Here is a 71,139-nt window from a genome sequence, read left to right as displayed (position 1 = left end):
GGGAGCTCAGCTTCCAACCCAGCCATCCTCCTGCTTCTACGAGGAACAGAGGTGGGGGAAGGAGCCCACGAATATCTCTTCAGCACGGTGGGCGGCTGGGGAATCAGGCCCTCTGTGTTCTTGGAGAGCTTGTCAATAAATGCTCTCTATGCAGTGGTCGCTGGAGAATCAGGGCACGGCCGTCGATGGGAGTAGACGCGGATCTCGGGTACTGACGGGTTCGCATCACCCAATGGCCGCGGAACGGCTGCTAGCCTAGCGGGGATGACCGGCGAACTCTGTGCCTCCTCCGTGTTGGAGCCGAGAGCACATGGCTCACGAGGACCATCTGCTAGGCTCGTTGTAGTTTTATTGGATAGGGCCTTCTCTGGTGAGACGCACAAACCAGTTGCTGAATCAAAGAGTTGGGCTTTTGGAAATTTGATAGAATCTAGCAATGGGCTTGCTCTGGCTTCACAAAATTGGGCCTCCGGTTCGTCAAACTTGGGTAGGCTTACTCTAGCGTCACAGATTTGGGCCTCCAGTACATCAGCCCCGGGTCAGACCAACCTGGCCTCCAGGCTTACAACCGCAGCTGTCGTATTGACATCAGGAGGTGAGTCCCGAGATGGATTCTTCGTCAGCCGCTCCTCGGGGCGCATGGAGTCCTCGGGCTGCCCCCGGCCTCGGACTCATGCACGGGCATCTCAGGACCAGCCGCAGCCACCAACACAGGAGTTGAGGAGGCCCATCCGTCATCCTAGCCACCGCAGGGAGATGAGCGATCCTCCTCGAAACCCACCGTGGCCGCCAGTGCAGGAGGCGAGGAGGCCCGTTCGTCATCACAGCCACCGCAGGGAGATGAGCGGTCTTCCTCGGAACCTGGTGTGGCTGCTGGCACAGGAGACAAGCGGGCCAACGTGCCAACAATGTCATCGCCAGAATTCGAGAAGTTCCGCAAGGGAACAATCAGGCCTAGCTTAGCACACACCGGTCCTTGTGCTAGCATGGCGCCCTCCTACGCCGCTGCAACCGGCGAGTTGTGCTGCTGTCTCCGCCGCCTACGACGACGACCACCGTCAGCTAGAGGCGAAGAAGAAGGGTGGTCCACCAGAGACTGCTGCTCTGCCACGACGATCGAAATGTCAATTCGGTAGATGAGAGAGCGCTTCGCCGGGAGCTCATCGCTGGCAACTGGCGGCTCCACGATCTCTAAATCTAACCCAGTAGGGACATGCTCCAACGAAGAACACCAAGTAGCCAGACGGAATACATCCCGCCGATCATGAGTATCCAGATAAAGTCCATTGATCCAACAAAAATCATTGAGGAGCTGCACTGCCGTCTCCAACTCCCAAGCATGGGTCGGGATTCCACGAAGCTCTAGCTCAACAGCGACAGGGAGGGTTGCCGTGCTGGAGTTGAGGAACCTTGACCAACACATGATGTGTAGGCGGTAGGAGGCGGAGATGATTGGCCGCCCTTCACCGTAGACCCTTCTCACCGACTTAGCATCCGGTAGGGTGAGTAGGAAACTTGCTGGGCCAAAACAACGAATGAAAATTTGTGCCTCATCGATCTCAAACTGTTGTGAGACTGTAGTGAGAATGGAGCTCGCTAAGCAATCCATACAGGTGCCAAACACTGAGATGACCAAGGCCCGTCCAAGATTAAATTCCCTCTGCGATATGCTGGCTGAACAATTAATGATTTTCCTAGGCCTCGCCACAGTGGTCCGACAATCATCGTCGCTTGAAGAGAAGGGAATCTCCACTGTGTCCTCACCTCACCTGTCGCTAGTGTCGGCCGGCAGGGCCTGGCCACCACCAGGAGCCCTATGGCGCCCCTAACTCTGGGCACGCCGTCGACGACCAGAAGTTCTAGCCCCTTCTGAAGCTTGGGCATTCACGGTGGCCGGGAGGGGAGTGTAGCAGCTCGAGAAGCTTGCACCAGCCGCCAGACCAAATGCCGGCTAGGAGAAGGCATCCGGATGTGACCTCGAAAGCTGACGCGGACAGCCGTACGAGCAATGCCCGACACTACGACAGGAGAAGCAACGAGGTCCTGAGCAGCAGTTCGCCGTGCGATGGTTAGGGGAGAGATAGTTGAAGCACCTACCCCGGAGGTCGTTGGGGACCAGTCGACGGGGCAGGCGTGCATGGCGAAGATGATTCTTGCGAGAACGACGACCCTCTGCCGTCCACCAGCCGTCGGCGTCAGGGCGCCGCACCGGAGACGGGCAGCCAACAGACTGGAGGACGACTTGAGGAGCACGGGGAACAGCCTGCGAGGTAGTAACCGAGACTCCCTAGGAAACAACGGCACCAGGGATCTGCGAGGTCACTGCCGAGGCTGCTCCTCGAAGAAGAACCTCCTTGAACGAAGGGGAGCCCTCGTCAAAGTCACTCGAGGAAGGTGAAGCATCCAGCCATCGCTAGACCTTGGAGCGACCTGTAGGGGTAGGATTTCCATAGACCAAAGGAGAGGGAGAGGCTGGGCTAGGGATTGCCGTGTCCGTGAGGGTGGCCGCCGTGCTCGGAGTAGGCAGCGGCGGGCGGCTGGTGGTGGGAGGGGAGGCGTCGGGGAGGTGGAGGGGTTGGGGGAGGGGAGCCATCTTCCCAAATTGAGGCAGGAAATGGATTTGTAATGTGTTGTAAACAATACCATCTTCTGCATGTTACTACATACAATTGGCAAGCGTCTTTCAGCAACCATGGGATATGTAACATTGTTGTTTTAACATAGATAACGAAATAGAAAGAGCATACTCTTTACAGATATCATATCTAGCAAGCCTTGAAAAGTTGAGCCCATTGCAATCCGTCATCTTGTTACTTTCTTATAGCTATATTTGGAACGAAATAGAACATCCAAATCACAACCAGGACAAGACATGCATTTAGATGCGTTGTCTAATTGATTTCGAGAAAATTTATAGCTTGATGGCCATTCGGAATGAATGCAGCCAGATCACAACAAGAACACATGGATTTAGGAGCGATGTCTAATTGACCTCTCAGAAAAATATGTTACACGGGATATGCATGTTTAACATTTTACAAATTCGCTAGAAAATCTTTAAGTCCACAACAACGACTGCAATTCTGTAGCCTGGAGAGTTCCTAAAACAATGCTCACGTCACAGTTCTTCCTTTTCCTTGATTCTTCTTAGTTAACATTTTTCATTACCCAGATTTATGCCAACCTTCAATTATCCTAATCAACGGACAATAGCGTCCACGTTAGTCTGAAGTTGCCTGCTGAATGCATTCAGATGTGTTCACTAGTCTCAATCAAGAGAAATTATGTCAAAAGAAAAAGTAATGGGCTTAATATGGGCCAAGCCCGAAAAATTCTAGTCTGAAATGAAAAGTGTTAGCAGGCTTAAAATGGCCCATGTGAAAATTTTGATGTTCAAGGTATGGCCAAAGCCCAAAATGGACTGCTTATTACATGTGCTATGTTGGTCCATTGGATATTTTATGACGTTATTTTGGTTTGATATTGACGAAAAACAAGCGTCATAGATCTATGACGAAATGAGTATTGTCGCAAAATCTATGATGAAAAACAACATATTCATCATAGAACATCATGTATAGGCAACGAATGAATTTTTGTCACGCAAGCGTCACAGATTATGCAATATGACGAAAAAACAAGTTTTTGTGACATAAATGGAATGTCATAGAAGGCCACATGTGTTGCAGTGAGCGTAAGTGCGGATCATGGAACAATGTGCCGTAACAGAGCTAGGTTGATAGAACAACAAATAAGAGATGTGAATGCTTCTTCCATTGTGCTATGTGACGGTGTGAGAGTTCCTTATTATCTGCGAGCAGGGGTGGATCTAGCTGTGGGGTGAGCGGGGCTCACGCCTCTCCATGATTTTTTAGGAAGAATGAAGAAGAAGAGAAAGGAGGGAAGGAGGAGGAAGAGGGAGCCCCTCCTAGGTTTACAGTCCACATCCGCCATTGTCTACGAGCATCGCTTGGTGCTTGGGCCATGTTTAGTTACTCCCAACTCCCAACTTTGACACTATGCAAAAAGAAGATTCCCCATCACATCAAACTTGCGGTACATGCATGGAGTACTAAATGTAGATGAAATTAAAAACTAATTGCACAGTTTTGTTGTACTTTGCGAGACGAATCTTTTGAGCCTAATTAGTCAATATTTGGACAATAATTCACAAATACAAACGAAACGCTACAGTGTGCTACAGTGCTGTAACAGTAATTTGGCACCTCCCAAATTCCCTAACTAAACAAGGCCTTGGTTCAGGTTGTGAATATTGTTAATTGGAGATGGATTATTGGACTGGATTAGATATAATTGGTACTATTTTCCTGTCAGAGTAATTCGTTATTATTTTGTTTCACATTTGAGAGACTTGAAGAGTTCTTTTAGTATTAGTTTCTAATTATGTACACAAAATGTCCTAAACAAAACATTGACAGCCCATGAGATCTTTTTAGTTCTATATATAGTTCTAGATTCAAGTTACACGAGATGCCATAAACAGTAGTGCTGGTACCAACTTCATTTAGAGCATCTTGTTTGGCTTCCAAAATTTGCCAAGCGAAAATCAAAACATGCTTAGGGATTTTGATTATCAGTTTGCTTGGCAAGTTACTAGAAAATTCTTGAAGCTCACAAGGAGAAAAAGTATTGATTGCCATATCTTGGTATTAAATCAAGTGAATACCAAAATTGTGTACTCTAACCTCTAAAGTTGGCAAGCCATGATTTTGGCTTGGCAAAAGTCGGAACAACCAAGCAGGCTCTTAATCCATTGATTGGCAAGCCAAAAAGGAGAGAGCAGTGGCGGATTGGGCCATGGCCCTAGTCTTGGCCCAGTTCGCCTTGGACTCGTTGTTCAGCCCAACCATAGCTGAAAGGAGATCACCCACTGTGCGGCCCTAGTCACTAGACCAGCCCTAGTCTTAGCCCAGTTGCGCTTTAGACTGTCTTGTTCGATGTACAGCCCACTCATAGTTCACTAGACCGGCCCACTTCCTCCCAGGGGACAACCGAGACACCTCAAGCGAAGTTGTTGGTCTTGCAATTTTTTTATTTTTTATTTTAGTATTTTGCAAAAATATATGGTCAAATAAAAAGTTGCAAATCTATACCTCCACTGCTGTTTCAGTGAACGGTAGCTCGTAGCAAGCTACCGCCAGTTGAATAGGTGGTAACTTCCCTCCTTTGGTCAATACACTTTCAAAAAATTATAACTAATTTATATTCAAAAAATCATAACTAATTCATATAAATTTGGATGGAGATAATTTTATATGAAAATTGTAGAACTCGATGAGATCTACAACTTTGTAGTTCAAACTTTTTTCATCTGGTATCATCTTTGTGCTCAAATAATCGACACAAGTTCAAACTTTTTTCTTGTGTCGATTATTTGAGCACAAAGATGATATCAAATGAAAAAAATTTGAACTACAAAGTTGTAAATTATCATCAAGAGCTACAATTTTTATATAAAACTTATTAGTTATGATTTTTTTGAATATATGCTGCCGATCTAAAATTTGAATTTTAGATCTGAAACTTATATCAATTATTTGAAGACCAAGATGACACCAAATGAAAAATGTTTGAACTACAAAGTTGTAGATCTCGTTAAGATCTATAATTTTTATATAAAGTTTATTTCCATCCGAGTTTATATGAATTATTTATATTTTTTGAAAGTGTACTACTCAGAGGAGGAAAGTTACCGCTAGTTCAACTAGCGGGTTTGCTATTTCAAACGGCGGTACATAGGCCATATATTTTTGTAAAATACTAAAATAAAAAATATAAAAATAAAATGGAAAGAGTATAAGCCTTGGAAAGTTGAGCCCATTTCAAGCCGTCGTCTTGTTGCTATTTTCTTTTAGCTATTTGGAACGAAATAGAACATCCAAATCACAGCAAGAATTCAGTTGCGTTGTCTAGTTGATTTCGAGAAAAATTATAGCTTGATAGCCATCCGGAATGAATGCATCCAAATCACAACAAGAACACATGGATTTAGGGTATGTCTAACTGATCTCTCAGAAAATATATAACACGGGGTAGGCATGTTTAACATTTTACAAATTCGCTCGAAACTCTATAAGTCCACTAGTAACTATCTCCGATAATCCTACAAAAATGCTCACGTTACAGTTCTTTCTTAGTTTGATTCTTCTTAATTAACATTTCATTACCCAGATATATGCCAACCATCCATTATCCTAATCAACGTAGTCAATGCAAATTTATCCAATTGAAAAATTCATCGTACTCGTAAAAATTTTCGTTTGTGCACTACAGAATGATTTCAGAGACGGTGCATTGCAACTCAGTCAAATCAGCATAGCGTCCACGTTAGTCTGAAGTCGCCTGCTGAATGCATTCAGATGTGTTCACTAGCCTCAATCAAGAAAAATTAGAGTCCAGACTGCCTGAAAAGTCACGCAGAAACATAAACAAAAACAGCAATTATTCCAGTAACCAGTTTCACACTTCCAATCCATCCAATATATAAGGCAGCCCTTGCAGCCAAATTATCACACAACACACAGCAAACACAACCAACACTGCAAACATAACAATAGCAGCGGGAAGCAACACTGCCTCCACGCATGGCCACCAGATCATCGCTTGCGCAACTGCTGCTCATAGCAGTAGCTGCTGCACAAATTGTTGGGTCACTCGCTGGTGGCATTTCCATATATTGGGGTCAGAATGGTGGCGAGGGCACACTGGCTGACACCTGCGCCACCGGCAACTACAAGTTTGTCAACTTAGCCTTCCTCGCAGCCTTTGGCAATGGCCAGCCCCCGGTGCTCAACCTGGCAGGCCACTGTGACCCGACCAGTGGTGGCTGCACCAGCCTGAGCGCCGACATCAAGTCATGCCAGAGCAATGGTGTCAAGGTTATGCTATCGATTGGTGGTGGTGCAGGCAGCTACTACCTGTCCTCGGCCGATGATGCCAAGAATGTGGCCACATACCTGTGGAACAACTTCTTAGGTGGGCAGTCCTCTTCTCGCCCCCTCGGTGATGCGGTTCTTGATGGCATAGACTTCGACATCGAGGGCGGCACCAACCAGCACTGGGATGATCTTGCAAGGTACTTGAAAGGTTACAGCAACTCTGCCAGGAGGGTGTACCTGACTGCTGCGCCTCAGTGCCCGTTTCCTGATGCCTGGGTCGGTGGAGCTCTCAACACCGGCCTGTTTGACTACGTCTGGGTGCAGTTCTACAACAACCCTCCCTGCCAGTACAGCTCAGGCAGCACCACTGACCTTGCAAGTGCATGGAAGCAGTGGCTGTCAATTCCGGCGAAGCAGATCTTTCTTGGCCTGCCAGCTTCACCTCAGGCAGCAGGAAGCGGGTTTATACCAGCTGATGATCTGAAGTCCCAGGTTCTACCATTGATCAAGAGCTCTGGAAAGTACGGTGGGATCATGCTGTGGTCCAAGTACTATGATGACCAAGATGGCTACAGTTCTTCAGTCAAGAGTGATGTTTAAGTGGGGATGCCTCTGGTGTAACGATTTCCTGTGTGCTTCTTGTGCTGTGTGAGCATTTCACCCTATGCTTTGTGAGTAGCTGTGTGTAATTGCAATAATTATTATTTGTGGATTGGATTGGACCTGCTATATCCATTGTTCTGGCTTCAAGAAATTCAAAACTACAAAACTATCTTGTATTTTATTTATTTCAATTGGAGGCTATTGGCTTTCATAAATGGCATCAAATTCTAATGCAAAAATGGCTGGTCCAAATTCAAATTAAACAAGTGTATTTGAATTTTAAGATCAAGTCACTGCCTAGAGAACTCTTGATTAGCAATAATTATAATATAACTTAAATAACTAGATGCTCAGATTAAGCTAATATGTGAAGACTTCAGGATTTAAGGCATATCAAAATAGCATAGCGAAACTGCATGCTACCTACATTACATTTCAGTTTCCTGCTGGCTAATGCCACACTACATACAGCTAACACAGGAACTAACGATAATGCTAGTTGGAGGGACAAAAGCACATACTTTGTCAAAGATATGTATATATATTCTACTTCTATCAAAGTGTCCAGACTGTCAAATGTAAAGTTTCCTGACTAAGGATAGCACTGCTAACCACCTTCTATAGAATGATCTACTTGTTGAGGTGTGATGGCTTCGAGCCAGTAGCAAGGTCAAATCCAGGAGGAATAAATACAACATCATCCCATTTTGAAGAGGAGTTATCCTGCAATATGCCTTAAATTTTAGAATGATTGCAGGGAAGTAAACAGAATATGACAGCTAAAGAATAACGAAACAATCCGTGAGTCACAAAATGTATGGTACATGCGGGTCACAAAGACATGGAAAGGTGTTCAAGTGTGCAATGTGCCAAGGACAAGCAAATGATACCAACTATTTTATGCAAAACTCAGGAGCAGAATGGGTCCAAATAATGATAAGTTCTGGGGAACTATACTAGTTTCAAGGTCAGTGTAACCAGATTTTGATATTTAAGGAATATGAGAAACTCAAACTTAAATTATGTTTTTGTGAGCTTAAGCATACCTTCATAGATTTGATGATATCTTCCAAAGAAGAAACCTGAAAAGTAGAGTGCGATATGCAATTTCAGTTTTCAGGTCTGCCACATTGAAGAAATAAGGTAACAAATAATGTAATACCTGAGTGTCACCAAGCCTAACAGCAGGATTAGGTTTTTGCTGATCACGAGAGGTCCGGTACAGTGAGTTATCCAAGTCCTCCTAAATATATGTTAGAGAAGAAATTCAAAATCAGAACAGGGTGACAGGTCAACGTTCAAGAGGGTAAAACTGAAAAAGAGATAAAGAAGATCCCCTAACCTTTCTGAAGAAAACTGGACGATATCTCTTGTTATCACTCATCAAGACCAAGCTCCTTGACTAAAAAGTATGTGGGTCACATGTCATGCACAAATATTTGAAGGAACACCAACCATAAAGAAACATGTTAATCGGTATAACTGAGCTTAGGAGCAAGTTGCAAAGGGGTTGATCAAAGCAAGCACCCCTCTTAATTTCAAAAGAGAAAAAATCAAAACAATGAAAGAGACAATATGATCAGAGGGGCTAGCAGGACAGAGATTTGTGATCAAAGTCATCAAGGGATAGAAAATCCGTATATGCACAGAAGAGTTACCTTACATATTGATTTTGTTGATCAAATGCTTCATTGTTATCTTATTTGTTTCTAAAAGAAGTATAATAAGTATACTTGTCTGCCATCACATTTGTCCTATCTTCAACATGAAAGTTATATCTTACTTTGTACACTATATGCTAAACTATTTGGCATAAATACTGCTGATAGAGACAGCAAAAAGTTACTCCAGATCAATACTACATCCATTTCTCTATCTGAATTCTGAAAATTATTGCAAACCAGGTGAAGTTATACTAACCTGAAAAACTGGAACTCCTGGAAATCCCTCTCTGGCATACAGCCCTTCATCTTGCATCAACTGCAAAGGTACAATGCCAACTTTTTATGTAGGTCATTATCATGTTTAAGATTCTTCAGAACAGGAGCTAAAATCATAATCCAGTAAGCAGTAGGCACTAAATTGTATCGCACCTAAGGCTCTACTAGTTTACTAGGCCACCATTGTGGAAATGAAAATTTGTCAAAGGGATTTGTGATATTGTCAGAAAGAGCCACAAGCTACCACAGGGTTTCTCCCAAACTAAGTTTTTTAGTGCTGTTATCACAAAATACCTGTTGCAGCAGTACAAGACAAGAATGACAGGACATGCCAGTCAACTAAACTTTGCTGTTGATAGCTGTTAAATTGTCGGTCACCTAGTTCCATTTCACACTTACTCAGAGGGAACTTTAGTCATTGAAGAAAGCACCAATAAAGATTATCAAATATCATGGATAAGCCTTTGAATAATACTGTATATACTCTATACAGGAATTTGCATGAACAAGCAGTCAAGCACGATTTGTTGTCAAGATAACTCATGTTGTCTATTTTTAAAATTGTGCAGATTATTTTTTTTTGAAAAAAATGCAGGATATACAAGAAAGCAATAGAATTCTACAACGAACAAACGATATCTTTTTCTCAGATAATCATTTATTTGTCACATGTAAAACCATCTATAAGAAAAGATTTTCACCTTAATTGCATTAGCCACCTGAGATGAATCAGGGAGGAATCTAAATGCCACACCATCAGACTTTAGTTGGATGACCTGAAAATAAAAGACATATTAAAATAAAGCAACACACAAATTCAGTTTAGGAGAACTGCAACAAATTTTGAAGTATCAAGACAAATGGCAAAGATGCATCCTCTCAATAAATTTGTAGCAGTAGTAAGGACAACATAGTTTAGCTTCAAAACACTTACTTCCTGAGGAGAAGATGTGAGACACCAGCCAATGATTATGTACAACTACAAACAGGCATATGATACCTCGGTAGAGGACATATTGATGGGTTCTTATACCAGGGGTACCCCCCGGGAAGGGATTTAAGGCAACCACACGTAAAAAAGGCCAAAGGCCCGACAGCAAGAAACACATTGAAGGAGGCCCATGTAACGACACAGCCCACCTCCCGACCTCCCCTGGTCGGGAGATGAAGAGTGCGACCCAGAGCACCAGCTGGCTCGGGGAAGGGGCCCACAAGGGGCCCGCTGTGCCTCGCCTGCCCCCTGACGGAGGGAAACCAGGGCTGTAATGGGAGCATTAAATACGGGTCGTGGCCTCCTTGACCGCACTCACGCAGGAATGTGACCAGGCGAAGGGAGCCGACATTTAGCCAGGGGGTCCAAGGGTGAGGCTACACCCTTCGGACCGCCCAGGACGACCTGCGGGATGAGGCCACGTGGCCCGTACACGCTCATGCGCCCTGACATCATCATCTCCCTCCCCGCCATGATGACCCGTCGCAGTCAAGGCTAGGCCGCCACGCCAGGTCTGGTATGGGCCCACAGACGAGGCGGGACCTAGCGTCAGGCATCGTGGCGTAGATTGGCCGAGAACACATTGGAGAGGTTGGGGAAAGCCGGGGAAAGCGGCACGCCTCGCCCTGGCTGATGGCCTGTGACCTACCTACTTACGCCAGGTACGGACATCAGCCATAGCTTCCGTCCTGTTCACTGCCACGGGGTTGGCAAACGGGATGGGAGCGTGCCGTGGAGCTGGTCAGGCTGTGCGTAAGCGGCCCAAGCTGCACAGGAACCACCGTACAAAGCGTGCAAGGTCCACGATCGACAAGAGAACAGGACAAGGGAGACCCATGACGCAGTATGGAGCTAGGCCTCTCTAACCATAGCACGCCCCCCGACCTTTAGGGTCGGGGAACCCCCTCCTTTCTCCAAACGATGTCTCCCGGTCCCTGGCCTATATAAGGGGAACCGGGCCTTCATTCACGCTCTCTCGCATCCATTCACACACACACACACCCACGCATTGCACGAACGCTTGCTTGCAAGCACCCTATTGTAAGCCCAGTGCACTCGATCCAAGGAACACGACTCTTGCCGAAACTGAATGTAGGGACCTTCCCGAACCAGTATAATTCCTTGCCTCTTGTGTGCTAGCCATTGGAAGTGAGGAGAGCGCAGCGTACGATCACTAGTCGGTGGTACAAAACACCGACACATATGCAGTTCAGTGAATTTACAAACTTTTTTTTACCAATATTGTGGATGTTTGACCTATAAATTACTACAGCTAATTGCAAGATTTCAGCACCACAAGTAGACTGGGCTCAATGGCTCATGGACAGCTAGACATTGACTTTGTGATACTAAAATATTTTTGAAATCGGGTAAAAGAAAGCTTTCATATTATGGGTAACCCGCAACCTCACCTTACAATTAGGTGAGCAACTAAAATGAAGTCCATCTCTGTAAGCATCTCATAGAAGAAATATTCTATGAACCATGAACGTGCAATTTGTTTATGTTTAAGACTTGAGAGTGAACTCCCAAATATATCAGCAAGTGACCTCTAACCACACAACATACCACTATTATCATGAACACATCACCAGCACCACAGCACTGCTGACATGTAGGTGCTTTCAGGAAATAAGAGCCATAACATTTGGAAGCACATTATCAAATGATAGGACATCTCTAAATGCAAGAACAAACGAGGTACATTGGCAGATCAGAACTTAATATGCGCCCGAAGACGCTATTGAGGCAACACGGTTCAGGCATTCCGTCGAACAACTTCAGGGCGCATGGTTATACAACATGATTTGAACATGCATATGACACCAACCCAAAAGAAAAGATGATCACCTAATCTGCAGAGACTAAAAGAACCTGCAGCACATCGTCTCACAGGCATTCCAAAGCGAGTTAAAAGCAGCAATCGGACCTTGTTGAGCGCGACGGGCACGACGCTGGAACCGGCGCGCATGTCGCCCTCCATCTGCTCCAGCAGCGCGTCGGCATCCTCCTTCCGGAAGCATAGCAGGCCGAGCGCTGGAGGCTGCCGCGCGCCATCGCCCCCTTGCCCTCCCTCGCGGGAGGACGACACGAGCACGAACTCCTGGGCGGCGTTGGCGAGCGCGTACACGGGTACCCCGGCGAGCCGCTCCTCGATCTCGGTTACCCGGAGGGCCGTGGAGGCGGAGGCCGTGGCCGAAGCCGAGGAGGGCGAGGGGATGCGTGCCCAGGGCGGCGGCGGCGGGAGGGCCCGGGGGAGGGAGGAGAGGAAGGAGGTGAGGTGGGCTTGGATGGGGACGAAGGGATTGGGGATGCGGGGGCTAGGATTGGGGTTTGGGTCGGAGGTGCCGTCGGCGGCGGTGGGGTTCTTGAACCATGGGAACTGGAATTGGAAAGGCATGGCGACGGCCGACGGCGGTGGGAGACGGCAGGGGTGAGCAAGCGAAGGGGAGCACAGAGCACTGCTGGCCTGCTGCCGGGGAAGAAGACGAGCGCAAGGGTTTTGGGGGCCAGTTGTCCTTGATGGGCTTAATTCGAGGCAATGTGTTGGCCCATTTTATTCCAAAGCAAATACTTTGGGCCTATAGACCCAAGCAAAGTTGAATCTTAATCGAAATTTCGTGATGCAATAGTTTTCTATTTGGATTTTTTTATACCTTGCGAATTAAGTTTCATGTCCTTTGATTTTTGGTAGCCTTTTCTTTTTTAGAAAATATTTTTGGCTAAATTTATTTGTATTAAAGTAAAGTGGGAGTTTATTTTTGGCATTTTTCTAGAGGACAAGTGCCTTTTGAAATATTATTCTGAATATGAATTGGAATGATCAAACTAGAACTTGGAAAATACTCTCAGCTTGAAAACTAGAACTTCAAATTTAATATGTAACTTTTAATTCGAATATTCATATTGGCAAATAAAACTCCTGACTCAAACTTCAAAACTTTTGTGGCAATAAAGATAAATATGCATAAAAATAACTTATGACCACAATCCCTCCTTATCTCTTTTATTAGGACATATTTAGACTTTATTAAATATAAATTGACAAGATTAGGGAAATAATTAAGCAAATTGTTTGCATGTTTATATTAAAAAAATGTTCCAATAAATCCATATGTCACAAGTTTGTGATATCAATTTTGTAGCAATCGATAATATCGTTAGATAAGTCAATTGTGAAGCTATACTTTTCCTATTCAATAGTTATATTAGGATAGCAAGTGAAATGTATAGATACAATCCTTTGGTTGAATAATTTGAAGAATCCAAATCTAAGGGTTTGCTTGGTAGTTTTCCCAAAGATACTCCTGTCTCCTAGAATGATTCTAGTGGGGAGTAGCCCTGCCAAACTGCATTGTCCATGAAGCAATCCTAGAGTGATTCGGTTAAATTGATTCTTTGATAAGATGCTCGAAGCAATAAAGTCCAGCTTCTTGGGATTTACTTGCTCCAGGGAGTTTGTTCAAGAGAATAACTAGCAATAAATAAGAAAAATGATGCAAAGGTATCACTGGTGACACAAAGAGCAAAGGAGGGGCGCGTCGGCCGGTGATGAGAAAAATGAGAGGAGCCCTATGGGGAACAAGAAGGCATAAATGTGTCAAAAATGGAGGGGCTATGGAGCTCGCCTGGTGGTCAATGACAGTCAACAGTTCCATGTGATCGGTGGCCGGGCATGGTGTGTGATGATGGCTAGCGTCGGAGATCTAAGGGTTGAGATCGTCAAGGACATTGGAAGCTACGAGAGAGAAGCATCGGTATATGAAATAGACCAAGTATATAGAAGGTCGAACTTGAAGTTAGCTACCTTCCGATTCATTTCCAGCTCAACTGTGGATGAGCCAAATAGAATGAAATGAATCGAACCCAATTCAATTCCCCAAATTTTGGGTCAAATTATGTTATCAAATGTTACATGTACAAGTGTGTTTTCCGAATATATAATATGAGGCCAACCTTCAAGAGTTTTCTTCAGTACAAGATGACAACCAAACATCCGAAATGGATTTAGTCCATTACATTTCCGTAAAGCCTGTCCTTTTATCAGATTTAAATCTTTTATCAGACCAAATGGGACCTTAGAGCAACTTAAGAATCTTGTAAGCAAATTAATTAAGTAGTAGTTGTATTGGGTGGGGGGCAATATACAGCAGCCTGTCCTTTTATCAGATTTAAATATTTTATTATGATGTAGTGCGGCCCGAGCAGATCAAATCTTTCTGACATATATACATTGTGCAATACAAAGTTTCACGCAGTTTTTGGACATTTGCGAGTATCAAATCTGGATTGAAGTAAAATAGGATATCTTGTCCATCATGAGTAGCACATCCTGGACCTGACAGGCATTTTGCTGCTTAGTACTAATAGTATCTTACATGATCTCCATCCAATTCACACTAGCTATCTGGAAAGCTGGAGTAAAACAAGATTGTAATTAAAGTGAACTTTTGCTTTCTCTCTCTCTCTTAGTGATGCTCGTAACTCGTAAGAAGCAAATAATCCTCTGCCGACCTAATTCCTCCATAGACATCCCTGCACTAAAGGCTGGGCAGCTTTCCTTGACGAATTCATCTGGAGATTAAAGCATACTATCCTGGTAAACACTCCATTTCGAGCTCGATATCTCCAAGCAAACGGCAGATCGTGCTGGGACGATCAATCGGTTGTGCTGAACGATAGGGACAGCCATATGTAGCAGAAATATCTTATGAACAAAAAGCAAGCAAAAAGTCACACAAAACAATCTGCCGACCTCTTCGTATAGTAGTGCCTGCCACAGCTGCTATATATGTGCTTGCGCACTAGCTTATATGGCATGCCACGCCGCAAAGTGCAGTTCTTGGTCACCAAAGAAAATTGTTCTTTTTTGACAATAGCATGCGATAGATTTGCTTTTATGTATTTTCTTCCCTCTACTTTTGTATTGAAAAAGAACGATTCATGGTTGCACTTTCAGAGCGAGTGATTGCATGAACTGAGAAATGGGAACATGCAAGTGACTCAGTTTGCAGAGGTTCTAGCAAGCCTGGTTGAATTACCCACCTGCATCTTTAGCAATACCAAATTAAATGCCTTGGCTAATTTGTTTCTAGAATATAATCTGGTATAAACTGTCATGTAAACATAACATAAACAGTTATTGGCAGGTAAATATGTCCATTGGGACGGAAATGGTCCCTCAAATTATTTTTAAATAAATTCTAGGTTAAGAAATAACAAATACAGCCTAAATAATTTGACGTAGAATTTAGCATGGAAAAATTGTGTACAGGAGAGTCCACAACAACTTCTTATTAAAGCAACACTGAGAAGTGTGGGAAATCCCAATGGTTCCTGTACAAACTATTGTTTATTTAGATAACGAAATAATACACAAAAAGTTTACTATGATGAATGCACGGATAACTTCAATTGTTTTCTTCTGACTAAGACCAGAATGACTTTTGTACATGGCGTACTGATGGCTTGTACAATCTAGCGCTTCTTGATTAATTTCTTCTTAGGATACAGCTTTGGTTGGTATACTAAGATACATTAAAAACAACGATCCCTTGGTTACATATTTGCCTCATAAAACGAAAAGAATCACAGTTCTGTAATTGGTCATTGGACCAGAATATAGCTGAGATACCTTTTTGTTGATGGTCCTCTTAATTTACTTACATTTTTACAACTTTTTCCAGTACTCGTGGAACACCAGCGATCGAAACTGGTGAGCTCTACTATTGCAATATGAACTCTTATCCTATATCAATTGTGATGTTCCGATTTGCTGTATGTATTTTTATTTTGTGCAGTTGTTGAAATATTGCCTCGCATGAATTCGAAACGGAAGAAAGTATTTTGCAATGTCTATGTAAAATGCTATAAGCACGCGAATGCTAATCCTACGATGATGTAATTTGAATAACATATTGTAGAAGCGCACATGCTTAATAAGCTACACAGTTAATAACACAGCTTTGCCAGGAACAAGATCATATATATCCATTTTGTGCACTGACACTATAAGGTCGTACAAAGTTACCGACACTCACTAACAATAATACTGATCATGACAACAGACGTGTAGACACACACTTGCATGGATCAAGCTGATGAGCTGAAACGAGCACACACTGAGCATATAACTCACACGCACACCACACGCTCTCACACAGAAAATAGAACAAGCCATCAAGGAGAGCACACAGGGCCTTTCATGCGCTCCACTTATTTAGTTAGCCATATGGAATAACAACTCCTGGCTGCTTCCATGTACGTGTGATTATTCATGCAGCTCATCGATCACGAGCAGTTGCCGGGCATGGTGAGGCCGCACTTGCCCGGCAGCGCCATGGCACGGCTTGGGTCGATGTGGTAGATCCTCATCCATATGCCGGCGACGCCCCGGTAGCGGCAGATGCATCCCAGGTCGGCCTTACCAAGGGCGGCGCAGCACTCCGCCGACGGGCTGTCAGTCGGGTCATTCACGGCCGCCGCCGGCTGGCACAGCTTGAAGTCCTCGTTCGCCATGCCGCAGATGGCGTGGGCGCCCTCCATTGTGGCGAGGGCCACCAAGGCAATGAGCAGTCCGGCTAATGCCTGTTCCTTCACCATTGGATCTAATGTTTTCTTTTTGCTAGAGTTGGTGACTCGACTGTTTTGAGTTTTTGGCTGCTCTATGTTTTGCTTGAGCTGGTGTGGGGAGAGAGTTTGGTGTGAGGTCCTATTTATAGGAGCACAGTGTGGGACATGGTGCACTCATGCACTTGTATATATTGCTAAAATTGTCACAAGATATATTTCTTTGATCTATGTGTGATTCCCAGCTGTACACAAGTAACAAGTTCTGTGTCAGCATAAAGAAGAAGTGGTAGATAATGTGGTCCTTGGTTTTTTCATCACCAGCATAATTTCAGCATGCCTTCTTAATTTGCATTGGGTAAACCGGAACCCTATATGCTACTAACCAGTAACCACACAACTGGATTTGCCATTTGATAAAATTCGAAGACAATAAATCATCACCCACACACAAATAACAAACCATCATGAGAAGTCAGAAGTCAGTGTGTATCCATATTGGTATTTATGACTGATATTTGGAAGGCTAAGGAGCGAGGGAACAGGCTTGATCAAGGTGATTTTTTGTCAAAAAGAAAATTTAAATAAAATAGCCAGTCCAATGACTGATGAAGAGTATTACCAGCTTAATTGGAAAACGAGTAAACGACCAGGAAATGTTGGCTTGCAACTGGATAAGGGCTGCTGAAAATAAGCTTTTGCCTAGACAGAGTATACCATCGGTAAGGTGTCTAAGCATTTTATCCTATCAAAAGCCAGTGTGAAATTACTATATGGTGCTATAGTTTTTGTCATATAATATAAGATGTACCAATGAAAATTAGCAATCACATTCATTCCCTGGTTGTTTTTGTCGATACACCACTGCTCCATACAAATTTTAGTATGAAATGAGTATATTCTATCATTCCTTCCAGTTCCATGCGTCATATAATTTAATGAGCGCTAAATGAAATGCTTTCAAAATACAATAGCATTGATTTGCAGGAATTTAGGAGAGCTCTCTGTGAACTGGAAAAGAAGTTAAATTACAGTGTTGATATCTGTCCATCTTAAATGTACCCCATCGAATTCAGTAGTGCCGTTGGGTTGGGTAGGCGGCCATGATCTAGTATTGACATGGATATAGTTCAGATTTCACTGGTCATGCGTGATAGCATTTGAGGATCAGGACATGAAAAGCTGGATGCAGATATAGACAGGCACTACTTTATTTTTTTTGTCTATACAAAGAGTCTATGTCTATAGTAATTTTCTTCCGAGTGCAGGCTACCTTAATTTTGATGTTAATTACTGAACCCGGATGATTTTGTTAATTCACTGTTAATGGCTAAATTATCACAATAATTACTGTAAGAAAATGGTCATGAGGATGTCGGATGATGATATTCTTCCCTTTCCCCATTGTTAAAACTAAAAGTAATACTCTAGATTCACTAGTAGAGAATTGGTTTTCGATCCGACCCCTTTTGTCCCGGTTTAAAGTTGGCCCGGGACAAAAGGGGGTGCGCCGGGGTGGGGAAAATTGGAGGGGAGCATTACTCCCGGTTGGTAATTGCAACCGGGACTAAAGGCCCCCCTTTAGTCCCGGTTGCAACAGCTAGCTGGGGGGCGTCGGTGGCAGGACCCTTTTATCCCGGTTGGAGGATCCAACCGGGACTAAACTTCCAACCGGGACAAAAGGTGTTTCCTTTTGTCTCGGTTGGAGTTTTTAACCGGGATAAAAACTCATCCCCCACTATATCCCGAGACAGAGACTTTCTTCTTCCTCCAGTCCGAGCCAGTCCAGCACATTGATAGAGAGCTGAGCTTCACCTACTCTCCGGTGGTGCCAAAGCAAGGGAGGTGCTGCCCGAAGTTTTTTCCCTCATTTTCGTGGGAATTTGACTCAGCCAACACAAGTGTTGCGAAGGTTTGCTACTTCATCCTCGTGTTATGCTTTGATTTATGCTTTGGAGATGGAAAGATTATTTGCTACAATGTGATGATGAAGTAGAAAAATGGAGAGGTATTTTGAGCTAGAATGTGAGGGAGATTGATGTGACATATATAGTATGCATTATTTCAGTGGTTTAAAAATGATGCTACCTTGTCTAGACGGTTTATCTTATCAAATTCAATATGGTTTTTTAAATCCATATACTTGTTGAACTTGCATACCGTGTTCATTTCGGCGAGAATGTTCTCCGTCGAGCAGCAACGTATGTCAAGAAGGAGGTTCGATTCTACGAGAAAGAGTGGATACGGACATCGTGACCGTGTCCCCTTTTCCGTAGCATCTAACCTCTTTCATGACGAAGTGCGGTGCCGCCCAGCTGAGGACATCCTCGCGAAATGAACACGGTCTTCAAGTTCAACAACTTCTGTAGTGGTAATGAAAGAATTTTTGTACATAGATGACTTCTGCTACTTGTTGAACTTGCATACCGTGTTCATTTCTGCTAAGATGTTCTCCGCCGAGTAGCAACGTATGTCAAGAAGGAGGTTCGATTCTACGAGAAAGAGTGGATACGGACATCGTGACCGTGTCCCCTTTTCCGTAGCATCTAACCTCTTTCATGACAAAGTGCGGTTCCGCCCAGCTGAGGACATCCTCGCGAAATGAACACGGTCTTCAAGTTCAACAACTTCTGTAGTGGTAAGGAAAGAATTTTTGTACATAGATGACTTCTGCTACTTGTTGAACTTGCATACCGTGTTCATCTCTCCGAGGATGTTTTCCGCCGAGCAGCAACGTATGTCAAGAAGGAGGTTCGATTCTACGAGAAAGAGTGGATACGGACATCGTGACCGTGTCCCCTTTTCCGTAGCATCTAACCTCTTTCATGACGAATACCGGTGCCGCCCAGTTGAGGACATCCTCGCGAGATGATCACGGTCTTCAAGTTGAACAACTTATGTAGTGTTAAGCTAATATTTTTTGTACATAGATGGCTTCTGCTACTGGAGGAAGTGGCGATGGTGGGGGCGATCGTGGTTCCTATTATGGCAAGGTTCCAATCATAGTTGGCCCTCAGCATAAGCCGAAGAAAAAGAGCGCGCTGGAAAAGGTAATGCTTCGTTATTTCCAAGGATGTTTAAAGTCCTCCTTGATAATAACCAGTGGATGGCTTGTTGTATTGTATCATGTTGTTTGGGACTTTAATTTAAATATGTGTATTTGGATCTTCATGTTGTTGTATTGTTCCGTGTTGTTTGGATCTTTAATCGATTTTCACGCGTAATCCATTGTCAAGTGTAATCCATTTTCATGCGTAATACGATGCAGATGGACCGGCAATGGATGTATAATGCAGACAGGCGGAGCAAGGCGTTTATTGATGGCTTGCATTATTTTCTCGAAGTGGCAAAAGCGAACAAGCCAGAGAATGGGTTCGTATGTTGTCCATGCTTCCAATGCAATAACAGGAAGAAATATTCAAAGGATTCCTGGGGGACTATTCATAGCCACTTGTTTAAATACGGTTTCATGCCTAACTATTTGGTTTGGACCAAGCACGGTGAACTAGGGGTTGTAATGGAAGATGGCGAGGAGGAGGAGGAAGATGACACCATTCCGGACTGGGTTGCAGGCCAAGCTTTTGCAGGTACTACAATGGGCGAGGCTGATGAAGATGAGTTTGCAGAAAATGACCCTACTGATGACCTTGGTCAGGTGATACGAGATGCATACAGAGATTGCGAAACTGAGAAGGAAGCAGCAAAGTTGCAGCGCATGATAGATGATCACCAAAAATTGTTGTACCCAGGTTGCCAGCAGGGCCATAAAAAACTAGGTACGACACTAGAATTTGTGCAATGGAAGGCAAAAAATGGTGTGTCCGATAAGGCATTTCAGGGGATGTTGAACATTGTCAAGAAGATTCTCCCCGAGAATAATGAATTACCGTCCACAACATATGAAGCTAAACAGATTATTTGCCCTCTCGGATTGGATGTTCAGAAGATACACGCATGCCCTAATGACTGTATCCTCTATCGTGGTGATGAATACGAGAAATTGGATGCTTGTCCCGTCTGTGAAGCCCTGCGGTATAAGATCAGGCGAGATGATCCTGGTGATGTCGAGGGGCAGTCTCCCAAGACTTTGAAAGTGAAGCAAGGAACATAAGGTTTGGTTTAAGCACTGATGGATTCAATCCATTCGGTGAGTTGAGTAGTGGTCATAGTACTTGGCCTGTGACCCTTTGTATGTTCAACCTTCCTCCTTGGCTGTGCCTGAAGCGGAAGTTCATTATGATGCCGGCGCTTATCCAAGGCCCAAAACAACCCGGCAACGACATTGACGTGTACCTAAGGCCGTTGGTTGATGACCTTTTACAGCTCTGGAAGGAAGAAGGTGTACATGTGTGGGATGAGGATAGGCAAGAGATCTTTAATCTACGAGCACTGTTGTTCATAACCATCAACGATTGGCCTGCATTGAGTAACCTTTCAGGACAGACAAATAAGGGATATCGGGCATGCACCCACTGTTTAGACGACACAGACAGCATGTACTTGAAGCACTGTAAGAAGGTCGTCTATATGGGTCATCGTTGATTTCTCCCTGCTCACCACCAGCTGAGAAAGAGCGGGATGCATTTCAAAGGGGCGCCAGACCATCGTAAAAAACCTGCACACCGTAATGGAAAGCGTGTGTTCGAGATGATGAAGGATGTATATGTAGTCTTCGGAAAGGGACTTGGTAGCCAACCTGTTCCGAACGACGATAACGGACATGCACCCATGTGGAAGAAAAAGTCAATATTTTGGGAGCTACCTTATTGGGAAATCCTAGAGGTTCGCAACGCAATAGACGTTATGCACCTGACGAAGAATCTTTGCGTGAACGTGCTAGGCTTCATGGGTGTTTATGGAACCTCAAAAGATACATTGGAAGCACGACAGGACCTGAAAGCCATGGGGCAACGAGATGACCTACATCCGGAAAAGAGAGATAATGGACAACACTACTTACGTTCTGCCAGTTACACTCTCAGCAAGGAAGAGAAGGATAGCATGTTTGAATACTTGAATAGTATGAAGGTCCCGTCTGGGTACTCCTCGAATATAAAGGGAATAATAAATATGAAACAAAAGAAGTTTACAAATCTCAAGGCTCATGACTGCCACATGTTGATGACCCAGTTGCTTCCGGTTGCACTGAGGGGTGTTCTACCAGAAAATGTCCGGTTGCCGCTCGTAAAGCTATGCGCGTTTCTCAATGCGATTTCGCAGAAGGCAATCGATCCATCCAAGCTATCAAAGCTACAGAACGATGTGGTGCAATGTCTTGTCAGTTTTGAGTTGTTATTTCCACCATCCTTCTTCAATATTATGACGCACTTACTGGTTCACCTAGTAAAAGAGATTGGTATTCTCGGACCTGTATAGCTGCACAATATGTGGCCTTTCGAGAGGTTCATGGCAGTCCTCAAAAACTATGTTCTTAATCGTGCCCGTCCAGAAGGAAGCATCGCCAAGGGATATGGAACAGAGGAGGTGATCGAGTTTTGTGTTGATTTTATTGATTCAATTGACTCGATTGGGGTTCCAACTTCACACCACGAGGGGAGGCTCCGAGGAATGGGCACCCTTGGAAGGAAATCAAGTTTGAGCAATGATACTGATTTGTTCGACAAGGCACACTACACTGTTCTACAACAGTCATCCTTTGTGTCTCCGTATATCGAGCAGCACAGGCAGATGGTAGCTTCCAAAAACCCGACCAAATCCGATGCTTGGCTTACCCGTCATCACATGGAAACTTTTCCCTCCTGGTTGCGCCAACAACTTATGGGTAACTCTGAGATTCACCCACAGCTTGCCTGGTTAGCCAGGGGACCTGCTACCACAATCGTCAAATTTCAAGACTATGAGATAAATGGTTACACATTTTACACGAGAGCCCAGGACCAGAAAAGCACGAACCAGAATAGTGGTGTCCGCATAGATGCCATGGACAGAAATAATAGCAAGGAGTCGTATTATGGTTTCATACAGGAGATATGGGAACTCGAATACGGACCGCTGTACATCCCTCTATTTCTTTGCAATTGGGTGAAGCTAACTGCCGTCACCAAAGATCAGTACGGAATGACAATAGTAGATCTCAACAAGACTGGATACAGTGATGACCCATTCGTACTTGCCAATGATGTGCATCAGGTGTTCTATGTGAAGGACATGTGCAGCAAACCCAAGAGGAATCCAGAAGAGACATGGGAGCCAAAGTGCCACATAATTCTTCCAGGTAAAAGAAAAATCGTGGGAGTCGAGGATAAAACAGACCAATCAGATGATTATGATCAGTTTGATGGCATGCCTCCATTCGCCGTTGAAGTTGATCCAAGCATCCTGCTATCCAAAGAAGAGGCTCCGTACTTACGCCGCGATCATGATCAAGGAACTTTCGTGAAGAAGAAATTTTACAACGTTGTATTGTAATGCGTTAAATGTACATGACCTTTGTGTATTAATTGATACAATTTGTAATTTACCCTATGTATGATTTCATGTGTTATTAAATTTGTTAGGTGAAGATTTTTTAGATAAACATGCACATTGTTAACCACATAGTAACATGGATTTTTCTGCGCATTGAAATAATTTAATTGAATAATTTCTTGATCACAGCAATGCAGTAAAATAAATATTTTACGGGCTAAATGAGTTGGTATAGAATTAATGATTAATTCATACTTATTGTCAATTTACTCGTTAATTAAATATATTTTTGCATGTACAAAATCTGTGAAGGTGTTGTTTTTCATCCTGAAATGCAGTGAAAAGGTAAATAAAATCTATTCCAAAAAACAGCGGGAGAGAAAATAGGAAAAAAGACCTTTTGTCTCGGGTGCTAACAGCAACTGGGACAAAAGGCCCCCCTTTTATCCCGATTGCAAACGGCAACCGGGATAAAAGGGTACGTTTCGTCTGCCGCCCAGACGTACCCTTTTATCCCGGTTGCCAACTGCAACCGGGATAAAAGGGGGGGCCTTTTATCCCGGTTGGTGACGGGACCCGGGACAAAAGGCTCTTTTGTCCCGGGTCCCATTACGAACCGGGATAAAGGGGGGGGTTAAAAAGAACTGTACTCCCTTCTACCCCCCGCCAGTTACACACTTAGCCAAAATTTCGCCAAGTCCCGCGCGTTCTCCGCCGTCGCCGCCCGTCCGCCTCCCTCGCCGGCCGCCGCCGTCGTCGTCCCCCATTGCGCCGTCGACGTCCCCCATTGCGCCGTCGTCGTCCCCCGGCCGGCCCGCCTCGATCCCCTCCTCGTCCGTCGACGTGCCCGGCCCCCGGCCACCTCGTCGCCTCCGGCCACCGGCTCCACATCGTCGTCGCCGGCTCCATCCTCGTCGCCCCTCGTCGCCGTCTCGTCGCCGTCCCGCCTACGCCGCCGTCGTCGTCGTCGCCTCGGCCGCCGTCGTCCTCGTCGCCTCGGCAGTGCCGTCCTCGCCGCCCCGTCCGCCACCGTCCCGCCGTCCCACCGCCCCGGCCGCCGCCGTCCCACCGACCCGGCCGCCGCCGTCCCGCCGCCCCGCGCGCGAGAGGTCCGCTGCCGCGCCGGCCGGCAGCGCCGGGAGGGTTTTCTTTTTAAGTTAGAAAATTAAGTTTTATTTTTAGATAGATTTCTAATTTTGTTAAGTTAGATTTTTAGATTTCTAATTTTGTTAAGTTAGATTTTTAGATTTCTAGTTAGTTTGTTAAGTTAGATTTCTAGTTAGTTTGTTAAGTTAGACTTGATACAGAGAAAATGAAGTTAGAATAATTCGTAGGATGCACCGCGGTCCCTTCCGCCGAGTAGCCGCCGTGATCGCCGCCGTCCCGCCGCCCATCACAACCTAGTAGGCACCGCCCGTGGTTCCGGTGAACCGTCCCCGCCTCCGCCGTACCGCCGCCCTGACCGCCGCCGTCCCGCCTCCGCCGTCCTGATCGCCGCCGTCACAACCTAGGCACCGCACGTGGATATTGTTACAAATTCGTAAAAATTCATCAAAATTCGTAGAAATTCGTAGAAATTCATAGAAATTTGTAGAAATTCGTAGAAATTCATAGAAATTCGTAGAAATTCATAGAAATTCGTAGAAATTCGTAGAATTTTGTAGAAATTCGTCAAAATTCATAGAAATTTGTATAAATATTCCGGACTTTGTACGATTCATGTTATTTTATGATTTCATTATATACATGTATGATTCCGGACTTTGTAGGACTTTGTACAAATTTGTAGTAAGACGATTTCTATGACTGTCATGTATGATTCCATGTATGTTTCCATCAATAGTTGAAATGGCAGACGATGAGACCGCAAGGTATATCATGGAGCAGATAATCGATGGTGATGGTAGTGGCGACAACGTTCCACTATCATACACGGATGAAGAGGGCACCCAGGCGGACATGTTCCTCAACATGTCCGCCGATGGGAATGAAGAGCAACAGCCGCAGCAACAACTTGCCGTGGCGGAAGGTTCCGGCGAGGTATATACAACCATTCTTGTATTGTTTCACGCCACCGCTACTACTACGTACTAATTAACGAATCTTGAACTGTTAGCCCTCCGGATCGACACAAGGGCAGAAGACCCGAGGTCGTACAAAGGTGATGGAAGGGAGGCTTGTCATCACCGAAGTTACACAAGAGGGCAGGCCGGTTGCTCCCGAGAAAGTAGCAAAGAAGTACGTGAGTCAAATCGGGGCAATCGTCCGGGACAACGTGCCTATCAGCATCAGAGAATGGAAGGGCAGAAGCGATAATCCGTACGCCCTTCCAGAGACAGAAAAGAATATGTTGTGGGAAGACGTGAAGAGACATTTCACATTCCCCGAAGGATATAGTGAGAAGGATGTCAAAGCGTGGACGCTTAAGAAGATGGCTACTCAATTCCAGACATTTAAGAAGATGCTGGATACCCACTACATCAAGAAGGGCAAAACTCCAGACTTCAACGCGTGGCCAAAGTTGAGGGACCACTGGGATGCATTTGTTGAATACAAGAGGAGTGAAGAAGGTGTGAAAAAGATCACGACCAACACAGCAAATGCTAGTCAGAAGGGCTACCACCATCATTTGGGGCGAGGTGGGTATGGCTCAGCAATTCCCAAGTGGAGGAAGATGGAACAAGATCTGATCGAACGGGGAATCGTACCCGCAACTATTGAATGGCCCGAACGATCAAAGAACTGGTACTACGCTCATGGAGGCTCCCTAAGCCAAGAGGATGGGACGTTGATTTTCAATGACACAATACGTGAGAAGGCCGAACATCTCATGAAGAACATTGAAGATTCCAAGGCTGGGAGGTTGAGGGTGGACCGAGAAAATGATGAGCTCACATTGGCCCTCGGTAATCCAGAGCACCCAGGACGTTGCCGGGGGTTCGGGGTGGTTCCGTGGAAGTTCGCTTTCCGAGGCGACAGCGCCTCTTACAGAAGCCAGAAGCGAAGAAAGGAACAGATCGAGGAGAGCTGGCGGCAGATGCAAGAACAAAGAATGATGGATGAAATCAATCGGCGGGTGGCCGACGCAGTTGCGGAGTTGGCCCAATCTGGAGCAATGCCGAATCCTAACACCGCCAGCCCTTCTCAACGCCTCGGGAGCAGTTGTGCTTCTACAGGGGTCCCTGATGCGCAGACGCCCAGGTTACCCGTGGAGGAGCAACGGTTCCCCATGGATGCCATCACGCAACGGACCTCATGTGAGCTGCATGCACCGATCCGCAACCTCACTATTAAGGTATACTTATACATAATATTTATGCAATCTTGTCAATTGATCCAGGCCTCGAGATCGGAGTTCAACTTGTTTACTTCTGCTATATGTACAGGTAGCGTACGGGAGTGCGTTAGCAACCCTGGCAGGGCAGAGCAGTCATGGCATGGACATTCCAACAGGCTACGCCAGCGTCTGCGTCGAGCAAATAGTTGATCCCCAGTATGAAGGTCTAGAGCTCGACTTCCCGGGAGGCGACGGGGAAAACACATTGGCAGATGCGCTTCATGGGATCATTCTATGGAAGAAACGCTACATCATTATTCCCGGCACGGAGCCATCTCCTCAGACCTCAAGACCGCTCCCCGTAGATCCCCAGCAGCGACCTTCTCCTCATATACCTCGAGACCGGCATCTCCTGCTCCAGGACCGTCCCTTCCATCTATATCAAGGTCTCCATCTCCACCACATCCTGGTGCTGGGAGCGACGACGACAATAACAACACCCCTCCCCGATCACCATCGCCGGCACCAAGAGCGGCCCCCTTGAAGGAACCTGCAGCACCACTAAAGAAGTCACGAGCACCGCCTCCCAAGCAAAGACAGAGAAAGAAGAAAACAAAGGAGCCTGAAGTGACTCGTAAGGAACGCTTTGAGGCAATGTCTCATGAAGAACAGTGGGCAGAAATCCAACGAGAGGCCAGTGAGTGGTTCAAGAAGCAAGCCGAATTAAAAAAGGCAAGGGAGATGGAGCCACCGCCAGTAAGTCGGCGAGATTTAAACTTTTTTATCAGGATGGAAGGAGCCAAGAAAAGGATACCACTCTTGTCAAACTATGAACGGGCTCTAGTAAAGGCTGATGAAAAGGATAAAAAGAAAGGAAAGTCATCCTCCAGCGGTCCAGTCCCCGACGTCAGCCATTTATCAAAAAAAGATGCTCAACGGGTAAAAGCAATGCCCTTGGATCAACAAGCAAATGTATTGAAGTTCATGGAAGAAACAGGTCTGGGACTTGATGAATGCATAGGGCAAGTTGAGACGCCAACTGCACCGCCCCCTGAGCTGAAGTGGCCTTATGAGCTAGGCAAACCTCTAGTAAAGCCTTCATTGGTACGGAAGCTATCAACAAAGATGTACGAATTCCATCAATGGTACATGATGGCATCCGCCAACTCGAGGGAGATGATCGGCATGAAGGTAAAACCGATAGATTTTCACGGTGAAGGGGAGAAAGTGCTGTGGCTAGACTTCAAGGATATATACGAAGTGTACCATCATGATGCCCTGGACGTCTCTCTGATCAGCGCTTGGATTCTGTAAGTGTTCGTTTATCTCTACATGTAAATTTTGGCGTGCGTCACCGTACTAACTTCATCTTCCATTTCATGTAGGATGCTAATTCAGACATGCCGCCGAGAGGCGTACCTACATATAGGCTTCATGGATCCATCTGTAGTTAACCAACAACAGATACAATTAGCGCCGGAAAAAACCTTTGCGGAAATATACAATTTCCTACACAAACAAATATTCAAGGATTTCATACTACTTCCATACAACTTCAAGTAAGTGTGTGTATACCGTCTACTTTCGATGTCTTTTTCCTTATCTCTACATGTTAGTTAGCTCTAATATGCATGAACATTTTACGCACGCAGCTTCCACTGGATCCTTATTATAATTGAGCCTGAAAGAAGCCACGTCACTGTCTTTGATTCGTTAAGGAAAGATCCGGTGGACTACCAAGAATTGCAAGACATGCTAGGCTTGTAATAATTCTGGACCTTTATCTCTATGCAAAAATTTATTTCCTAAATTTTATCCCTGTTACACTATGTCATTCATTATTCTAATCCGCAGCGCATGGAAACAATTCATAAGGACACACAAAGGTCCATTCAAAGAAAATCTTACATGGAACACAGACTTCCCGGTACGTATGCAGTCTGCACATTTATTACATTGTATAACACGAATATTTCATAACTTATTTTTCCGCACTGAAGTGCTTAAGACAGGAACCCGGGAATAATCTATGTGGCTACTACATCTGTGAGCACATGCACAGTTTTTTGGGACCCAAGGGACCGAAGATGACGCCGCACAACTTTAAAGTACGTAAAATAAATATATTACTAGTTAATTATTTTCTAGCTCCTTATATGTATTTGTTCATGTAACATTCACAAATTTCCAAATTATAGATGTTAAATATTCAACAAGGACTCTTGAAGGAAGAAAGAGTAGCGGCAATATGTGAAGGTCTCATTGGATTCATAATGGACGAGGTGGTAAATCCAAGAGGAGAATTTTATTACGATGGACGACAATTAGACACTCCGATCAGCAACACCACGACGGGAAGATTGTAGGAAGATACTTTGATTTATTTGTATATATAATACGCACTAATTATGATCGATTTGTACTAAGCTAGTTGAATTGTGTATAAGGATTGTGTATATATATAGTAATTGTATAATTACAAATCCCATTCGTTTAAATACTAGTTGATTTCGTTCTAAAAAAATCTCAACTACAAGGTTAACAAATTAAAAGGGCCGCGGTACTACGTATACGTGATGCATGCATGAAAAATTCAGGCGTCACGGCAGTGCCATGCAAGCGCCATTTAGTCCCGGTTGGAATCGAGCCGGGACTAAAGGGGGTCCTTTACTCCCGGTTAAAAGACCCGGGACTAAAGACCCCCCCTTTTGTCCCGGTTGGTTTATCCCGGATGGATATCCGAGAGATATGCACCCTACCAACCGGGACTAAAGGCCAATTCTCTACCAGTGATTACAGTATTTTGTAGCAAGGTACAAATTTTGTACATTAGAAACATATAAAGTACTTCATGCAAAAGAATATATTTCTTCACTCAAACATCATCTGTGACTCAGAGTGAATTATATATTGCCTTACAATAAAGTACAATGATATATTGGGAGAAAGTTTAACATTTCCAGGGCATTACACCTCTATGAAAAACAAGGCTTTACCAGACGTTAATATTTTAGATCTAATGAAATAGTTGTGTGATTTGTCTCATCAATTCAAATTGTACTAATAATTGTCAGGCTGAATAATGATTAAGCTATACATGTGAGTTGCTTGTTTTATTGTGGCTTATTATTTTTAGTGATCACATACAAAAGAAAGCGAGAACAATCACAATATTGGTAGCAGGTGTGGACCATGCATCGCAGGGCGGACCGAAGGCCCGGCGAGCCTGGGCGGATTAAAATCAGTCGCCTATAGTTGTAGCTTGTTCTACCGAAGATGGAAGAGAGAGCTGCCATGGTCTTTGCCCGGGCTCTATTCACTGGCAAGGTCCGCCACTGATGCATCGCAACCATCTGAAGAGTTTTACCTTTGAAGATGGACCATGCACGGCAACCATCTTGATGGTACAGTAATTCATGAATGAGAACACAAATTATATATACATAAATTAACCATTAACTGCAACTAATGCCTTCGAAACAATTCCAGCAATACAGATTCCTAGTTTAAGCATCTGAGCATCCAATTTCTCTATCTCTCCGTTGTCCACAATTGAGCTGCTGTAATGCAATTTTGCTAGGTTAATGACAATTTCACTCATGTGATTGCATCATAATAGAGACATCTATAGCAACCATTATTTCTTCTTCATTTCCACATCAAATTTCTTCTTAGCTACGTCCTCCTCGCTAGTATGTATAGTATAATATTCTAGCAGGATCTGAAAACTGTTCATACGTCATTAATTCCAACATATACCCGGATAAACTACTTTCACAAAGATTTGCTTTGACATATAAATCTCTGTCAGATTCACGCCAAATTCATACATTCATATTAATATGCCCAACTTTGCTGTGGATAAAAGACATATATTACATAAGACAGTCGTTCTGACATCACTTCTGCACTGATTGATAAGAGCTCACTCGCGCACAGCTCAAATACTGCAGTGCAGCGCCAGGAGAAGCACAGACATATCAGTCTTTTACGTGCTCCATTTATTCAATCTCGTAGCTATATAATACTACATTACTACCAGCGATTTGCATGCCTCCGATGGGCTGATGACCCCCGGCGATCATCAGCAGTTGGCCGGCATCGCGAGGCCGCACTTGCCCGGCAGCCCCATGGCGCGGTTGATGTCGATCCTGTAGAACCTCACCCACACGCCGGCGGCGTTCTTGTACCGGCACAGGCACGGCAGGTCTGCCCCCGCCAGGGCGGCGCAGCACTCCGCCGAGGGCTGGTCGGTGGGGTGGCGGATGGCCGCCGCCGGCTGGCACGCCCGGATGCCGGTGCTCGACAGGTTGCAGATGCCGTGCGCCATCTCGGCCGACGTGGCGAGGATCACCAGGACGGTCAGGAGCGCGCCCATTGCCTGTGCCTTCGCCATGGTTATGTGCTGATCAAGTTGTAAATTTGGGTGGTTTGTTAGGTCTAGGTTGTAGATTTGGTTGGTTTGAAGTTGTGAGGAGAGTGTTTGGTTTGGGGGTCTTATTTATAGGGTGAAGTTTTGATGGCTTTTAAGTAATATACACGCTGCCTGTTTCAGATATTACAAAGTGATCCTTACTCCTCGTTTTCGAGTACATTGCGACGGCCCTGCAGGAAAAAAAAGCTTCTTTTCCAGCAGTAAAATACACATTTGAAAAAAGGTAAAAAGTAAAGCTTGATCGTTCATCGTGATTTCAGCACTAAGGAGCTCAACATTATTTATTTTTAAAAACCTGACGTGGTTAACTCACTAGCTACAATCCAACAATCCTTGAGGGGAAACTGATCGACTACCTCATGAATAGATGCAACATAATAGTCAAGTACATTTATCAAAATCCATTCAAGTAAGGTGCGTAGGAGTGGAATTGCATCCTATCGTAATAAATCCAAGTCTGTCGTCTTGGCCCCTTCATGATCAGTAATAGATTCACAATGAAATGTTGATGTATAGTGGCCATTTCTAATAAACAGTAGTTTGCACACATATAGCACTTTTGTATTTTGGGAGAATTCTATAGTTTATAAAGGTATCATATAAACAATTCCAATATGTTTTTTAATACAAAGCCTGATCAGAGTTGACATTTTCTATTGAACATGCAGGAGAACCGCATGGCATTATATGGAGAGACATAATGGAACTGTGTAACTACAACACGCCAGTCTCATTAGAATTTGGATCATGCTCAACATCGGTGTGTTCATCTAAAAACGTTGGATGCAATAGAAATAATTGATTATTTGATAAATTAGAGGTCAATGCTTAATCTTGGAGACCTCAACTCAAACAGCACCTTATATTTTAGAACAGAAGGAATATTGAAAAGCATTCAAAACTTTCAAGGCTTTGTGCATGCAAATGGATTAGTGTAAGTTTTCTACAGTTCTTTACTTACTGCGGCCCGTAGCGGAGCAATTAGGGATTCAAGTTTTGTTTTTCCCCCCTATATCTTGGTCGATCCAGAATTCACTCATATGAACTTACTCCATTGCTTTTTCTGTATGGATATGATTCCGCCTAAGACATTCATGCATGCAGCAAAGGCTGGGCAGCTTTCCTTGACGAATTCGTCCGGATATCGAAGCACTACTGTCATGGCAAACACTCCATTCTGAGATTGATATGATGTCTACGAGCAGCGAGCTGCTGCTGATAGATCGTGCTCTGCTGACATCAGTCAGTTGTGCCAAATGATGGGGACGGCCACATATAGCAAAAATATCCTGATCAACAAAAGTGAACAAAAGTATAGTAGCAGAGATAATATATGCCGACCTCTCTTCATAATGTCTGCACAGCTCGTGATATGCGCGTGAGATGGCATGCCAGGCCGTAAAGCGCAGTTTGGTGCATGAATTTCTTTGTTTAGTTTCCTGTCCTTTTACTACGGCATTCAAAAGAATGACAGCAATCGTTACTGCACTTTCGAAGATCGGATGAAAGTAAACAATGGGAAAGATCGGATGAAAGTAAACAATGGGAACAAGCAAGAGGCTCAGTTTACAGGGTTCTAGCTAACCTGGTTTAGTAGTTGCCCATTTTAGTAAATAACAAAGCCACGATGCAATTAACCAGAAAGAAAGACTAAACCCCGGAGAGAGATTAAAAGGAAACATAGAGACGCCTAGTATTTCTTTAGTGTGGATGATGTAATTAAAGTAAACTTTCATTCAATTATTTCATGATTCGGTTCTTACGAATGCCAAACATGTGCTAAAAATTACGGAAAAATCATAATAACACCATACTAATGGAATATCAGCGCATGTATGGGAATTCCAATAATGGTTGCAGTCGCAAACTGTTGTTTCTTTCAGATGATGGAATATGATACACAAAGTACACCTTAACATTAAAAAGCATTGATCTCCTTTTTATAGTTTATTAAGGAAAATATAATGGTTGAAGTCAGCAAACGACTCCCATCATTGTTAATTTCTAATGTGCGGTTAAAATATGCCGAACATTTTAGTCATTAATTCCTGCATAAAATACTATTTACTATGTATGCATGCCCTCGTCCCAGGACGCAATTCGACTTAATAACATGCTAGAATCTGATTTAGTTTGTAGAACATGCTTCTGGATCCATATGCTTCTAAACCATAACAGATAGTATTCTGCAGAACTTAGGACTCGTTTGGTAGGGCTGTAGTTGTGGATGAAACAGCTCCGGCTGTAACTCCTCTGGAGCTGAAACCGTTCTAAAAAGTATTTGGTAGAACAGCTTCTCGTGCCCCATAAGTGAATGAAAGTGGCCAAATGTCCAATTTACCTTACCAAATTGATTTAGTTGTTCATATAAATCAAAAAGGTTAATGAGTATAATTACATATTGATCATTTTTTCTTTTTCTTCTTTCTCCCGTTCCTTTTCTCCCCTCCTTTTTTTTCTCTTCCATTTTCCCCTTTCTATTTTATTTCCTTCCCTCCTACCTTTTCTTCCTTATCCGAACACCCTCATCCTCTCCACGAGTCACTCCCGTTCCTCCCCACCACCCTTCTCCTACCAGGAGCGTACTCCGACGCCGGATGGCCTGAGCGCTCCACTCCAGCCTCGCCGTCCCGATTTGTCGTCGCACGAGTATCTCCACCACCACGGCTTCCCATCCCAGCCAGCATGCTGCATCGCCGTTGCCTTCGGTCCTGGCCACGCGAATGCTGCCGCCGCTGCCCATCTCAGGCATGCAAGCGCCGCTGTAGCTTCCCGTCCCAACCCCGCAAGTGCTGCCGCCCACCGCCTACTCCTCCTCCCCTGCCTCATGCTCCCGGCCATTTCTACCAGCCCGCCGGGCGCCTACGCCCGCGCTACCATCTTCCTCCACCTTGCCTCCACACGCAGCTGCCTTCCTCCACCCCTGCCTTGCCCGCGCTCGTCGTCCTCTGCTGCTACCTCACCTGGTCGCTCAGGGGCAAACTCGAGGCTTCGGTCCCACAGACGGGGAGGAGCTGCGGGGAGCCGGGTTTTTTTTTCAAGGGCTTCTCAAATGAAGCCATTTGCCCTCCTACCAACTCCTACCATTTGACAGGGCTTCGGATGGAGCCGGTGGAGAAGCACCTTCTGAAGCCTACCAAAGGGAGCCTTAGAGTACTTAATATTATGAACTGATAGACAACAAACGTCGTGCACTTCTGCACACATTTTCATATGAAAGAAATTTTAATAATTTCAGCATAAGTCTTACACTTAACATTATGAACTGATAGACAACAAACGTCGTGCACTTCTGCACACACTTTCATATCAAAACAACTTTAAATATTTCAGCACAGGCACTATAACACTAGCACACAAGGCCTTTCACGCACTTCCGCTTATTAAGCTAGTCATATGGATGCACGATGTACGATCATAGACTTTTTTTTGCGGGAATGCGATCATAGACTCGAGCATGGCATCACGAGCAGTTGTTTGGCATGGTGAGGCCGCACTTGCCCGGCAACGCCATGGCGCGGCTGGGGTCGATGTGGTAGATCCTCATCCATATGCCGGCGACGCCCCGGTAGCGGCAGATGCATCCCAGGTCGGCCTTACCAAGGGCGGCGCAGCACTCCGCCGACGGGTTGTCGGTCGGGTCATTCACGGCCGCCGCCGGCTGGCACAGCTTGAAGTCCTCGTTCGCCATCCCGCAGATGGCATGGGCGCCTTCCATTGTAGCGAGGGCAACTACAATGGCAAGCAGCAGTGCAGCTAATTTTTGTGTTTTTGCCATTGTGTCTAATGTTAATTTTCTTGCAAGAGCTACTGACTTGGTTGTTTTGGGTTTTCGGCTCTATGTTTTGCGTGAGCTGGTGTGAAGAGAGAGCTTGGTGCGAGTTCCTATTTATAGGACCATAGTGTGGAACATGTCACGCTCTTACTGATAAGTATTGCTACTACATACCTAATATTCCTGTGATAGTTCTTTCGATCGACGTGATTTCCAGCTGGACACAAGTTCTATATTGCTAATAAAAACAAAAGTGGGAGATCATATGTGTGGTCCTTGCAAAGAGAAAAATGTTAAGGAATTCATAACTGGTAAAGAATTTCGTCCTCGTTGGACGCCTCCAGGTCTCTGAGAATTGATGGGCCACAAACTTCCATTGTACAATATATTTAAAATTGAACAAATCTTTTTAAGAGTGTGAAATTCCGTTTGAGATAAAATTTAAGTTTTCAAATATATATATAGCCAAGGTTTTGAAAGTTTGGATACTATATTCACTAGATGATCTCATTATTTTTCAAGAGTTACATTATTAAGTTGTTGATAGTGTCGTCAATTTTTTATAATTTTTCTATTGTGAATTTTTTGACAGTAATTCTTAGTCAATAATGTTTTGCTGGAATTTTTTGCACCATTAGTAGGAAAAAATGCAAAAAAAAATTACAATGCAAACACCATTGGCCATTTGAGAAGCTTCTAAATGAAAATGAGATTAACTAACAGAGCCACGCACAAATAACCATCAACATCGTGAAATGTTGGAACTTGTGCGTGCGTGCGTGTGTTTCGAAGATGATAAAGTATGCTTGAACGACTTCGAAAGCAAAGCGTTGAAGAAATCTAAATAAAACGACGACAAAACAATCAACTTGTCAAGAGTGCTATCTAGCTTAATTGGCAAACTAGCCAGGACTGGCTTGAGAGAGGACAAGTGCTTCTAAAAAGGTTTTGCCAAGAGACGATTTAGTGTCAGTGTTTGGTTATTCTCTCTTATGTAGGAGTATTTTTAAGGGTACCGTATGGTACTATAGTTTTTGTGTTATATATAGAATCTAGTTATCTATAAGATAGAAGCTCCAATAGACTACAAGAATTAATCAGATATTCAAATTTATAACTAGATAATTGTTAACTGAGAATACAAGCTAAATGTTTTGACCAAATCTTCTATTCAGCCCATGGTAGTTTTCATCCATACACCACTGCTCCATAAAAAATCCATTAAAAACATATATATAGACCAATTGCATCTTTTCTTTCAGTCGTGTACTTTAGTTAATTATTCTAAGTAGGTCAAATGAATTAATTGTTTTAAAAGTACAGTGGCGTTGATACATGTTTAAGTTCTCGTGGTGTTCTGCAAAAACTTAACAGGCCTTGATGAGAATTGCATAAGAAAATTATACTGCCTAAATATGTTCTAGTGTCAATGTCTGGCTATCTTAATGTAATTCTGTGCCGACTTCCGTAGTGCTATTGCCTATTGGGTTGGGCAAGCACCCATGATCGAGTGTCCATGCATGATCGATAGCTCAGGTCTTACTGGTCATCCATGATAGCATTTGAGGACCAGGGCTCCAAAAGTTTGATGCAGATGTCGACAGGCACTAAATTTTTTTGTTAAAACACATATATCGTCTTTGTATTGACCATTTTTTCAGCCAATTGCCAGCCAACACTAGCTGGATGCGCTGATATAAATCGAAGGAATTCACGATACAATTCTATATACACAGTTCATTGTTCTATTCGGCTTGTTATTTCTGGACTCTAGCTATCGCAGACAAAAGAAAAGCTACCAAGCACAATAATATTTAATGAGTTGCTTTATGGCGCTGTAATCCAAGAGCGAGTGTTTGCCTCCGTACAAAGACTGTGCCAACGGTCTCCACTAGCTTCATTGAGTTATATGCACCAACCAATCCATCCTAAAAGTTTAAACTGATAGGAAAATGTGAGCAATTCACTTGTACTTCAAAAACTTGCCCCAAAATCATGTCTCCAAAGCAATTTCAGGAATACAGATTATTCCTAGTTAATTAAGCATCCAATTTCTTACTCTCATGTGAAGATAGAAGCTTTAATTTTCCTAGTAGGATGATAGCCATGATCAAGGGCTTGTCAGTGACATTTTCATAAACTTTTCACTCATGTGATTTTTTCTGAATATACTACTATGAACCATGTCTGGAAAAAGTACATGCTGCAAAGATTTTTCTTCTCTTCCACAATGCAGTTTTCTCTCTCCTTTCTCCCATCGCTAAAATATCTAAAAATAGTGCATCTGGTATTTATCCAGTATACATTTGAAGACTCTACTCCCACGACTTGAAAACAAATGATTTTCATTAAGGATTGCTCGACAAACACAAATAAAGCTCTGTGAGAGTCATGAAAGATCCTCCATTCATACTCATGCGTCCAACTTTGCAGTGGACGGGACATACAATACATAATACAGTTCTGACACACAGGTCTTTTACGGGCATCATTTATTCGATCACGTAGCTACATAGTAGTAGCTGTATACGCAGCAAGGCACCGGTGATCATCAGCAGTTGGCTGGCATCGCAAGACCACACTTGCCCGGCAACGCCATGGCGCGGTTGATGTCGATCCTGTAGAACCTCACCCACACGCCGGCGGCGTTCTTGTACCGGCACAGGCACGGCAGGTCGGCCCCCGCCAGGGCGGCGCAGCACTCCGACGACGGCTGGTCGGTCGGGTTGCGGATGGCCGCCGCCGGCTGGCATGCCCGGATGCCGGTGCTCGACAGGTTGCAGATGCCGTGCGCCATCTCGGCCGACGTGGCGAGGACCACCAGGACGGTCAGGAGAGCGCCCATTGCCTGGGCCTTTGCCATGGTTGATTGGTTACTAACTTACTATATGTGTTCAAGGTGTAGCTTTGGGAAATAAGATAGGGGCCTCGATTTATTGGTTTGGCTGTTTTAGAGTTGTGAGGAGAGTGTTTGGTTCGGGGCTCTTATTTATAGGGAAAAACTTTGTAGTTTTGCTGACTAGTAGCTGCTTGTTTCAGATATTTTGATGTGGTCCTTGTTGCTCCAAATCGCCTCTCAAGGAAGAAGCTTTGTTTCCCAGTAGGAAAATTCGCACGTGAAAGGTTGAAAAGTAGTGCTTGATTCATAGCAATTGAATTTCAGCACTAAGGAGCTCGTTGACTACTTTTTCCTAGAAGAGAAAACGGGTTGTGGTGATGGTTCAGTCTCCACTTCCCTCCATCTTCCCTCCATCTTCCCTAGAAGGAATTTTTACAATCATTGGAAGATAATTGAACACCTCAAATTAAGGATGTAATAGTAAGGTACATTCATAGATTTAAGTATATATGGTTACGCCTGCAAGGGCATCAGTTGCATCTACTCCCTCCATTTGAAATTATAAGACTTCTTTTACCAGCATAATTCATAATTATTGCAAAACAAAGTTGATATCATTACATTCGTATTCAAAAATATTTTTATATTCCTATTTAACAGTTACTGTAAATGTTAGCAATTGGTTCAAATGGAATATACTTCGATTCACTGATGAAGATGTCTCAATGGCATAGATTCTATTTTCACTAGTCCTAAATAGATTGCACATATTTATAAATTTAACTAGAAATGGGGATGTGTATGATACATCCCTCCACGAATTTCAGTGCCAGACTCAATATTTTCCTTTGTAACTGGGGATCTCGAGAATATATATCTACAACTTTCATCATGTAAATATTTTGCATTTGACACCATATTTGTGGTGTGCCAATTGAGCTAGCTATATGGTCCTAGCCGCGCCTGATGGGGCTATTTTGGATTTTGCTGATCACCTTCCTTCCTATTTGGATCCTTTCTATGGGTTTTTGAAGGAACACCTGAATGCTTGTTTTATGCTTTTAGAAGGCCTATTTTATTCGGGGCTAGACCGATCAGTTTGAGGCTGAAGTAAGTTATTTTGCAAGATTCCTCTATATTGGGCCTACCGAGGCCCATTGCCCATACATGATGATCCTTGATCTTCTAGAAGCCCATCACTGAAAGACCCCTGTTTATTTGCTATTTTTTTGTCTAGTACAGCTTTTTCCAAAAGTATATCTAGTTTATATCGATCCCATATGGAGAAGCACGAGACTTATACCTACAAATGAATTCCTAAATGATTGCACGATATCTTTAGATAGGAAGTATTGCGGGATTTATGGCTATATTGAAAATACTCAAAACAAAATAAATTGAAAAGAATATAATAGATGAAGCCAATCAAGAAAAGATAGGATGGATACACGAGAACCATGTAGCTAATTAATGTTTCGCATAGTCAGGAACTTATAACCATGATATGGAAAGAAAGAACATCAGCAGTAGTCAAACATAGATGATACTTGGAAGAACAACCCTGCATTTAGGGTTGCAAATTGTCTTGGTGAGACTAAGTGTATCTAGCACCTCTCTTTTTTAACAAATTAAACTAATTTTCCAAATGGGACCTCATTTTTATAACAAGTACCCCTCCGTCCAAAATTATTATTCATTTTGGCTTTTCTACGTACATAATTTTTACTATGTATTTAGATATAGTATATATCTATATGAAAATCAAAAGTTCTGTATCTAGAAAAAGTCAAACCAAATAAAAAGTCAAACCAAATAGTAATTTGGGACGGAGGGAGTATCATTTAGTAGACTAAATAGGTGATGTATTGGCTGTGTTGATGTTGGCTTCTCTATATGGGATCAATATTAATTAAATATACTTTGAACACCAATACAACCAACATCAATAGGTTCCATTAGATTTAATATTACAATCTATACAATACAACCAACCGTTGATAGCATGACTTGGGGGGAAAAGAAAAGGTATTCATTACACTTTAAGTGATATACATTTAATCATGGGTCTCACTGCCTCACCTACCTTTATAATAACTAAAAAAAGCACCCTATAGATCAAGACCATGGCAAACAATATGGCAAGATCCACCCACTTCGAGTAACCCATCTCCACTTGTAAGTAGGTCTTAAGGATGTACTCACCACTAATAGTGAGCCCCTCTCCTCCTAAATTCTCAAATGCTAAACCCAGAAACTCGTTCTTGTAAAGTCCTTGAGTGGCATATTTGTGGTAGGAGATATAGTATGTCGGATACTTCCATATGGGTTTTGGAAGGTCACTTGGAAGCCTGAAGAAACCAGCATTTAGCATTAGTAGTCCTTGGATTCCTGATCCAGTGATTATGCCAAGAAGAAAATCAGGCACAATGGCTGCAACAATCATCATCAATCCCTCAACCAGCATTGTGCATGCCCATAGCACTGCCGCGAAGTAGACAAAGTGATCAAAGCTTCTTTGAAGCCCAGTCAGGTAATAAGCTATTGCACCTGGTATTATAGAGATGATCCCTAAGTATGGTGTTGATGAAAGTGTGTTAGAGATGACGAATGCAGTAGCATCATAATGACCACTCAGCTGCTCTTTTCTGAATATCTGCATTTGCCAAAAAAACAGAGAGCAATGAAATACAGGTCTGCAACACTACCTCACGAAAACTAAGACATATCTCCATTGGTATTGACATCTGCACCTTCAAGTCCTCGACAAATGATGGGAATCCTCCAATTGACATCATTGTCAATAGAGTTGATGTAAACATTATCATAGAGGCTCTTGCCTGAAATGCTCAAGGAGTGCCATGGCATTAAATACACAAGCTTTCCAATGCTTTAGTATGCATATAATGATTTAATCTTCTTACCTGGATTGATGCAAAACTGTAGCCAACATTGCAGAAAATTGTTCCAATGCTCACACAAATGCCTATATAGATACCAAATCGCAACCAATAGTAGCCCAGATCTCGATGCATGTTAGTACATGACCTTTTGGTTAACACTGCACATTTGGTAAAGAAAGTAGCTTGCCTTTTCTTAGTTAAAGGTGCACCCTGTTGAATTATTTCAAAGGTGATGTAAGAATATCAGTCATACATATGTATCCATGATATAGCTTGTTCGACTAAACATAGAGACTTATATACCTCCATTGTAAATGCTTCATTTTTCATTCCTAAACTCCCCCGAGATATTAAGGAATCTACTAAAGTTTGTATGACTTCATCCGCGCATGGTAACATAAGTGTGGACCCTTCATCAAATTCCTACTCAAATGATTTTTCTTGTAAGCATAAGATAACATATGCACATACTAAGCATATACCAAGAATGCACAAAGAATATAACTATAATACCAGATATAGATACCTCAAAATCTTTATTTATCATCGTTAAGAAGTGATCTGAAGGGTTCCTTCTCAAGGGACATGGGTAGCCATTAGCATCAAAGAACTGCACAAACCAAACAAGTCATATGTAAAATAACGTATTTGAATGGACAACTTCATGTGCTTATGCAGTAAACATAGCATGGATATGCACACAACACAATGTGTAAAGAAGGTAAGATAGGGAAAGATGTGTGGTTCATGTTCATGATTTTACATGTATCTACAGTTGGGAATGCATATTCTACAAGTTGCACTTAGAAGCAGTACTTATGAAATACTCTTTTGACATTATCTAATTAATAAGACTAAGGAATATATTTAGAACATTATATTCGAGGCCATGGCTAAGCCTTCCTAATTAAAAATAGTTTACCAATAAAAATAGTCTTGTCAAGGAAGAATGGACAAAAATAATAATTGCACAAGCATGAACCTTCTGTTGATAACATTCAAATAAAATGCATTATATTTATATTTTACTGGAGCTGCTTGTGTGGATGGGTTTAGAACGAGTGAACCATATTGGCAATTGGTTCAAGGGAAAGCAATGTGTTTTAGCTAGCTACTAGTTGTTTGAACTTTCTACTAAAAGTTATAAAGAGTAGTTAGTGTTGAAAGCCATCTTATTGGCATTATGATGAATGGTACATGGTGGTCCATCTGTCCTTTTTTTTTATCATATTAATAACATCTGCACAGCCACTTGAACCCATTCAAATACAAATAACCATCACATGATGTACAGTTATTGTTGAAAGCCATATCTGATGCAACCAAGTAACCAACAACTAATTAACAACTGAAAATGCGCCATGCATGGTAGCAGCTAGAGGTATCACTAACCTCGATGGCCTCCGCTGCTGGGCCGAAGTAGACCATCCTCCCATACGCCAGCAGGCAGAGGCCATGGAAGAGCTGGAACACCTCGCTGCTGGGCTGGTGCACGGCGGCCACGACCGTCATCCCCTCCGCCCGGGCCAGCCCCGCGATGCGGCTCATGACGTGGAGCGACGCGGTGCTGTCGAGCCCGCTGGTGGGCTCGTCGAGGAACACCAGCGCCGGCGACGCCAGCAGCTCGACGCAGATGCTGACCCGCCGCCGCTGCCCGCCGCTGATCCCCTTGCACACGCGGCCGCCGATCCGGCTCCCGGCCACCGCGGCCAGCCCCATCTGCCGGATCGCGCGGTCGGCGCGCGCACGCCTCTCGGCCGCCGGCACCGAGCCCGGCAGCTGGAGCTCCGCCGACCAGTGGACGGCCTCCGCCACCGTCAGCGTCGCCATCAGCAGGGTTTCTTGGGTCACGTAGGCCTTCAGTATGGTCATCAGTTAATGCAAGGGTAGTATTGGTTGAGTGGAAACGTCGAAACTTTATTGCTTCCGAGATCTGGACAACTAATAACTTACGGATGTTCCGAAAGCAAGCTTCTCTCGTCGGCCATTGATCAAGATGCTACCCGTCTTTTTCTTATCGTTCCCAAGTCGTCCTGCATTAAAAACACACATGGATACTCGCTCTTTGTCTGTGAAGAAACTATTCCTGTAATCCTGTTCTAGAAGACATCCATGTACTACCAACTCAAGTCATCGAACAAAGGCGCCGGTGACGTGTGAGCTTGAAGGCCAGGTGCTAAAGCTAACTAAAACCTGGTCACTATCCTATCCATGCATGCTTAGTCCTTACTCCCTCCCTCGGTCCCAAAAAATGAATCATTCTAGATTTGCTGCTCTAAGTCACTACAAAATGTACCGTTTCTTTTAAATATTAATATAATCAGTAGGGGGCAATCCCTCCTGTTTCCAAAAAAAAAGTACAAATAGTACGAAATAAGGGCCATTAAATTCATCATGACATATATTTTCATAATACACCGATTTGATGTCATAAGCACGGTTACTTTTCTCTATAAATTTGATTAAAATTAAGAATGTTTGACTTAAGATAAAGCTAGAATGTCTCTTTTTTTGGGACGGAAGGAGGGATGTTCATATGTGCTTACTCTAATTAAACACAAAATGCTTTTTCTAAATATGCATTTTAATCAATTTTTTTTTGATACAAGTTAAAAAGTAAAATCAAAATAAAGGTGGATTTTATTTGCACATGTTCAATAAATACATGCAAATTGAGTACATTTCACCTCTTATTTTCTCCATTTTTAACTCCGATAGAATAAACCCTGCGGTTATACTTAAATGCCGTTTTTTATGGCAAAAGGTAGAGGTGGGACTCTGGTCGTGCTGTGCCGACCCAGCCGCTTCGGTCCTAGACTTCTAAACACATTAGGCATGGTGGACTGTGTCGGCACGGCACGACAACTCTTTGCCTAGGCAGAAGAATGGTCCATAGCACGGTGGCGGTGTCTCATACACTGCAAACAAACAACCTACCTTTGGATGAATTCAGCATACTTTGAGCATGTGCCTATCGGTTTCTTTGTGACTTTATCTTTGTTGCATTGGGTGGCATACTGGCATGCCTAATGTGGTGCAAATTATGGAACGGTGGCAGTTGGCCAATACTGGGAGACATGGCAGATCTGACTATCGAAATAAGAGGGTGGTAAGCTACCCTACTGCATGGTTTGGGATTGCCCAAAATTTCATCTAATATAGACATTACCCGTTTTCAAGTTATTACCAAATTCTTAAGACATTGATTATCACGCGAGGCAAATGATTATGGAGCTCACCAGCCAGGGCGTCAAGTAGGGTGGTCTTGCCACAACCCGAAGGCCCCATAAGAGCCAGAACTTCGCCAGGGCGTGCACACCCGCTGAGCCTGTCGAGAATCACTGCACGGCTCCCCTTCCCACTGGAGGCTGTCACCGTGAGGTCCTCCCATGTCAGGAAAACCCTAGGCCTGGCATCCTCTGGGCGAAGATCACGGTCTCTTGCTCCAACACAGTCCAGTGGATGACAGCCGACTCGGCCGCCGCCGTCATCCGCCGCATTGGCCGGAGCATCCGCTGGCGACGGCGGCGCGGCAGAACACCGGAAGGGCACAAAGATGGAGCTGAACGAGCTGCACACCGCCCAGCTGCTACATGATGACATCACTGTTTGCCCGGTGCTCGACACCCTGAGCGGTCTGGTCGGGCTCGGTGTCGGTGCCCATCTTGGTAGCGGTGAGGCTGCCATGGATCGACGATCAGTCGATCACTAGAGCTATGAGCCTCGCTATGACTGTAGATGTCTGTGTGTGCACGTTGTTTCAGTAATATTGTTTCTTACTAGACTTTTGTGATGCTTTGTTGGTTGTGGCATATGATGAGGCTCTTAAATACTTGCCAAAGAGGGTATGTTGTGGTGATTTTTGTAGCACCGTGTTTTGCTACTTCGATCTACTACCTGTCCAATTTATAGAGAGCAGTAGAAGGGGATGGTTAAGGCGGGAAGGACTAATTCATTTTCCCTTTCTTGTGCTCTTTGTAGACTCCTTTCAATAGGGGTCCCATCGCTCCTTTTTTCCACAGGAAAAAGGTTGAGAATATTCACAATGCAGGTTTTTGAAGTCGACGTTAAGCAACATACAAGTTATTTGGCTTTACTGAAAAAGAGAAAAACACTAGTAGAGAACTGACTTTCGATACACCTCCTTTTGTCCCGGTTTAAAGTAGGCCTAGGAGAAAAGGGGTGCACCACGGTAGGCAAAAATGGAGGGGAGATTTACTCCCGGTTGGTATTTGCAACCGGGACTAAAGGGGGTCCCGGTTGTAACGGCTAGTTCCGGGGCGTCAGTGGGGTTACCCTTTTGTCCCGGTTGGTGTTACCAACCGGGACAAATAGTTTACTCCCGGTTGGATCCTCCAACCGGACAAAAGGGTTACCGTTTTGTCCCGGTTGGAGCCTCCAACCGGGAGTAAACTTTCAACCGGGATAAAAGGTGTTCCTTTTTGTCTCGGTTGGAGGTTTTAACCGGGATAAAAACTCATCCCCATTATATACCAAGACAGAGGCCTTTCTTCCTCCTCCAGCCCGAGTCAGTCCACCACAAAGATAGAGAGTTGAGCTTCACCTACTCTCTGGTGGTGCCGAAGCAAGGGAGGTGCTGCCCGAATTTTTTTCCCTCATTTTCGTGGAAATTTCACTCATCCAACAAAAGTATTGTGAAGGTTTGCTACTTCATCCTCGTGTTACGCTTTGATTTATGCTTTGGAGATGGATAGTTTATTTGCTAGAATGTGATGAAGTAGAAAATGGAGAGGTACTTTGAGCTAGAATGTGAGGGAGATTGATGTGTCATATATAGTATGTATTCTTACAGTGGTTTAAGAATGATGCTACCTTGTCTAGACGGTTTTCTTGTCAAATTCAATATTTTTTTTCAAATCCATACTTGTTGAACTTGCATACCGTGTTCATCTCGGCGAGAATGTTCTCCGCCGAGCAGCAACGTATGTCAAGGAGGAGGTCCGATTCTACGAGAAAGAATGGATACGGATATCGTGACCGTGTCCCCTTTTTCGTAGAATTGAACCTCTTCCATGACGAAGTGCGGTGCCGCCCAGTTGAGAACATGCTCGCCAGATGATCACGGTCTTGAAGTTCAACAAGTTCTACAGGCATATTTTCATGTTCATCTTGGTAAGCATGTTCTCCGTGGAGCAGCAACGGACGTCAAGGAGGAGGTTCGATTTTACGAAAGAGCGGCAACAGACATTGTGGAAGACTGTGTCCCCTTTCTTGTAAAATTAAACCTTTTCCATGACGAAGTACGGTGTCGCCCAGTTGAGAACATGCTCACCGAGATGATCACGGTCTTCAAGTTCAACAAGTTCTGCAGTGCTAAGGTAAGAATTTTTGTACATAGATAGCTTCTGCTACTGGAGGAAGTGGCGATGGTGGGGGCGATCGTCGTTCCTCTTTCGGCAAGGGGAAAATCATAGTTGGCTCTCAGGATAAGCCGAAGAAAATGAGCGCGTTGGAGAAAGCAATGCTTCGTTTTTTGCAGAAACGTTATGAAGAAGCTGTTGCCGCAGGTCAGGAACCTCCTTTTGGTGGTCGTTATGCTCCACCTTCAGTCCCGGGTGTTTCACGCCACTTAGTACTACCATTTCAGGCGGCACAAATAAATCACAGGATGAGGCTGGGTCAGCGGAACCTTCGACTTCATCGCCCAAGGATGCTTAAAGTCCTCCAAGATAATAACCAGTGGATGGCTTGTCGTATTGTATCATATTGTTTGGATCTTTAATTTAAATATGTGTATTTGTATCTATATCTAAACGTTCAGCATTATTTGCACTACAACGTTTGACATGTTTTCAATCGTGAATCCATTTTCAAGTGTAATCCATTTTCACGCGTAATCTATTTTCAAGTGTAATCCTCGTTCATGCATAATCAATTTTCACGCGTAATCCATTTTCAAGTGTAATCCATTTTCATGCGTAATACGATGCAGATGGACCGGCAATGGATGTATAATGCAGACAGACGGAGCAAGATGTTTATTGATGGCTTGCATTATTTTCTCGAAGTGGCCAAAGCAAACAAGCCAGAGAATGGGTTCGTATGTTGTCCATGCTTCCAATGCAATAACAAGGAGGACTATTCAAAGGATTGCTGGGGGACTATTCACAGCCACTTGTTTAAATACGGTTTCATGCCTAACTATTTGGTTTGGACCAAGCACGGTGAAAGAGGGGTTGTAATGGAAGACGACGAAGAGGAGGAGGATGATGATAACATTCCGGACTGGGTTGCAGGCCAAACTTTTGCAGATAATACAATGGGCGAGGCTGATGAAGATGAGTTTGCAAAAAATGGCTCTGCTGATGACCTTGGTCAGGTTCTATCAGATGCACACAGAGATTGCGAAACTGAGAAGGAAGCAACAAAGTTGCAGTGCATGATAGATGATCACCAAAAATTGTTATACCCAGATTGCCAGCAGGGCCATAAAAAACTAGGTACGACACTAGAATTTGTGCAATGGAAGGCAAAAAATGGTGTGTCCGATAAGGCATTTCAGGGGATATTGAACATTGTCAAGAAGATTTTTTTCGAGAATAATGAATTACCGTCCACAACATATAAAGCTAAACAGATTATTTGCCCTCTCGGATTGGATGTTTAGAAGATACACGCATGCCCTAATGACTGTATCCTCTATCGTGGTGATGAATACGAGAAAATGGATGTTTGTCCCGTCTGCGAAGCGCTGCAGTATAAGATCAGGCGAGATGATCCTGGTGATGTCGAGGGGCAGTCTCCCAAGAAGAGAGTTCCCGCGAAGGTGATGTGGTATTTTCCTATAATACCACGCTTGAAGCGCTTGTTCAGGAACAAGGTGAATGCTAAATTGATGCGATGGCACAAAGAAGAACGTATGGAAGATGAGATGCTGAGACACCCCGCATATGGGGCTCAGTGGAGATCAATTGATAGAGCATTCTCAGACTTTGAAAGTAAAGCAACGAACATAAGATTTGATTTAAGTACTGATGGATTCAATTCATTCGGTGAGTTGAGTAGTGGTCATAGTACTTGGCCTATGACCCTATGTATGTTCAACCTTCCTTCTTGGCTGTGCATGAAGCAGAAGTTCATTATGATGCCGATGCTTATCCAAGACCCAAAACAACCCGGCAACGACATTGACGTGCACCTAAGACCGTTGGTTGATAACCTTTTACAGCTCTGGAAGGAAGAAGGTGTACGTGTGTAGGATGAGGATAGACAAGAGATCTTTAATCTACGAGCATTGTTGTTTGTAACCATCAATGATTGGCCTGCACTGAGTAACCTTTCGGGACAGAAAAATAAGAGATATCGGGCCTACACCCACTGTTTAGATGACACAGACAACATGTATTTCAAGCACTGTAAGAAGGTCGTCTATATGGGTCATCATCGATTTCTTCCTGCTCACTACCAGCTGAAAAAGAGCGGGATGCATTTCAAAGGGATGCCAAACCATCGTAAAAAAACCTGCACACCGTAATGGAAAGCGTGTCTTCGAGATGATAAAGGATGTAAATGTAGTCTTTTGAAAGGGTCATGGTAGCCAACCTGTTCCGAACGATGATAACGGACGTGCACCCATGTGGAAGAAAAGGTCAATATTTTGGGAGCTACCTTATTGGGAAATCCTAGAGGTTCGCAACGCAATAGACGTGATGCACCTGACGAAGAATCTTTGCGTGAACGTGCTAGGCTTCATGGGTGTTTATGGGACCTCAAAAGATACATTGGAAGCACGACAGGACCTGAAAGCCATGGGGCAACGAGATGACCTACATCCGAAAAAGAGAGATAATGGACAGCACTAGTTACGTCCTGCCACTTACACTCTCAGCAAGAAAGAGAAGGATACCATGTTTGAATGCTTGAATAGTATGAAGGTCCCGTCTGGGTACTCCTCGAATATAAAGGGAATAGTAAATATGAAACAAAAGAAGTTTACAAATCTCAAGGCTCATGACTGTCACATGTTGATGACCTAGTTGCTTCCGGTTGCACTAAGGGGTGTTCTACCAGAAAATGTCCGGTTGCCGCTCATAAAGCTATGCGCGTTTCTCAGTGCGATTTCGCAGAAGGTAATCGATCCATCCAAGGTATCAAGGGATATGGAACAGAGGAGGTGATCGAGTTTTGTGTTGATTTTATTGACTCAATTGACTCGATTGGGGTTCCAACTTCACGCCACGAGGAGAGGCTCCGGGGAATGGGCACCCTTTGAAGGAAATCAAGTTTGAGCAATGATACTGATTTGTTCGACAAGGCACACTACATTATTCTGCAACAGTCATCCTTTGTGTCTCCGTATATCGAGCAGCACAGGCAGATGGTAGTTTCCAAAACCTGACGAAATCCGATGCTTGGCTTACACGTCATCACATGGAAACTTTTCCCTCCTGGTTGCGCCAACAACTTATGGGTAACTCTGAGATTCACCCACAGCTCGCTTGGTTAGCCAGGGGACCTGCTAGCACAATCGTGAAATTCCAAGGCTATGAGATAAATGGTTATACAATTTACACGAGAGCCCAGGACCAGAAAAGCACGAACCAGAATAGTGGTGTCCGCATAGATGCCATGGACAGAAATAATAGCAAGCAGTCGTATTATGGTTTCATACAGGAGATATGGGAACTCGAATAAGGACCGCTATACATCCCTCTATTTCTTTGCAATTGGGTGAAGCTAACTGCTGTAACCAAAGATCAGTACGGAATGACAATAGTAGATCTGAGCAAGACTGGATATAGTGATGACCCATTGATACTTGCCAATGATGTGCATCAGATTTTCTATGTGAAGGACCTGTCTAGCAAACCCAAGAGAAATCCAGAAGAGACATGGGAGCCAAAGTGCCACATAGTTCTTCCAGGTAAAAGAAACATTGTGGGAGTCGAGGATAAAACAGACCAATCAGATGATTATGATCAGTTTGATAGCATGCCTCCATTCGCTGTTGAAGTTGATCCAAGCATCCTGCTATCCAAAGAAGAGGCTCCGTACTTATGCCGAGATCATGATCAAAGAACTTTCGTGAAGAAGAAATTTTATAACGTTGTATTGTAATGCGCTAAATTTACTTGACCTTTGTGTAGTACTCGATATAATTTTTAATTTAACCTATGTATGATTTCATGTGTTCTTAAATTTGTTGAGGTGAAGATTTATTAGATAATCATGAACAATGTTAACCACATACATACATGGATTTTTTTTTCACATTGAAATTATTTAATTGAATAATTTCTTGATCATAGCGATGCAGTAAAATAATTATTTGAGGCTAAACGAACTGGTATAGAATTAATGACTAATTCATACTTATTGTCAATATACTTTCTAATTAAATATATTTTTGCATGTTCAAAATATGTCAAGTTTTTTATTTTTGCATCTTGAAATGCAGTGAAAACATAAATGAAATCCTTTTTCCAAAAAACAAGCGGGAGATGAAAGTGTGGGAAAAGGCCCTTTTGTCCCGGGTGCCAATAGAAACCGGGACAAAAGGACCTTTTATCCATGTTGCCAAAAGCAACCGGGATCAAAGGTCGTCCCTTTTATCTCGGCTTCCAACACCAACCGGGACAAAAGGCCCCCCTTTTATCCCGGTTGACAACTGCAACCGGGATAAAACGGTAGTTTTCGTTTCCCGCCGGGGACGTACCCTTTTATCCCGATTCCAGTTAGCAACTGGGATAAAAGGGGGGGCCCTTTTGTCCCGGTTGGTGTTGGCACCCGGGACAAAAGGGCCTTTAGTCCCGGGTTCAATTACGAACCAGGATAAAAATGAAGGGGGATAAAACCCATTGTAGCCTCTTCTACCCCCACCCCACGCCAGTTACGACACTTAGCCAAATTTTCACCGCCGCCAAGATCCCGCGCCGTCCCGCCTGCTCCGTCGACGCCCATCCGCCTCCCTCGCCGTTCGCCGTCATCCTCGTCGCCCATCGCCCCGGCCATCGTCATCCCACATCCCGACCGCCTCGCCCGCACCCGGACCGCCTCCTTCTCCATCGCCCCGGCCCGCCCACGATCCTCCTCCGTCGTGCCCCTTCGACCTCGTCGATGCCGGCCGCCTCCATCGCGGGGCCTCGTCGCCGCCTCCGTCAACACCACATCCTTAGTCGCCGCTACACCCTCATCCGTCACGGCGCCTCGTTGCCGCCTCTGTCGCGCGCGCCGCCTCCGTCCCTTGTTGCTGGCCGCCTCCGTCTCTCATCGCCGGCCGCCTCCGCCCGTTGTTGCTGCGGCCACCTCGCTCCGTCCCCACCTCCGCTGTCCCACCACCCTGACCGCCGCCGTCCTGCCACCCCGGCCACCTCATCGCCCAGCTAGGCACCGCGCGAGGTCCGCCGGCACTAGCGCCGAGAACGAACGGCTCTTGCTGATGCAAGCCCACCGGCTTGCGTCAGCAAGGGCCTTTTTTATTTTTTAGTTAGAAAATGAATAGATATTAGTAGATTAGTTAGAAAATCAATAGATATTTGTAGATCAGTTAGAAAATCAGTAGAAAATCAGTTGATAAATTTTGTAGAAATTCATTCAAATTAGTAGGAATTAGTAGTAATTTGCTAGAAATTCCAATAAATATGTAGAAATTAGTAGAAATTTGGTAGAAATTCTTACAGCGTACTACTAATTTGTTGAAATTTGTATAAACATTCCGGACGTTGTGGGATTCATGTTATTGTAAAATTATTAGGCATTAGTAGAAATTTTTTAGAAATTCCAATAAATATGTAGAAATTAGTAGAAATTTGGTAGAAATTCTTACAAAAGTACTACTAATTTTTTGAAATTTGTATAAACATTCCGGACTTTGTGGGATTCATGTTATTGTAAAATTATTAGGCATTAGTAGAAATTTTGTAGAAATTCCAATAAATATGTAGAAATTAGTAGAAATTTGGTAGAAATTCTTACAAAGTACTATTAATTTGTTGAAATTTGTATAAACATTCCGGACTTTGTGGGATTCATGTTATTGTATGATTTCATGTATATACCCTCACGTACATGTAACTAAGGCGATTTCATGTACATTTCATTTTGTGTGAGGTTCCTATTTCATGATCGAGTTCTATGATTCATGACCGTCATGTATGATTCCATGTATGTTTCAATCAGTAGTTGAAATGGCAGACGACGATACCGCAAGATCTCATGGATCAGATTATTGCTAGTGATGGTAGTGGCGACAACCTTCCAATATCGTACACGATGAAGAAGGCACCCAGGCAGACATGTTTCTCAACATGTCCGGCGATGGGAATGAAGAGCCTGATCCTGGCAACACCTTGCCGTGGTGGAAGGTTCTGGTGAGGTATATATAATTTCTATTGTTTGACGCCACCGTTAGTACTACGTACTAATTAACGAATCTTGAACTATTAGGCCTCTGGATCGACAAAAGGGCAGAAGACCCAAGGTCGTACAAAGGTGATGGAACGGAGGCTTGTCATCACAGAAGTGACAGAAGAGGGCAGGCTGGTTGCTCCCAAAAAAGTAGCAAAGAAGTACATGAGTCAGATCGGGGCAATCATAAGGGACAACGTGCCTATCAGCATCAGAGAATGGAAGGGCAAAAGCACTAATCCGTACGTGCTCCCAGAGACACAAAAGAATATGCTGTGGGAAGATGTCATGAGACATTTCACATTTCCCGAAGGATATATTGCAAAGGATGTGAAAGCGTGGATGCTGAAGAAGATGGCTACACAATTCTGCCAACTACATTAAGAAGGGCCGAACTCCAGATTTCAATGTGTGGCCAAAGTTGAGGGACCACTAGGAGGCATTTGTTGAATATAAGAGGAGTGGAAATGGTGTGAAAAAGATCCAGACCAACACTACAAATTCTGGTCAGAAGGGGTACCATCATTATCTAGGGCGAGGTGGTTATGGCACAGCAATTCCCAAATGGAAGAAGATGGAACAAGATCTGATCGAACGGGGTATCGTACCTGCAACTATTGACTGGCCCGAACGATAAAAAATTGGTATTACGCTCATGGAGGCTCCCTGAGCCAAGAGGATGGGACGTTAATATTCAATGAGACAATACGTCACAAGGCCGAAAGTCTTATGAAGAACATTGAAGATTCTAAGGCTGGGAGATAGAAGGTGGACCGAGAGAATGATGAGCTCACATTGGCCCTCGGTAATCCCGAGCACCCAGGACGTTGCCGAGGGTTCGGGGTCATTCCGTGGAAGTTTGCTTTCCGAAGCGACAGCGCATCGTACAGAAGTCGCAAGCGAAGAAAGGAACAGATCGAGGAGAGCTGGCGGCAGATGCTAGAATCCAAAGTGCAGTCACAAGAAGAAAGAATGTTGGAGGAAATCAATCGTCGAGTGGCCCACGCAGTTGCGGAGTTGGCCCAATCTGGAGCATTGCAGAATCCAAACTATGCCAGCCCTTCTCAACGCCTCTTGAGAAGTTGTGCTTCTACAGGGCTCCCCAATGCGCAGACACCCAGGTTACCCGTAGAGGAGCAACAGTTCGCTGTGGATGCCATCACGCAACGCACCACATGTGAGTTGCATGCACCGGTCGGCAACCTCAGTATTAAGGTATACTTATACATAATATTTATGCAATCTTGTCAATTGATCCATGCGTCGGGATCGGAGTTTAATAACTTGATTACTTCTGCTATATGTACAGGTGGCGTACGGGAGTGCGTTACCAATCCTAGCAGGGAAGAGCAGCCATGGCATGGAGATTCCACCTGGCTATGCATGCGTCCGCGTAGAGCAGCTTGTTGGTAGCCAATATGAAGGCCTAGAGCTCGACCTCCTGGGAGGCAATGGGGAAAGGACACTGACAGATGCGCTTCATGGGATCATTCTATGGCGCAAATGCTACATCATCATTCCCGGCATGGAGCCATCTCCTCAGAGCTCAAGACCGCTCCCCATAGATCCCCAGCATCGACCTTCTCCTCACAGCTCGAGACCGTCATCTCCCGCACAATCTGCTCCAGGGCCGTCGCTTCCTGCTCTATCAAGGTCTCCATCTCCACCATATCTTGGTGGTGAGAGCGACGACGATAATAACAACACCCCTCCCCGATCACCGTCGCCGAGACTAAGAGCAGCCCCGATGAAGGAACCTGCAACACCACTAAAGAAGTCACGAGTACCGCCTCCCAAGCAAAGATAGAGAAAGAAGAAAACAAAGGAGCCTGAAGTGACTCGTAAGGAACACTGGGAGGTACTAAGTCATGCAGAACAGTGGGCAGAAATCCAAGCAGAGGCCAGTGCATGGTTCAAGAAACAAGCTGAAGAAAAAAAAGCAAGGGAGATGGAGCAACCGCCAGTAAATCAAAAAGATTTAAACTTTTTTATCAGGATGGAAGAAGGAGCCAAGAAAAGGATACCACTACTATCAAACTACAAACGGGCTTTAGTAAAGGCTGATTTGAGGGACAAAAGGAAAGGAAAGTCATCTTCCAGTGGTGCTGTCCCCAACCTCGGACATTTATCAAAAAAAGACGCTCAAAGGGTAGCAGCAATGCCCTTGGATCAACAAGCACAAGTATTGAAATTCATGGAAGAAACCGGTATGGGACTTGATGAATGTTTAGGGCAAGTTGAGCCGCCAGCTGCACCGCCAGTTCAACCGAGATGGACTTTTGAGCTAGGCAAATCTCTAGTAAGGCCTAAGTTGGTACGGAAGCTGTCAACAAAGATGTACGAATTCCATCAATGGTACATGAAGGTGTCCGCCGACTCGAGGGAGATGTTGGGCCTTAAGGTAAAACCGATAGATTTTTACGGCGAAGGTGAGAAAGTTCTATGGGTAGACTTCCAGGATATATACGAAGTGTACCATCATGATGCCCTGGACGTCTCTCTGATCAGCGCTTGGGTTCTTTAAGTGTCCGTTTATCTACATGTAAATTTTGGCTCATATCATTATTTTTTTTGCGTGCGTCACCGTACTAACTTCATCTTCCATTTTATGTAGCATCCTAATTCAGACGTGCCGACAAGAGGCGTACCTACATATTGGCTTCATGGATCCATTCGTAGTTAACCAAAAATAAATACAATTATCGCCGGAAAAAATCTTGGTGGAAGTATACAATTTCCTAGACAAACAAAAATTCAAGCATTTCATACTACTTCCATACAACTTCAAGTAAGTGTGTGTATACCGTCTACTTTTGTTGTCTTTTTCCTTACTTGATTAATGTTAGTTAGCTCTAATATGCATGAACATTTTACGTATGCAGCTTCCACTGGATCTTCATTATAATTGAGCCTGAAAGAAGCCACGTCACTGTCTTCGATTCATTGAGGAAAGATCCGGTGGAGTACCAAGACATGCAAGACATGCTAGGCTTGTAATAATTCTGAACCTTTATCTCTGTGCAAAAGTTTGTTTCCTAAATTTTATCCCTATTACACTATATCATTTATTATTCTAATCCGCAGCGCATGGAAACAATTTATAAGGACACACAAAGGTCCATTCAAAGAAAACTTACATGGAACACAGACTTCCCGGTACGTATGAAGTCTGCACATTTAGTACATTGTATAACACGAATATTTCATAACTTATTTTTTTCCGCACTGAAGTGCTTCAGATAGGAACCCGGGAATAATCTATGTGGCTACTACATCTGTGAGCACATGCACAATTTTATGGGACCCAAGGGACTAAAGATGACACCGCATAACTTTAAAGTACGTATTACTAGTTAATTATTTTCTAGCTCCTTATATTTAATTGTTCGTGTAACATTCACAAATTTCCAAATTATAGATGTTAAATATTTAACAAGGACTCTTGAAGAAAGAAAGAGTAGCGGCAATATGTGAAGGTCTTATTGGATTCCTAATGGACGAGATGGTAAATCCACAAGGAGAATTTTATTACGATGGATGGCAATTAGATGCTCCGAGCAACACCTCGACGGGAAGATTGTAGATATATAGTTTGATTTGTATATATAATACGCGCGAAGATCTATTTGTATATATAGTTGATTTTATTATACTAGTTGAATTGTGAATATGAACTGCATATATATATAGTAATTGTATAATTACAAATTTCGTTCGTTTAAATACTAGTTGATTTCATTATAAAAAAAGTCTCAACTACTAAAGGTTAACAAAAGGGCCGTGGTACTACGTACGTGATGCATGAAAATTTCAGGCGCCATGCAGGGTGCCATGCATGAAAATTTAAGTAGGACTTTAGTCTCGGTTGGGAAACCCAACCGGGACTAAAGGGGAACCCTTTACTCCCGGTTGCTTTTACCAATCGGGAGTAAAGGGCCTGTCCCGCGCCCGGCGTGGCAGGCCCTTTACTCCCGGTTGAAGGACCCGGGACTAAGGCCCTCTTTGGCACGGCTCATCCCAAAACGGCTTCACCGGTGAAGCCAAAGCCGGTGAAGCCAAAAAAAACTGGCTTCACCCGGCTTCTAGTTCATTTTAGTCTTGGCTTACAAAATGGCTTCACGCTACAGTGTCTCGATTTGCGTGAAATAGATGAAGCCAAAGCTGAAATAAGCCGTGCCAAACAAGGCCTAAAGATCCCTTTTGTCCCGATTGGTTTATCCCGGATGGATTTTCGGGAGATATGCATCCTACCAATCGGGATTAAAGGCGAGTTCTCTACTAGTGAAAGATCGATGTTGACTCGATAACAACGAAATTAAATGGCAAATTAGTGCAGCCACCAACGAACTTGTTGTCGACCTCCGTGCGTGAATACTGATGTGGAAATTGTTCGGATTTGATGGGGCTTGTTAGTGTGGATATAACAACGAAATTAAATGGCAAATTAGTGCAGCCACCAACGAACTTGTTGTCGACCTCCGTGCGTGAATACTGATGTGGAAATTGTACGGATTTGATGGGGCTTGTTAGTGTGGATACAAAAATTGAAAAGAAGGGTGAAGGTGTCGTCGAAATTATTACATGAAGGGACAATAGCTTTTTGACCATATTTAATTGTTTGCAATAAATTTTAGTTTTTGACCATATTTAATTGTTTGCAGTAAATTTGGCATGTGGCTGGCTTGTATGTATAAGAACATTGACGAATGTGATGAAAGTTTCTTATTATTTCTATACCACGATCCTTGCATATCAAGTTGAGGAAAACAGTCTCAACATTCCAGGACAACTGCATATAGTAGTGGAGGGGCACAGTCATTAGAAGCCATTGGTTCAATAGTTGTCTTGTAATTAGAGGTATCCCAGGCATGGGCAAAACTCACAAACAAAAGAATTAGGGAAGACGTTGAAACTATCTATGAAAATATCCATGTTTGAATTGGTGTGTGCTCAACTGTTGTCTCGAAAACAATTCAAAGCACATGCTGCTAGTCAATTTGGTTTGTGTTGTTGCTTCTATACATTTTCACGTAGTAGATTTTAACAAATAAGGGTGTCTACTTTTCAGGACACTTATCTTGGAGAAACAATTTATTGGAGTGCCCGGTATGTTTTTGGAAGTTTTTTGTTCATCCGGCTTAAAAGAAAAAACTAACATTGAACGTTGGAGATATACTAACAACAATACTAGGAAAATAGTTCATGTGCAACACACATTATGGGATCTGGAATCAATGCTGCACACGGTGGCACCTTAGGCAGGTCCATCGTTATGGATATGCTAAATCGAAAAATGCACCTGTTTCGTTAAAGGAACATGTAGCCAATGATTAGTGTTCAGAGCCACGCGCAACAGAGACATGTAATAACTGCATACGGGTTGGAAATAATGGTCCGCTCATAATGGTGCTGAGCTGGAATTGTTGTGACCTAGCACAAAATAGTGAAATAATTGACAAAAACATCTTCTGAACCGTCTTGTATGACTACATTTATTATTGAAGAAATAGGCTTCTTTTGTGACTATATAAAATATAGGACTAGAACTACTAATGTCCTGCGCTTATAAAGTGTCCCCATAAGTTTGAGAATATAAGCTCTCCAATTACAAAGAGATGATGGTTTAGAAAGCAGGCATCCAAAACAAGTTTGAGAGTATTTGATTTCAATAAAAAAGTGTAGAAGTGAAAGCCATTCCAAATTTGACAAAACGTTGAGGGGTACAATTTGGTAACCTACGTTTTGGTGGGCTAACAAATAAACTTGCTGATCAAATAAGAGGATATGTTTCTACTAAAATTGTATTACAGTAAAATCTTAGAGTTTTTATTTCGTTACGTTTTCTTTCGTAATGAAATGTGGTTTTTTTTTCAGTAGCATCCTGCTACGATTCGATTCTCTTAGTCATTTTATTGCAGTATGGATTTATCATATTAGAAGTAATTTAATCCTACGAAGACTACTCTTCTGCATCAACTTTCAATTGTACATGACGTGAAATGTTTTCTTTCGATTTAGACAAAAAAAATTAATACAGTAAAATCAAAGTATTTACTCAAGTAGGTGAATAATTATATTCATGTTTGCAAATGCAATTCTACAATTCCTGTTCTGTAAGTTTACCAATAAAGATGATCATTAGAATTAAATCCTCATTCACAGGCCTAACACTGGATGCATAGTTCACGGTATCCATTACAACATATCGATCTGTGGCAAATTGGGGTACTTAGGTAATGATGGGCAGCCACAAGATGTACATGACTATAACTAAGGGGGCGTTTGGTTCCCTTTAATTTGCTTATTTTTAGTACGTGTCACATCGAATGTTTAGATACTAATTAGGAGTATTAAACATAGACTATTTACAAAACTCATTACATAAGTGGAAGCTAAACAGCGAGATGAATCTATTAAGCCTAATTAATCCATCATTAGCAAATGTTTACTGTAGTAACACATTGTCAAATCATGGACTAATTAGGTTTAATAGATTCGTCTCGCCGTTTAGCCTCCACTTATGTAATGGGTTTTGTAACTAGTCTACGTTTAATACTCCTAATTAGTATCTAAACATTCGATGTGACGGGTGCTAAAAATAAGCAGAACCAAACCAAGCCTAATTACTCTATTCACCAGCTCGCAGTGATAGGCAGTCACCATTCTGTCAACAACTTGTGAGAAATTCAAGTGTCAGGGCAATGAGTATGTGCAATCTTCATCGGAGCACGCGCGCACATATCCCTTCTACCCTTCTACTGCAATCCAAATTTCTTCTAATATGATCTATGTCTTTGCATTCTCATGTCCACATAATTGTTTTGTTTGATACATAAAGCTTTTATAGATGTTGTTGTGCAGTCTACATCAGTTATAACTCAGTGCGTGCGACTTTCGTGCACTACACTGCATATTAAATAAGCTCAATATCAATCAACCTTAAGTCCTCAACTCAAATGGGAATTGAAGGATCGTAACGGGCGACCAGAGGGGGGGGTGAATGGTCGCAGAAGCCAAAACTTTCTAACAAATATTTCTAACCCTTCCCCTAAACACAAAACCTGAATAAATCACGTTTTTCAAATCTGGACAGAACTCTATGTACCTAGTAAACCTGATGTGGACGAAAATCCGTAACTCCGATCGACCTAAAAGATTAAATCGAGTAATTGAACTTACAAAAGTGCATCTAGCCTCCGCCCGAACATCCTCCCTCTCTTAATCGGAGAGATCAACAAAAACCTCTCACTAGAATTCAAACCCTAGGCTAGACCGGAGAGAGGAAAATTGAACCGTGGAACCCCAGGGCACGAGTACTGTTCACGGGTACTGTTCACGCGTGAATAGTAACTCGCCGGGAGTCCAAAACGTCCACTTTTCCCTCAACCCTAGGTGCCACATATTTATATCTCCAAAGGGTGGCACGACCTATTTTCACATAACCCCCTACGCTAAATAAATCCAACGTAGGGGCGTAAATTCCAATTACGTCCTCCATGGCAAATTCCGCGATGTCCGCGATCCCTCCATCTCCGCGATGTGATCCTCGCGATGTCGCCGCACAACCATCCGAAATCGTATCGCGATCGCCAGAATTTCCATCTTCGCACGCCGCACGAGCGTCCCGGTACGATGCATGGCTTTGTGGCTCAACCAGCGAACCCCGGATTTTGTGGCATAATCCGGAAACCTCCATCGACGTCCTCCCGCCGTGTAGCCAGGTACAGTAGACGTACACCGCACGATCGCCTGTCCCTCGAACGCAAGCCTCGATCCGCCCTTCTCCGCCCCCGCGGTTTTTCGACGCGGCATCCTATCTTCGTTCTTCACTCGTCGCCGCATGTACCTTGTCTCCACCTGTCACCTGCAACCACAACCTGCCAAGAGACACGTCACACGCACACCGTGTTGTCAATCGCTCATCACCAAGGTGCTAGCCCACCGGCATCTCAATCTCCCCCTTGATGAGTGCATTGACAACACCACACCGCACAAATTTATTCGTACTGAAAAAGAAAAATAAAAAGAAAGAAAAAGAAACGATCTTAATCCCCAAAGACATGGGCTAGCGAAAAAGCTAGGCTCGACACAATCAAGACAGAAATTCACTCAATCAAAAGCCATATCAATCTCCCAAAAGCAATCTCAGCAGCAAAACTCACAAATTTCAGCAAAACTCCCCCTGAATGAACGAACTCCCCCTGCAAGAATGAATTTGTGCGCTACTCACTCTCCCCCTTGTTGACAAAGCACTCCATCAAGATAAAATGCAAGGAACCAATTTAGAGAAAAGCATGTGAGAAAGCACAAGTTGAAGCTTCTGAGACATATGCCAAATACTTATAAAAGCTAACCAACAACACTAGCTATCCAGAGAAGGAACAATACAATGCCATGACCAATAAAAATTTTAGAACTGAAATCTGTTTGAAAACTAATGTGCCAGGCAAAAACGTGCACATTCCAAACTCAGTGCAAAGCTGAAGACAAAACATATAGCGAGCTCACACGACAGATACACAGCTTCAGTCAAAGTTCACTGCAACGCCCACAAATGCATTCACTTGTCATATTTAAGTCTGACTTTTGTGAGCATGATAAGCAGGGACATGGGAAGCAAGAGTTGTGCCCAGCCAGTTTGTTTAATTTTGTTTATGAGCGAGAACCAGCAGGGACATGGGAAAAACAGAGTTGCGCCCATATTTAAATTCTCAGTAAGGCAAGCAGATCATGAGCTAAATAGCAGAGATATGGGAATTCAGAGTTTTAGCTCACAACCATACTATGCACTCCCGAGTTAAAACTTGGATTGTGAGTTACATTTGCAGTGAAAACCCATTAAAAGAAGCTGACTACCGAACCATGAGCAAGATATATGTCAAGTATTCAACAAGTCACTAGATTCAGAAAAGCAAGCATAGCCCAACATAATTTTTTAAGTATATATCTGTGCTGTTTTCAAAATAAAAATTGGTCAAGCAAAGCATTCAAACCTCTCCAAAAGCATCGATCGCAAACTAGCCAAAATAAGTATAAGGCATATGTAACTGAAGCAACTTACAATGATACTAGAATGGGTAACACACCCCGAACTCACCACGCAAACGTGCAAACGTGGTTTGATCGAGTGGTTTAGTCAGAATATCAGCAAGTTGCTGACTAGTATCAATGTATTTAAGCTTAATATCACCCTTCTCAACATGATCCCTCAGAAAATGATGACGAACCTCAATGTGTTTCGTCTTAGAGTGAAGCACAGGATTCTTTGCAACACTTATAGCGCTAGTGCTGTCACACAAGAGAGGAACGCGAGAAAACGACAAACCAAAATCGCGAAGGGTAGCTATCATCCATAAAAGTTGAGAACAACAACTAGCAGCAGCAACATACTCAGCCTCTGTAGTAGATTGAGCAACATTAGATTGTTTTCTAGAGGACCAAGAAACAAGTGAAGAACCCAAAAATTGGCAAGTACCCGATGTAGACTTTCTATCCAAACGACACCCAGCAAAATCAGCATCCGAATAACCACACAAACTGAGAGTTGAAGCAGCAGAGTACCAAAGGCCAAATGCAGGAGTAAATCGAAGATACCTCATTATGCGCTTCACCGCCTGACGGTGAGAAGTCCTGGGGGACGCCTGAAAACGAGCACACATACACACAGCAAAGTGTATATCTGGCCTCGTAGCAGTCAAGTACAGCAGCGACCCAATCATGCTTCGATATTCCTTCTGATCCACGGGCTCTCCGTCCTCATCAGCATCCAAAGCAGCGCTAGTCGGCATGGGTGTAGAAATTGGCTTCGCATCATCCATCGCAAACTTCTTCAGGACATCCTTCGTGTACTTTCCCTGATGCACAAATGTACCTTCCGAAGTTTGTTTTATTTGTAAGCCAAGAAAGAAATGCAGCTCGCCCATCATAGACATCTCAAATTCTTTACTCATCACATCTGCAAACTTTTTCAAAAGAGCATGAGAAGAACCACCGAAAATGATATCATCCACATAAATCTGAACTATTAAAGTGTCATTGCCTTGCCTGAGGAGAAAAAGAGTTTTATCAACTGAACCCATTTTGAACCCGTTTTTAAGCAGAAAAGTTTTCAATCTAGCATACCAAGCACGAGGTGCTTGCTTCAAACCATATAAAGCCTTTTGCAACTTAAAAACACGATCAGGAAAATTGGGATGTTCAAAACCAGGCGGTTGTTTAACATAAACTTCTTCTTCTATAAAACCATTCAGAAAAGCACTTTTCACGTCCATTTGATAAAGCTTGTATCCACGTGAAGCAGCAAATGCAAGCAAAATACGAATGGCTTCTAAACGAGCAACAGGAGCAAAAGTTTCACCATAATCAATACCCTCTTTTTGAGAAAAGCCCTGAGCAACCAACCTAGCTTTATTTCTAACAACATGACCATCTTCCCCTTGTTTGTTCTTAAAGATCCATTTAGTTCCAATTGGTTTACAAGAAGGAGGAGGATCAACCAAAACCCAAACCTGATTCCGTGCAAAATTTTCTAACTCCTCATGCATGGCATTGACCCAGTTAGAATCAGATAAAGCATGTCCAACATCTCGGGGTTCAAAAGAGGCAACAAAGGCAGTATGCGCAAAGACACAATAATTTTTATTTTTCGTACCTCTGTTCCTTGTCGTGCGTTCATCCAAATTACCTATTATGTTCTTGGCAGGATGACGATTCTGAATGTGTCGTGGTGCTGTACGTTCTGAAATCGCCTCCCCCTCAACTGCAGCCGGTACATGATCAACAGTCGGTGAAGCTGCAGGCTCTGCTGTAGATATACGTGTCGGCGATGGTCCATCCTCCAAAGTGGTGGAGGGCGCCTGCGCAGGCTGGGCGCCAGGCTCCCCCTGCATCGCAGGCTGGGCATCATCGTCATCATCGTCATCACATCCATCTTCCTCTTTCTCATCCTCAAAAATATCCTGCCCGATCTCGTCATCACCTGCACACTCAAAAGCAGAAGAAAAACAAGGCATTGTCTCGTCGAAGGTGACCTCACATGTCTCATCGATACGGTTAGTATCAAGATTAAGCACACGGTACGCTCTCCCTTGCAAGGCATACCCCAAAAATAATCCATCGGAAGAACGCGATTCAAATTTATCCAAATTTCCCTTTTTCAATATAAAACACTTGCAGCCAAAAACTCGAAGGTGGAAAACTTTGGGAGGTCGACCAAATCTCAACTCATAAGATGTTTTTCCTAGAAAAGCTCTCAGAAAAATGCGATTAGCAACATAGCAAGCGGTGTTGATAGCCTCAGCCCAAAAGCGTCTAGGAGTTTTATGTTCATCAAGCATTGTCCTAGCCATCTCAACAAGCGTACGATTTTTACGCTCAACAACACCGTTCTGGGGAGGAACGTAAGGTGAGGAAAACTGATGATCTAAACCTTGTTCTGAACAGAAAGATTTCATGCGAGAATTCTTGAATTCCGTACCGTTGTCACTGCGAATTGCTCTAACGGCATTATTTGACAACTCATTTTTCAGCTTCAGAACAAGATCATGAACATGTGAGAAAGCCTCATCCTTAGATTCCAAAAAGAACACCCATGAATATCGAGAAAAATCGTCCACAACGACGAGCACATACCACTTCCCACCAGCAGACCGAACACGGGCTGGACCAACAGTGTCCATATGTAACAGTTCACCTGGTCGTCTCGTCATCACCTGAGTCACAGGTGAATGAGAAGCAGCAACCATTTTTCCATGCTTGCAGGGAGCACAAATCAAATCCTTTTCAAACTTGAGTTTCGGTAAACCATCAATTAAATCCAATGAACTCAAACGACAAAGCAAATCAAAGCTCAAGTGGCCCAACCGACGATGCCACTTCCAAATCAGGGGGGAACCATGAGCAACTAAACAGCGAGTTTCACCAAAAGATTTAGAAAAATCAGCTTTAAAAATCCGTCTAAAAGGAGAAATCTTGCAAACAAGGTTACCAGCAGAATCAAGAACACGCGAATTTCCTTTCTTAAAACGAACCTCAAAATCATCCTCAAGAAGTTGCGAAACAGACAGCAAATTATAATGCAAATTCTTTACCAATGCGACATCCTTTAACGTGTATTTATCTGTTACCTTGATGCAGCCATGCGCCATTACCTTACCTTGACTTTTATCCCCAAAAGTGATGTTTTCCTTTACGCTCGTGGGGGTGAGGCTGGAGAACCATTTATCATCTCCGGTCATGTGGCGCGAACAACCGGAGTCCATTATCCATATGTCCTCCTCGCCTCCAACCTGCAATCAACAACGAGAGCGAGGGTGAGCTAATGACTCAACACTGGGGTTAGGATAATGTAATGAAAACCAGTGCTGAGCCACTTGCTCAAAAGAAGCATTAGCAAAATCAAAGCTCTCAAAAAAACGATGAGAACCACGAGGGGGAAAACGTGGTCTGTCATCCCGATGTTGTGCAAGAGCACGAGTACGTGAGCGAAAACCAGAAGAGCGAACAAATGGCTCACGTCTCAAAATAGGACGATCATGAGTACCACGTACAGGGTACTGCTCACATCTAAAAACACGACGATCATGAGTACCACGTGTGGGGTGCTCACGTCGTTCAGCACGCATCCTCCGATAACAGAACTCATAAAGATGACCATCATGACTGCAAAAATCACAATGATAAAGCTTGCGTGCAGGAGCGATAGAAGCCTCAGCATTAGAGCTAGAAGCAACAAAAACAGGCTTAGCAAAATGATCACAAGAAGAACCATTTGGCTTAGTATTTTGTATACCCTTGAAGTGTTTTGGCTTAGGCGCCCAAACCTGCTTTTTAGGAGCAGATCTAGATGTCTCAACCAGCAACCCATCAGAGGTGACACCTGAACCCTTCCTAGGAGGTGGTCCAGTATATTTAGCCAAAGGTGGATTCTTCTCATCAACAGGCGGTCCACTTTTTTCACCAAAAACATGTTTCAAGTCATAACCGGGACCAAAACGCTCACCCCGTTTAATTTGAGCAATAGCCATACCAATTTGAGGCTCACGAATAGAACACCAACCAAGAATAGTTCTCAAATGCTTATTTTCTTCTTCCAAATCAGCAAGTTTGGCCCTTAAATCATTATTTTCAACAACAAAATTAGGACAAGTTAGGCATGAAGGAAGAACCGGACAAGTGTGTTTTTCCAACTCAACAATATGTGATTTAGCAACATTTAATTCAGATCGTAAAGTTGGACAAATCAAACAATCCGGCAAATCAGGACAAGTGTGTTCTTCAAAATTTTTTACCCGACATAAAGCATTATCCAAGTCAACTTTCAAAAGCGGGCAAGAAACACAAGTACCAAGCAAATTCGACCGAGAACGAAGTTCATTTAGTTCAGCGTAAAGTTTATCTCGATCATCAACAATGGAAGAATACTTGGTTTGCAATTTAGACAGCGAAATCATATGAATTGAGCATTCTTCACATTCATCAGGTTCAGCAGGATTAGATGCAGCATTTTTGAGAGTAGCTAGTTCAGCACAAGTTTTATCATAATCAGTTTTAAGTTTAGCCAACACTTTATTTTGCTTATGAACAATTTTAGTTAAATTAGCTATTCTTTGTTCTGCAGAAGTATCGACCTCATCATCAGAAGTTTCATCGTTGCTGTCGGTTGATGCATCACCCTCCAAGGCCATAGTACATATCCCATCATTGATGCCGGCGTCAGTGATGAAGCAAAGTCCGTCTGTCTTCTTCTTGGGTGTCTCATCCTCGGAATCTGAATCGCTGGAGTCTGACGAGCCACCTGAAACATACTGTCCAAGAGAAGATAACAAAACATTTGCAGCCTTAGCGACTTGCTTGTCAGAGTATTTTTGTCCGCCTTTCTTCCATTGCTTATCCTTCTTCTTCTTCCTCTCCCTGAACTTCTCCTGGCGCCTGGAGGAGTTATTGCCCTGCTCAAAAGATCTCTGCTTGTTTGGGCAATCAGCAGCAAAGTGTCCTCGCTCACCACAGTTGAAGCAACCATCTGAACGTCTTCTATTACGCCTGTTGTCATACACACGCTTAAACTTGTTGGAGAGCAGTACAAGCTGATCATCATCTAGCACCTCCAACTCCTCATCTGCAACATGACACAAAGAAGACAAAGCAAAACTGGAAACATTTGGATTAGCATTAGTGTTAGTCTTATTTCCAGAAACCAAAGCCATTGGAACGTCAGAAGAAGAAGCAGCCATGGGATTTTTCAATTTACGCTTAGAAACAATTTCAATCTCTTTTGATTTGAGCTTACTGTAAAGCTCATCAGTGGTGAGAGTTTCATAACCTACAGATTCAACGATCGCCTCAACTTTCATATCCCATTCATCATTAAGTGAATGTAATAATCTGAGAGCCCTAGCATGATCATCATAAGGCATATTTCTATTCATGGCCTTCATCTTATTAACAATCACTTGAAAACGTGCAAACATGTCATCAATAGACTCACTAGGCAATTGGCAAAAAGCATCAAACTCTTTTCGGTGAATCTCAAATTTTCGGTTTTTCACAGTGTTTGAGCCTTCATGATATTTTCTAAGTTTCTCCCAGATCTGATAAGCGAGATCTTCACTAGAAACCCGATCATATTCAGTTTTACAAATAGAAGCCTGTAAAATAGCAACAGCACGATGATTTGTTTCAAGAAGCCCGATCTCAGCGGCGTCAGTCGGTTCCTCAGCTGGAATCACATATGTGGCATTTTGTGTGATTTTCCATAGCTTCAGCGACTTGCCTTTGAGATAGTTGGTCATACGTGCCTTCCAGTAATCATAATCAGTCCCATCAAAAAACGGAGCGCGAACATCAAACTTTTCATTGGTCGCCATAGCTTTCAGCACCGATTAAGGTATAGAAAACCTAAACCGGCTCTGGTACCAATTGAAGGATCGTAACGGGCGACCAGAGGGGGGGGTGAATGGTCGCAGAAGCCAAAACTTTCTAACAAATATTTCTAACCCTTCCCCTAAACACAAAACCTGAATAAATCACGTTTTTCAAATCTGGACAGAACTCTATGTACCTAGTAAACCTGATGTGGACGAAAATCCGTAACTCCGATCGACCTAAACATTTTTCAGATTAAACTAGATGAAATAACGAAACTAACCCAACTGGAATCACGTCAATCGGACTTACGGATCTTGAGATAAAACAGACTATATCAGATGCTGACGAGAATTGTAAAGAACCAATCGAGATGCACAAGATCAATCATTATAGATGAAAGATTAAATCGAGTAATTGAACTTACAAAAGTGCATCTAGCCTCCGCCCGAACATCCTCCCTCTCTTAATCGGAGAGATCAACAAAAACCTCTCACTAGAATTCAAACCCTAGGCTAGACCGGAGAGAGGAAAATTGAACCGTGGAACCCCAGGGCACGAGTACTGTTCACGGGTACTGTTCACGCGTGAATAGTAACTCGCCGGGAGTCCAAAACGTCCACTTTTCCCTCAACCCTAGGTGCCACATATTTTATCTCCAAAGGGTGGCACGACCTATTTTCACATAACCCCCTACGCTAAATAAATCCAACGTAGGGGCGTAAATTCCAATTACGTCCTCCATGGCAAATTCCGCGATGTCCGCGATCCCTCCATCTCCGCGATGTGATCCTCGCGATGTCGCCGCACAACCATCCGAAATCGTATCGCGATCGCCAGAATTTCCATCTTCGCACGCCGCACGAGCGTCCCGGTACGATGCATGGCTTTGTGGCTCAACCAGCGAACCCCGGATTTTGTGGCATAATCCGGAAACCTCCATCGACGTCCTCCCGCCGTGTAGCCAGGTACAGTAGACGTACACCGCACGATCGCCTGTCCCTCGAACGCAAGCCTCGATCCGCCCTTCTCCGCCCCCGCGGTTTTTCGACGCGGCATCCTATCTTCGTTCTTCACTCGTCGCCGCATGTACCTTGTCTCCACCTGTCACCTGCAACCACAACCTGCCAAGAGACACGTCACACGCACACCGTGTTGTCAATCGCTCATCACCAAGGTGCTAGCCCACCGGCATCTCAGGAATAATCATAGAGAAGTCTTGAGATGCCCAAATATGAACAAAAGCAACAGAACACTTGTCATTGCAATTGTTGTTCCAATAGCAGTCGCAACTCTACTGTTTGTGGCAGCATTTCTTATCTTCCTTCTTAAAATTGGTGCTGTTCATGATATATATAGCACATTATTGCACTCGTGACTTGGATGATGTACCTAGTTTAATGATTGTTAATCTTCCAAGATCATTTGTCCTTATATTACAAATGTGGCAACATTTACTAATTTGGCATTTGACAATAAGGGAAAGTGGGAAACGGAATGGTGTCTCAGTCAATACATTTGTGAAGCTAGCTAATTGGTAAATATGTCCATGCAGATATGCATAAACTCAATCTCATGGCTCGAATCTAATTGAAGTGCTCCAAGTAGGAAGTTAAAATTTCCTCGGATACCATACTGCAGTGCAAAACATGAGTAAATAATAAAAATTCGAGACCATCTGTAGCAAAGAACATTGCTTTGATGTCTTTCTAGTTGCAGTATCCTATAGTCCACAAATTAGGCAAACAAATAATCCATATGCAACTCTTTGAATAATTAGGCTAGGTCCATTTATTTCAATTAATTAAATAAGAATTAAACGTTCATTTATTTCCCATAGCTGCTTTCTCACAGCTGCTTTTCTACAGCCCACAGCTCATAGCAGCTTTTTCAAAAGCCACAGCTTAACCAAATACATCCTTACTGTAGACATTATAATAGACGCTTATACACTCGGTTAATGTCACACCCGATTTTAAGGACAAAATCGAGTGCATCAAATACTTGTGCACCAGGATCAAGTTACACACATGTGCGACAATAGTGAATAACAAAGATAGTACTAAATCGAATAGAGAGAGTATTAAACATTATTACATGACCGATAGTCTCAATAAAACATAAGCCTAATTTATTACGCAGCGGAACTCCAAAGACGATGACGACTCCACAGGCAGCTGACTGAAGAAACGTACACCTAGAACTCCTCAAAGTCGTGTAGATACTCCTCCTCCCAAATAGCTTGGTCTGAACAGCGGTTTTGCAAGGGTGAGTACACTTATGGTTGGTACTCAACAAGTCGTGGGGAATAGTGTAGTGTAAGGCAAATCAAGGTACGGCTAAGGCATTATTAGCATTCGCTTTTATTTAAGTTGGTCACGTTTTATTAGCAATTAACTAAGTATAAGTTCATACCACCCGAAATTAAACATGATCATAAATAAAGTAAACAACATATGCATGAAATGACAACAGGTTAAATCCATCTTCCGATAATATTATCATGTGAGGGTCCAGGCCGCTCTTAACCGTGAGCACGGCTGATCGATCAGTTTTACGCTCTGCAGAGGTGGCACATCTTTACCCACAAGTCGCGTAAAAGTTCAATAGAACTTTGGACCCAACCATGCGGTGTTTGCAAGGCACCATACCACACTTCCGAGGTGTGATTGCATAGGGACGCTACGAGGCCTTTACAAAGATTCATTAGTCAGTGGTAATCCGCTAAGGTTTGGCGTGCACCACCCATCCCAGGCAAAAATGCAACGACTCAGTCCCCCCTCTTGCCTCATCACGAGTAAGGTCACCCCAGACTAAGGTTTCTAATTATTCAGCCAAGACCAGAGCCATTTAGTCTTGTGGTAGCACTATTTTCCTAGGTGGTCGCTCCATGTTCCGATTAATAATACATGATCTTGTATTAATGAAAGGTATAACGGAAGTAAAGCAAGATTAAACATTGTGTGTAGTTAAACCACCATGTACCAAGTAAGCACTAAGCATGAGCTACCCAACATAAAGTAAACTGGTTGGTCAAGGCAAAGGTAATTCAATCTAGGCGAACCTTAATTGGGACCCATCAATTTAATCTTAACATGTGCATAGCATAAATGTTGAGTACGAGAAAGTAAAGGTGTATAGGACGAAAAGGTAGTGATCAAGGACACGACTTGCCTTCTTGGCCTTGCTCCTGCTGTTCGTACTCCTCGAAGGCTTGGTCTTCAACTCCCTGGAACTGCGGGACGTCTACACGCGTCACACGGGCACATACAAGCAAATATGGGCAAAAAGTAAGAAACAGTACACCAATCATAGTTAAACAGAGAAAACAAGCTGGAAAAGTTGATCTATGCTTTAAAACGAACACGTGGATATAAAGAATGCGAAAAACGGAGTTAAGATGCAAAAGATATGATTAAAACAAGATCCAGGGGCTTTTCTGTGAGAAGAACAAAACTTTTAGAGCCAAACCGCGAAAACCGAGGGCTTATACGTAATTATGCGTATAAACCGAAGGTCTAACGCGCAAAAACTCAAATTCGGACGGCGGGTTGATTTCTGGAAAGTTTAAGGGTTAAACCGAAAAGTGCGAGGGCAGATCTGTGAATATTTTTCAACGCGATCTGGACCGCGGGTTGATTTGCGAAAAAGGCGGGGGCTTAAAAGCAAAAGCGACACGCCGCGGCGCGGTTGACCGTTACGCGGCCGGATTGACTCGCCGCGAGCCGTCGGATCTTGATCCGACGGTCACGGTCGTCAATGACTCGCGGCGGCGGCGGGAAAAGAAACGGCCGGCGGCAGCGAGTGGCGGCGCGCGACGGCGAGCGGCGGCGGGTTGCCGGAGTTGGCCGAAAAGGCGCTCCGGGGCACGGTTTGGCCCGCGGATTGCACCAGAAGGAAGAGGAGGTTGCGGCGAACTCGTTTTGGGGGTCCTCGGCGATCGGAGCTCACCGGAGGCGGCGCTTGATGGCGGGGAAGAGGCGGCGGCGCTGGAGCTTTGGGGAGCTAGGGTTTCGGGTGCTTCAGCGTGCGGGCGGAGGAGACCGGGAGGGGCGGCGTCTTATATAGGGGCGGAGGGCTTGGAGATAGAGCGGCCCCGAGTTTAAACTCCCCGAAGGAGTCGGAGCGGAGGCGGGCGGTTGCGGAGTCGGCGGCGGCCGTTGCGAGCGAGGAGTCCCGGCCGGATACGACCGGAGGAGGAAGATGACGGGCGGGCCCCACCCATCGGTGGCCGCGGGCGATAGGCAGGTCG

At 43.7% G+C, this 71,139-nt stretch overlaps 7 protein-coding genes across 8 annotated transcripts; 1 reads left to right on the top strand and 6 right to left on the bottom strand.

The window, feature by feature from the left end:
- Positions 1-6,473: 6,473 nt before the first annotated feature.
- On the top strand, positions 6,474-7,753 carry LOC101765881 (acidic endochitinase). Its single transcript, XM_004955923.3, has one exon. The coding sequence runs from the start codon at positions 6,606-6,608 to the stop codon at positions 7,497-7,499; it is 894 nt and encodes a 297-aa protein (XP_004955980.1). The 5' UTR covers positions 6,474-6,605; the 3' UTR covers positions 7,500-7,753.
- A 110-nt stretch (positions 7,754-7,863) lies between these two features.
- Positions 7,864-12,929, bottom strand: LOC101765472 (protein TIC 22-like, chloroplastic). Its single transcript, XM_004955922.2, has 7 exons — positions 12,364-12,929; positions 10,144-10,218; positions 9,423-9,482; positions 8,845-8,904; positions 8,665-8,745; positions 8,549-8,584; positions 7,864-8,225 (listed from the first exon to the last, which is right to left on the bottom strand). Exons 1-7 carry the CDS (start codon positions 12,832-12,834, stop codon positions 8,133-8,135), a joined length of 876 nt encoding a protein of 291 aa, XP_004955979.1. The 5' UTR covers positions 12,835-12,929; the 3' UTR covers positions 7,864-8,132.
- A 3,490-nt stretch (positions 12,930-16,419) lies between these two features.
- LOC101765079 (putative lipid-transfer protein DIR1) lies at positions 16,420-17,115 on the bottom strand. Its single transcript, XM_004955921.2, has one exon. It carries the CDS (start codon positions 17,034-17,036, stop codon positions 16,725-16,727), a length of 312 nt encoding a protein of 103 aa, XP_004955978.1. The 5' UTR covers positions 17,037-17,115; the 3' UTR covers positions 16,420-16,724.
- A 13,366-nt stretch (positions 17,116-30,481) lies between these two features.
- On the bottom strand, positions 30,482-31,174 carry LOC101764659 (putative lipid-transfer protein DIR1). The gene has a single exon (XM_004955920.4). The coding sequence runs from the start codon at positions 31,103-31,105 to the stop codon at positions 30,794-30,796; it is 312 nt and encodes a 103-aa protein (XP_004955977.1). The 5' UTR covers positions 31,106-31,174; the 3' UTR covers positions 30,482-30,793.
- Positions 31,175-34,358: 3,184 nt separating this feature from the next.
- Positions 34,359-34,999, bottom strand: LOC101764249 (putative lipid-transfer protein DIR1). Its single transcript, XM_004955919.3, has one exon. It carries the CDS (start codon positions 34,920-34,922, stop codon positions 34,608-34,610), a length of 315 nt encoding a protein of 104 aa, XP_004955976.1. The 5' UTR covers positions 34,923-34,999; the 3' UTR covers positions 34,359-34,607.
- Positions 35,000-37,247: 2,248 nt separating this feature from the next.
- Positions 37,248-37,874, bottom strand: LOC101763853 (putative lipid-transfer protein DIR1). The gene has a single exon (XM_004955918.2). It carries the CDS (start codon positions 37,780-37,782, stop codon positions 37,471-37,473), a length of 312 nt encoding a protein of 103 aa, XP_004955975.1. The 5' UTR covers positions 37,783-37,874; the 3' UTR covers positions 37,248-37,470.
- Positions 37,875-39,677: 1,803 nt separating this feature from the next.
- Positions 39,678-44,550, bottom strand: LOC101762091 (ABC transporter G family member 11). 2 transcript variants are annotated; one of them, XM_004955915.3, is made up of 9 exons: positions 43,898-44,550; positions 42,612-42,691; positions 42,051-42,515; positions 41,185-41,268; positions 40,962-41,081; positions 40,846-40,868; positions 40,680-40,741; positions 40,509-40,595; positions 39,953-40,411 (listed from the first exon to the last, which is right to left on the bottom strand). In XM_004955915.3, the coding sequence occupies exons 1-9, from the start codon at positions 44,343-44,345 to the stop codon at positions 40,377-40,379; spliced, it is 1,404 nt and encodes a 467-aa protein (XP_004955972.1). In that variant the 5' UTR covers positions 44,346-44,550; the 3' UTR covers positions 39,953-40,376. The 2 variants fall into 2 exon arrangements, with proteins under 2 accessions (XP_004955969.1, XP_004955972.1); XM_004955912.3 differs by having other exon boundaries at positions 39,678-40,411; positions 40,680-40,868; positions 43,898-44,547.
- Positions 44,551-71,139: the final 26,589 nt, after the last annotated feature.

Source organism: Setaria italica, chromosome II (genome assembly GCF_000263155.2).
Source record: "Setaria italica strain Yugu1 chromosome II, Setaria_italica_v2.0, whole genome shotgun sequence".
In the NCBI taxonomy this organism is placed as follows: Eukaryota; Viridiplantae; Streptophyta; class Magnoliopsida; order Poales; family Poaceae; genus Setaria; species Setaria italica.
Note: the sequence above shows the minus strand (reverse complement) of the source record. Positions and strands in the feature narration are given on the sequence as shown.

Bases quoted from the DNA above. Each gene is read 5' to 3' on its own strand.
- LOC101765881 (XM_004955923.3), top strand. From the start codon at position 6,606: ATGGCCACCAGATCATCGCTTGCGCAACTGCTGCTCATAGCAGTAGCT.
- LOC101765472 (XM_004955922.2), bottom strand. From the start codon at position 12,834: ATGCCTTTCCAATTCCAGTTCCCATGGTTCAAGAACCCCACCGCCGCC. The intron at 10,219-12,363 runs GTCCGATTGCTG...TTTTATTTTCAG, and splicing joins TGCCCGTCGCGCTCAACAAG to GTCATCCAACTAAAGTCTGA. The intron at 8,746-8,844 runs GTTAGGGGATCT...ACATATATTTAG, and splicing joins GTCCAGTTTTCTTCAGAAAG to GAGGACTTGGATAACTCACT.
- LOC101765079 (XM_004955921.2), bottom strand. From the start codon at position 17,036: ATGGTGAAGGAACAGGCATTAGCCGGACTGCTCATTGCCTTGGTGGCC.
- LOC101764659 (XM_004955920.4), bottom strand. From the start codon at position 31,105: ATGGCGAAGGCACAGGCAATGGGCGCGCTCCTGACCGTCCTGGTGATC.
- LOC101764249 (XM_004955919.3), bottom strand. From the start codon at position 34,922: ATGGCAAAAACACAAAAATTAGCTGCACTGCTGCTTGCCATTGTAGTT.
- LOC101763853 (XM_004955918.2), bottom strand. From the start codon at position 37,782: ATGGCAAAGGCCCAGGCAATGGGCGCTCTCCTGACCGTCCTGGTGGTC.
- LOC101762091 (XM_004955912.3), bottom strand. From the start codon at position 44,345: ATGGCAGCCTCACCGCTACCAAGATGGGCACCGACACCGAGCCCGACC. The intron at 42,692-43,897 runs GTGAGCTCCATA...TTTTTAATGCAG, and splicing joins CCTACTTGACGCCCTGGCTG to GACGACTTGGGAACGATAAG. The intron at 40,412-40,508 runs GTGCAGATGTCA...TGGCAAATGCAG, and splicing joins CATTTGTCGAGGACTTGAAG to ATATTCAGAAAAGAGCAGCT.